The 72,089-nt window shown below is 46.7% G+C and overlaps 1 long non-coding RNA gene across 1 annotated transcript; it reads left to right on the top strand.

The window, feature by feature from the left end:
* Positions 1-34,118: 34,118 nt before the first annotated feature.
* On the top strand, positions 34,119-49,455 carry LOC112546221 (uncharacterized). The gene is made up of 4 exons (XR_003089867.2): positions 34,119-34,193; positions 34,678-34,763; positions 41,801-41,899; positions 49,280-49,455. It is a non-coding gene; the product is annotated as an uncharacterized LOC112546221 (long non-coding RNA).
* The last annotated feature ends 22,634 nt before the right edge of the window (positions 49,456-72,089 follow it).

Here is a 72,089-nt window from a genome sequence, read left to right as displayed (position 1 = left end):
CCCAGGGCGCCTCAGGGGCACTGCGCCATGCTGCCGGACTGGGGCGCTCCCGGGCACCTCAGGGGTGTCACGCCGTGCTGCCGTGCTGGGCAGGGGTCCCCGCAGATGCCTCATGGGGTGCTGCGTGGTCCTGCCATGCTGGGCAGGGGCATTCCCAGGAGCCTTAGGGCCGCCTCAGGGGTGCCATGCCGTGCTGCTGGGCTGCGCAGTGCTGCCAGGCTGGGTGGGGCCCAGGGTGCAAAAATGGCTCGGGAGAGCCTCATTGGGCCTGAGGCCAAGATGAGAGGTCCTGACTCCATGTTCCTGGAAGGGGTGAGGGGGATCAGCCTGCCCTCAGTGACTCTCAGACTGCAGTGTGCCCCTCCGCTCTTAGCGCAGCCCAGGGCGCACCTCGTGGTATTCCGACAGTAATTTAAAGTGCTGTGATTCCCCAGGGCTCTCTTGATGTCCCAGGCCCCAGGGCAGTTGCCCCCTTTGCTTCTCCTGTAGGCAGGCCAGCTAGCGCAGGTGACAAAATGGGGGGACACAAACAGACAAAATTTTCTTCTCTTCTCATTCTCATACTGCAGTCATCACTGTACAGGTTAAACTTCTCTTAACTGGGACTCTCTGGGCTAGCAAGCACAGGGAGGGATAGCTCAGTGGTTTGAGCATTGGCCTGCTAAACCCAGGGCTGTGAGTTCAATCCTTGCGGAGGCTATTTAAGAATTTGGGGCAAAAATTTGTCCGGGATGGTACTTGGTCCTGCTGTGAAGGCAGGGAACTGCAGTTATTAATTTATTTAAAACATCCCTGGTCCAATAGGACTATGGATGTCCCAGAACCAGAGGCCTGGTGGAGGGCTGGGAGCCCTGCAGTGGGACTAGAGCCCAGTAGTAGGGGGCTACCTGGCAGCACAACTAGGAGCCTGGCAGCACTGCAACCACCAGCGTGGCTGCTGCCTGGAGCCTGACCATGAGACTGCCTGGCAGCAGGGCCAGGAATGCAGGAGTGGAGCTGCCCAGTGGTGCAGCAAAGCACCCAGCAGAGCTGCCTGGTGTGGCTGGGAGACAGCAGCAAGGTTGAAGCCCCAAGTGGGGCTCTTGCCCAGCAGAGCAGCTGGACCCCTGCAGGGGGGCTGCCCTGTGGTGCCAGGCAGTGGAGTTGGGCCTGCTGGTGGCCAGGCTGTCATGGTGGGGGGGCAGGAACACTGTGCAGAACACTGTGTGGGAAGGAGCCAGTGGCAGGGGGAGGCTGGCTGTGGCTGGGGAGCAGGTGATGGGGTGGACCCAGAAATGACCTGGCAAAATTCAAAATTCTTCATCTGGGAACTGCCAGCTGCCAGACGCCAGACCCTGAGGGTGCCAGACTGCCAGACCAAGGAGATACAACCTTGAGTATCTGAGTACCATTCTGAGTACCATCCAGTAGTGCATTTAGCCATGAAACTAACATTTGTTAGCTAGCTAGCCCGACAAAAGGGTGATCTTTCCCACCCATCTCTCTCAGCCCCTCAGCCTTCAGCCTTCCACAAACTTTCAAAATACTGTAGCAACTTTCAAAATACTGTAGCAACTAGCTAGAGTACCCTCATGTGTATTCAAGCTAATGGTAACAACACTTTTATATTTCACTAATATTCTTCTAAATTAAAACTTGCCCATCCAAATTCTGGCCAATAAAAACAATTTTAAGAGTTTCAGGCCAAACCGAACAGGCCTGAAAGACGTCTGTTCAGCTCAACAAATCAAAATGACACATTAAGTTGCTCGAATGTTGATTGGTTGCATTGTGATCCGAAATGTCAAAATGAAATGTTTCCAACAGAAAAATCTCAGAACTTTCCATTCTGCAAAAATATATTGATATTTCAACATTTCATCCCGATTCAGGATAAGAACATTTTTAAAAAGGTAATTTTTCATGGGGAGAGAAATTTCTATTTTAAATGAGCCCTAGTCTGAGGCCTGTTACTTTTGCAGATTTCCCATCTATAACAAATGTCTATGTATCCCACTCATGTGCCTGCACATCTCATTTAGGATATTTTGCTTAAGCTAAGCAGCTATCAGCTTCAAAGAAAAAAAACTATAAAAAGCCTCACAGATTTTCCACCCCCAGTAGCCAAAAGCTTCATTACAAGAAAATAACCTTTGTTTCAATGTGTTTGCAGTGACGAATGAGGTAGATATCAGCCGTAATTCTGAGTTGGCATCTCCTTAGCAAACTGTTCTGTTTCCTTTGTGTTGGCCACATCCCTTCAACCAAGGTCAAATTTCTCCAGGGTTCTTATCCTTGGGTATTGTGGACAGGGTGCCATCTCCCGCTATGAACGTGCACAGACAACTCGCTATTGTCACTGATCTGAGGAGCCTTCTGAAAAGTATGTGTGGGGAGGGAAAATGACCCGAAAAAGGCTTTTAAATTCAGAAGAGAACAACATGTCAAAATTCTTTAAACCATGATAAATGTACCAAAAGCGTCCCAGCTTTTTCCGAGCGGCTCTGAGTGATGGTGATTTACGACGGTGGAGATTTTTCTTAAGCAAGTGGTTTTCAGAGAAGAAAGAAAGGTCATCGCAGCTTAGGCCTTACATAGTTTATCTTGCTCTCCTATAGTCTGCAATTCCCTCTGAACCAGTGAGTGTCAGAGTATAGCCACTGATGCAGAGGAACAATCATTAAAACCACAATCATCGTCATGACAAAAAATATATATACACACATGAAAATAACATTGAAGGCTTGTGTTTTGGGGTCACATGACATCACCATATAGATAAAAGTTGTGGGTCATGGAGGAGCAAAGTAAATCTTATCAGGCAAAAATAGCTGATCCCCAAACAGGGCAACAATGAGAAAAATCGAGAAAGTCAAATGGAAAAATGGCACAATGTGTGCAGTGCCAAGCAGATCTGCTGGCTGATCATTTATACTTAACAGCAAAAGCATGGGTGAAATCTTCCCCGGGAATATGAGATGCTAGATGTAGGGAGGAGAGTGGAAAAACGTCTTCGGCAATTGGCCCTTCCCTGTTTGTCACTGATAACAGCATTAAAAGCTTGATTTCCTCATTTGTCCTTTCCAAGTTTATCTCACTTGGTTTGTGATGAGAGTTATGGTAGGAACTGGGAGGAAAATTGTTTGAATTTGGTTTGAACTCATCTCTTCATTCCTGAAGGCCTGTGGTACTGTGCAGAGTGGGAAGGGATAGGCTCAGATTTCCTAGAGCAGCAGTTCTCAATCTGGTACCTGCAAACAGAGGCCAAGGCATTGCAATGACCTTACCCTTCCTATGTTGCTAGTTGGAAATGTTCCTGCCTGGATCAGAGGGAAATTTAAGGCGGATCAAGTATGGGAAGGAGTCCAGCTATGGAAACATTTGGGGAATTCTGGTCTAGGGCAATTGAATGCACAACTTCTGTTAGGTGTAAGGAGAATTGTGCATCAAATCCCTAAGGTGCTTTGGAAAATCCCTAACCCCAGGGGAAATTCACCGTGCACAGATAAATAGCACGATACTTTCAAAATAAAGATTAACTGGGACTTAATTAATTTTATGCTCGCCTCACAGGCAGAGGTGACATTCCTCCATAAAGAAATGAACTCTCTCGATAAATTTCTATTGTGTGAGCTCAAACGCAGCTAACAAACCTAAACCAAGAACCCATTGCAAATCACAACATTGGTTAGCAGTGAGGGTTAGCATCAGACAGATGCTCTTTCAGCATATTAACAAGGACAGGAAATCTACATGAGCTCAGTGTGCAGACAAGGAGGAACTGGCAACACGGCTAAGCAAGAAACTGGAGAATGATCTGTAAATTTGAGAACGATGGGCCTCTCTCAACAGAATGAGATTCAATTTAGATAAATGCCAGGCAAAGTATTTTAGGCTTATGGAAAAATAACCCCCAAACAGATGGAGGGAGTGTGAGACTACATCACAGAGAGTGGAGTGTCCTTCTGGGAAAGGAATGGTGTGGAGAAGAATCTAGGAATTACAGTAGATAAATTAAACCAGAGACGTCTGTGCAATGTGCAGGAAAATATCAGCCGGGATGTGGAGATAAATTGAAGGGTCAGTACATGGATTTGGATAGGGGGTAAGTCCTAGGCTGGAGTTAAGGTTAGAGACCAAGCCAGGGCTTGGATATAGGTTCAGATTAAATTTGTGAGCAATGCTTGCAAAGTCTTGACTGCATCTGAAAAATAGCAGAAACATTTGGATCCACCCCACGGCCAAAAGTGCAGTGGGAGGGATAGCCAATGCTACTGACGAGTCATTGTTATGTCACAAAGCATATGTTAATTTCACAGCATTTTGCAAACCTAATAGAGGCATGCTGTCCTGCCCTCTGTCAAATCCAAACACACACAACATTTCGCCAGAGGGCTGATGAATGGATTATTGACTGAGAAGAAAATAAAGGGTTGCGTGCAGAGGTTGGTTTAAGGGAGGTATTTCAAAGAGAGAATGGGCACTGAAGGACAGCGTCCAATGCAAGAAATTGAAGGCTCCAGGCATAGCCAGCAGCATGATGGGAGAAGTCACGGGACAAAGTAAATTGAGATGACTAGGAAAAGAAAAGGGAGTGGGATCATTGGGGAACACTAGAGCAGAGCCAGAAGGAGCTGGTAGAGTATGGTGAGCTTTGTAGGGAAGGTGGGAGAGTAGAATGCACTAGCACAGGTTGGAAAACTTGCGATAAAACAGCTTTTAGAGTTAAAAAGGCACATTTCATTATAACTGAAACGTTTCACAGGCACATGCACAAAATGTTCAATGGAGAAAGAGTCAAAACCATTTCCTCTTTCCTGTTTCATTTCCATAATGTTGAAACCTTTCATTTCAATATCTTTCATTGTAGGTTTCATACAAATAGTCCATTTTGACTTTCTCACTTTAATTTTCTGTTGCTTTATCCTAAATTATATTATAACAATTCAATTTATATATATAATTTACTACAATCAAAATATGACATTTTCATATTTTATATTTGGGGATCATTTTGGCAATAACAAAAGGAAATAGGTAGATGTTTCTGGATATTTTTCAGAATTTCTGTTCTACAAAAATATTTCCCCTTTGCATTCTGATCTGGAACTAAAACTAATTTCGAAATGTTGGAATTTCCTATGGGAAATTCTGTATTCTCACCAGCTCTAGAATATATACATATACATGGAAATGGCTGATTTGTGTTGCCATACACTGGACAACAAACAATCCATGATGCAATCTTTACCGGACAGCGGGTGGGGGTGCGGAAGAAGCTTTCACTGGGTATTGGAGGTTTTCAGACAATGTGTACTTCTGTATTTTATATGAACTATGTTGACTTCCACTGCAGATGTAACCCACACAGCTACTGGATGTGGTTCACTGTCCCATCTAGCGGCACTGAGACCACTTACAGAGAGAATAATGAGCCTGCATTACAGTCTTAGCTAATAGCCAGCTGGCTTTCAGCTCATGCGGTAGAAACTCACGTGTAACCCATGTACCTAATAGGGAGATGTCTCTTTAAGAGAGCCATTGCTGGAAGAAAAAGTGGGTTGTGTCTGGGTCCTTGTTGCTAGGCAGATTTAGCACTCCCCAGCCAGGAGCTCTGGAGTTGGGTGTGGTAGCTTTGGGGTCTACTCCAGTAGGTTCTGCCTCTGCTGCTAGGGTCAGACTCCAGGAGCAAGCTGACAGGACAGCTGCTTTTCTAAGGGCCATGAGGCCGGGGTGAGCTGGGCTCAGGGCAGAGAACAGAATGTTGTCCCTCATTTGCATCAGGTTAGTGTGATTGCTAGCTCTCTACCAGGGCACATGGGCAAAGTTAATTATAGCAAGAAGGGAACTGGAAGGGAAAATAACTTCTGTTTTAGTTGCATGCCTGGAATATTTTGATTTTAGCCAAACTCTTGGACTACGTCTACATTGGCATGATCTTGCGCAAATACTTTTAACGCAAGAGTTTTTGTATTTTTGTATTCATTAAAGTATTTGCGCAAGAGAGCGTCTACACTGGCATGTGCTTTTGTGCAAGAGATGTGCTTTTGTGCAAAAGCATCCATGCCAGTGTAGACGCTCTCTTGCGCAAGAAAGCTCCGATGGCCATTTTAGCCATCGGGCTTTCTTGCGCGAGAAATTCATGTTGCCCGTCTACACTGGTCTCTTGCGCAAGAACAGTTGCGCAAGAGGCCTTTTTCCTGAGTGGGAGCGTCCTAGTTCTTGTGCAAGAAGCACTGATTTCTTACATTAGAACGTCAGAGTTCTTGCGCAAGAACTCGCAGCCAGTGTAGACAGGCGGCAAATTTTTGCACAAAAGTGCCTGCTTTTGCACAAAATCTTGCCAATGTAGACGCAGCCTTGTAGTTAACTTTCTCAGCCAGTGTGATTCATCAGCTGTTCTTTAAATGTAGTAACTGGGAAAGAGTCATTTCTATTTTGTTATTCTCAGTGTTTGTATTTTCTTGGAACAGGATTTTCTTTAAATCTCTATATTTGTGATTTACCTGAGTGGTTAGTCAGGGAGCTGGCTGTCTAGCTGTGATCCTCGGCAGAGGGAGAGCCTGCCAGGATTCCAGCTGAGGATGCCTACAAGCAAATGTGCAGATTTGGTGATCAAAGACCCTTAGTGGGACTTAGGTGAACTAATCCAAAGCGTTTGGATCTCAGTTTCTTCTGAGTTGTGTGTGGACCAAACTGTTCACATTTTATTCTTAGTTTTCTCTGTTTATTGTAATGGTGATTAAGTCAGTGGGTTATAAAATAGCTGATGTTGTAAAAATTAGATTTGTTCTATAAAGTGACATAATAAAATTCATTTATGGAGTTGCTTTTGGGCCTCGACTATGGAGAGGCTGACCCTGTGCAATCCTTGCTGAAAAACATTAGAGACCAAACTCTGTATCGCCAGCTAATTTTCTATGGGAAGGTTTTTTTTTTTTTAAAGGTACTGGAGAAGAGCAGTGAAGTCTAGTCCACCCAAAGTAACACACGCACTAACCTCCTGAGGGACCCACGGCCTGCAGATAACTAGGGTCTGTTGGCACTACAAGTAGGGGCTTGTCTGGGATTTCAGCTAGGAAATGTTTCAGTTTGGGTCATCTTGAAACACTTTTTTGGTTGTTTTTTTTGCTTTGAGTTGCCCCCCCCCAAAAAAAAAATCTGAGCTCACCCCCAAAATAACTTGTGCGGAGGGAAGATTGGCAAGAAAACAGATAAAACAGTTATTTTCACAGTGGGTAAAGTGAGGGGATATAATCTGCCCAGTGTCACTCACCAGCAGAATCCCTGTCTCCCACGTGCTAGTTGAGTGCTCTAGCCACTTAGCCAAAATACAGGAAAACCCTTCTTTAGTAATTGTGTGGTCACCAAGGAACTTCACAGTTGTCAATATGTAGTCAGTTTGGCCAACCTCAATCATTCAAAGATCATGATTCAAACCACAAGAAGCAATGACATTGGTTTAAAAGACATAAGATTTGAAAAAAAAAATCAATTTGAGTTCTTTTGATTTGCCTTTTAGTTTTTGAGACTTTAGACATCACATGTTTGGCCTTTTCTTTACAACCATAAGGACTCGCTTGAAAGCTTTTTAGATTAAAACAATGATTCTTGTATAATCACACAATTCCAGGAGCTTGGGATTTACAAAACTCTTCAGATATTGTTAAAGTTAGCAAAGGTGCAAGCCATGAACTTGAGTTACCAAGGTAACTGTGAGGATACAACTTATTCTCCTAAAAGTCCATAAAAATTAAAATGGGGAATCATATACAGCTATAAGAGAGGTAGGTTTAGGCAAATTCTAGTAGCTATGATTCGGTGGTGGTGTTGGTTTAGGCTATATGAACATTGCTTAAAATTAGTTTCATGTTTTTTCTTACTGAAATTTTCAAGTTTTGTTGTGTAGCATCCTAATTTCAAAACACACCCACCCTAAAATACACAAGGGCTGTCCTGGCAGTGTGCACCCATTTACATTGCCCTGACAGTGTGAAGGTGCCTGAAAGTGGGTGCAGTTGTAACAAGGCCCCTTTGCATTGTCCGACAATGTCAATACATTCTGAAAAAATAGATCCTATGTTTCTAATTCTCACCCCTGAGGGCTGTATTAAACATGCATTCTAGCCACACCAGGTCATCACGCTACAACTAACCCCAAAAGCCCAAGCCCCCTCTCCCCTCAGTCTCTCCAAACACACAGCCTTCATCCACTCCATCTGAGATTCCTGATTTGCCAGGGATCTGGGGAACCTGAGATCAGGTGAGCCACTAACATGGATAAACCTGGAATGTCTAAGGACTATCTGTGTGGGTGCTGTACAAACGTGAACCCTGCCAGATCAGTCTGGGCTTAGTTACAGACATTAATGCCTATTTAGCTGCATTAGGAGAATAAACGTAACCTCTTCCTGCCAGAAGGCTGATTCACATAATGTATTGCTCTGCTGATGGGGTTGAATAGCTTCTTAATATTGATTGGTACCGCAGAGAGAATGGAGAAATAACAGCCAGGTTCTTCAGTGGGTTATAAAAATAGCAAAGTAGGCAACCCCGCAACGGTGGGGAATTGAACTCCTGTCCTCACAAATGATCCTAACAAGGTTTTTAAATCACTGGGCCATTTAAGAAAGAGCTGACGTGCCAGCAAAACAACAGATTTCTAACCTCCCATGGTTTCAGCACCACACACCCTCCCAAGACCACCAATCTGTTGGGAGCCTGACACTCCAAGCTGTGCTTAGATACGTTTTGCCAGGCTGGCCCATGGAAAAGGCCTGAGATAAAGGCTACAGGCCAACATTGGGCTGGTAAATGCTCTACATCACGTATCTACAGCATGGCTACACTTCCTGTGAGGCTGCGTTGGCACTCCATGCATTGTAGCAGAGCTCTGGCCTTTTGCCTCAGGGTCCTATGCTACTAAAGGGTTAGGGCCAGCCTCAGACTCACTGTGACTCTCAAGGTAGCCCCTCTTGATTTCTGGAAATAGGGGGTCAGCCTACAGAGCCGCCTTCCTCATAGGCCAGCCAATGGGTTTGGGGTGAGACCCTCCTTAGCTTCCGTCTCCCCTCTCAGGAGGTGTCTCTGTAGTGGTGCAGGGGAGCTTGGGGGGGGGGGGGAACCCAGACCTCTGCCCTCTACTGCACATTCCAGCCCAGGGACCCTAAAGGCAGCAGTAACAGGTAGTTTCCCCCCCACTACCCAAGCGCTAACCTAGGCCACTTCACCAGCATCTTTCTCCCACTTTCTGCCCACACCTCATCTCTCCCCCCCTCAGCTCTTCTACAGCTCCTTAGTGCTCCACCCTGCCTGAAGGGGAGCCTTTTAAAGGAGCCCCAGCAGGTTCTGATTAGGCTGCAGGTGTTCTGATTAGCTGCTCTCTCTTAATTACCTCTAGCAAGCTCTTAATTGGCTCCAGGTGTCTGCCTGACTTAATTGACTCTAGTATATTCCTGATTGCTCTGGAGCAGCTCCTGCCCTGGTCATTCAGGGAACAGAAAACTATTCATCCAATGGCCAGGATAGTTACCTTCGCCCGGACTAATGTAGCCAACTGGGCTGGGTCTGCTACTGTCACAAAACTATTATTGTTATATACTTAAGCACATGCATATTATAATTCACCATGTCTATGACGGCAGTGCCCATGGGCCAGCCAAGAAGGGGGCCAGTGGTGCTGTATGAAGAGAATAATGGGCAGTCCCTGCCCTGAAGTGCTTTATCTCTGAACAGAGCAGACAGACACAGGGTGGGGGAAGGGGTAGAACACACCAGGGCTACGTCTGCACTGGCAGCTTCCTGTGCAAGAACTGTTTTACGGAAGAGTTCTTGTGCAAAAAGTCTTCCACAAGAGAGCGTCTACACTGGCATATGCTTTTGCGCAAGAGCATCCATGGCAGTGTGGACGCTCTCTTGCTCAAAAAAGCTCTGATGGCCATTTTAACCATAGGGGTTCTTGTGCAAGAAATTCATGTTGCCTGTCTACACTGCCCTCTTGTGGAAGAGCTCTTGCGCAAGAGGCCTTATTCCTTGTGGGGAGAGGAATAACTCTTCTGGAAGAAGCCCTGTTTTACAATGCTATACTGTACATTTACTTGCGCAAGAACGCGCGTGCAATGTAGACAGCAGGCAAGTTTTTGCGTAAGAACTGATGTTCTTGCGCATGAAGCTGCCTGTGTAGACATAGCCCCAGGAGAGTGAACAATGGGATGGTAGCAAACAACATGTTCATGCTGCCGTTTGTGGGGTGGGGTAGGGTAACAAGGGAACAACTAACTAGGGAAATAAAAGGAAGGAGGAGAAAGTGCGAAGGGATGCCAAGGTTAAATAAGCTGTGAGGGTCGGGGTGGGTTGGAGCAAAGAGCCAACCGGCACAGGGTGGAGGAATTCAAAGAGCACTGTCAGAGGTCCCTATTCTGGCAGCTTCTGCCCTGAATGGCTAAAACCATTGGCTTTCTCCTCTGTTCCAATTTCCCCCACGGCTGCATGACGAGGGAGGGTTCCTAGTGCCCCTAAATCGAGGAAGAGGGGAGGGTTCCCCTACATAACTTTGGATCCAGAAGGTCGCTGTGCGAGGGGATAATTAATTGTAACCTGTGAGTAATCTCAGGGCTATGCTGAGAATGGGGCCCAAAGTACATACAATGGCTACGTCTAGACTGGCATGAATTTCTGAAAATGCTTTAAATGGAAAAGTTTTCCGTTAAAAGCATTTTCGGAAAAGCACGTCTAGATTGGCAGGATGCTTTTCCGCAAAAACACTTTTTGCAGAAAAGCGTCCATGGCCAATCTAGACGCGGTTTTCTGCAAAAAAGCCCCGATGGCCATTTTCGCGATTGGGGCTTTTTTGCGGAAAACAATACTATGCTGTCTACACTGGCCCTTTCGCGCAAAAGTCTTTCGCAAAAAGACTTTTGCCCGAATGGGAGCAGCATAGTATTTCCGGAAAAGCACTGATGATTTTACAGGAGATCGTCAGTGCTTTTGCGGAAATTCAAGCGGCCAGTGTAGACAGCTGGCAAGTTTTTCCGCAAAATCAGATGATTTTGCGGAAAAACTTGCCAGTCTAGATACAGCCATGGACTGCATCACAAAGCAGTTAGGGGTGGGCTGGTGGACAGGCCACAGCTCATGGGACCAGGCTTCTAATCCCAGGTCTGCGACTGACTTGCGGTGTAGAAGTCATTTTTCCTCCTATCGCTTGTCCATTTAGAATGTCTATGAAGGGGAGGTTGGAAGGTGGCTTAGTGTTTAGGGTGTTGGCTTGGGAATGGGGAGAACAAGGTTCAAATTTAGATGATTGAGTTGGGGTTGGTCCTGCTCTGGGAAGGCGGTCGGACTCGATGACTCCTGAGGTCTGTGATTCTTTGGCACATTGACTAGTTGCAATGAGATCCTGAATGCTGGATGTTGCTGGCACATAAACATCCAAGAAGGCCTGTCATGGAGTTTAAAGCCAGAAGGGATCCCCAGATTATCTAGTCTTACCTCATGTCCCTCACCGACCACCAGCGCCACCCAGCTCCCACAGACAAAAGCCAACAGCTGAAATTAGACCAAAGTGCCATAGCCCTCGAGAGACTGAGGAATACACGTCCTGCTGCCGTAGAATGGGGGGACTGAGATGCACCAGTACTTGAGGCCCTTGCAATGGCAGGGAGTCATGCCCACTGATGGGGGGAGGGGGAAAAGGTACAACTGCCCTGGGACCTGCTGATTCTAAGTGATCCAGGACTCCTGGTGGCAGCAGTGGTGCCCGGAGCTCCAGGCCCTTTAAATGCCACTAGACCATCATGCAGTATGCTCTAAGGGCTGGAAGGTGGGGCTGGTGTGGCATACTCTGGGGCTGTGTCTAGACTGGCCAGTTTTTCTGGAAAATCAGCCGCTTTTCCGGAAAAAACTTGCCAGCTGTCTACACTGGCCGCTTGAATGTCCACAAAAGCACTGACTTCCTACTGTAAGAAATCAGTGCTTTTTGCGGAAATACTGTGCTGCTCTCGTTCGGGCAAAAGTCCTTTTGCGCAAAAGGGCCAGTGTAGACAGCTGAGATTTGTTTTCCACAAAAAAGCCCTGATTGTGAAAATGGTAATCGGGGCTTTCTTGCGGAAAAGCGCGTCTAGATTGGCCACGGACACTTTTCCGCAAAAAGTGCTTTTGCGGAAAATCGTCCGTGCCAATCTAGACGCTCTGTTCTGAAAATGCTTTTAACGGAAAACTTTTTCGTTAAAATCATTTCTGGAAAATCATGCCAGTCTAGATGTAACCTGGGGGTTGCTGTAAGCTGGCTACCCACGGCCCCCTGCTCTTCTATCTGAGTCCCCGTCCCTTCCAGGAACATGGAACTGGACCCGCCCACAGGGGCCCGGCATAGCTGTCTGCTCCCCTTCTGGGAACTGAGCAATTGAGACAGATCGGCTCTCCTACTGTCTTTGCTCTTTGAGTAAAGAAATGTGCATGGGATGCAACAGGCCATGGTGGCTTTGAAAACGTGGGATTGTTCAGAGCTGGAATGAAAAGATGAGAAGTTGAATGAATATTTGTGGGGAAAGGATTGCGCTGTTTGCTTAGCTCCAAGAAGAGAAAGATGAAGTGCTTTTCAGCTGGGCCAGTGCCCAGGCTAAACGTCTCTCATTTGTATCACTTCAGTTTTAGGATTGCATGTCTCGGCGATGGTGCACTGAAGAGCTCATACAAATCCCCCCATTCTGAACAAAATGAGCTGAACCGTGCCTTCAGCATCCTATAAGCCAAAAGCCAGCTCCTTGATGTTTTTGAACTACAGGAGAAAGGGCTTGCACCTTAGCCTAAGAATAGAGTATCTGTTATGATGCCTTTGGCTTTAGATCAAGCGAACTTCAAAAGGCAAATATCCGAAACACACTGTGACACCCGCTTTTTATCGTGGCTTGGATCCAGCTAGGTAAAGCTCTCAGGGGCAGTAGGAGGTTGATTGCTGGGACCGAGTCTACAAATCAATGGGGATGTTTTGGGCCTGTGCCTATGTGCTTGTTTTATCTAGCTCGTAAAGCAAAGGGCTACGTCTACACTGGCATGATTTTCCGGAAATGCTTTTAACGGAAAACTTTTCTGTTAAAAGCGTTTTCGGAAAAGAGCATCTAGATTGGCACGGAAGCTTTTCTGCAAAAGCACTTTTTGCGGAAAAGCGCCCGTGCCAATCTAGACACGCTTTTCCGCAAAAAAGCCCCGATCGCCATTTTAGCCATCGGGGTTTTTTTGTGCAAAACAGTTTCAAAAATGATTTGCGCAAGAGGGCTTTTGCCCGAACGGGAGCAGCACAGTATTTCTGCAAGTACACTGATGATCTTACATGAGATTGTCAGTGTTATTGCGGAAATTCAAGTGGCCAGTGTAGAGAGCTGGCAAGTTTTTCCGGAAAAGCAGATGATTTTGCGGAAAAACTTGCCAGTCTAGACACAGCCAAGGAGTCTAGGCAGGATGTAAGTTCAGCCTCAGACGTTTGCATTGTATGAACCTGATAAAACAGACCATTATGTGCTAGTTCCTCAAGTCCAAACTATCTGAGCCAACACTTGAGGGGGAAAAAACCCCCTCTCAAGCACTGAGGCAAATAGATGAATGCAGATGTAAACACACCTTTCAATGTAAGATCACAGTATAAATAGAGGTGTGAGGGGTTGGCGGTTATAGTGTATCTTCCTTTGGCACAAAAATTCACTCGACTTCCCCGAGATTACTGATCTCCGGGCTGGATTTATAATCTGCCTTGTAGAAGAAACAGGGCAAGTACTGGCAGAAAATGGGTGTGAAAATCAGATTACGCCATGTGCTCTATGAGAGCCGTGGAAGATTTGCTCCCTTCTCGCTGCATTCATTCTGCAACTTCTGGCATCCATGGCTGTTGTAGTATCACAGGCAAAGAAGTGATGTTAGCCCTTCCTGGAAAACTCCTTATAGTGCAGGTTGGACCTCCCTGGTCTGGCACCCTCGGGACTTGACCAGTCCTGGATAACGGATTTTGCTGGACCAAGGGAGGTCATTTCTGGCCCACCTGCCACCACCATGGCCTGACTGCTCGCCTCCTGGGTGACTCCCCTCTCTCACTGACTCCCTGGTGGCCCCTGCTCTGCATGCACCCGGCTCCTCCTGCAGCATCCAGCTCTTGCTGAGCTCTGGGCTCCCGCAGCCCTGCCAGGAATCCCCGCTACCATGTCTGGGCTCCCACTGCCCTGCCAGCCTGGAGGGCTCTCAGATATTAGCTCTCCACTGTGACTTTCTTATTTTGGAACATCCGTGGTCCTTCCGGATCATGGATGTTGCCAGACCAGAGAGTCCTGGTTAAGAGAGTTTCAACCTGTAGCTTCAGAACATGCAGTTTGGCCCTGATTCAGGAAAGCATTCGTATCCAGGACAGATTCATAGAGTTTAAGGCCAAAAGGCATTATTCGGTCATCCTGCCTGACCTCAATGTCATTACATTTCACTCAGTTACCCCTGGAGTGAGCCCAACAAGTTGTGTGTGCGACCAAGGTCTGGTCTGCATTACAGACCTACATCGCTATAACTGTGTCACACAGGGGGGTGAAAAATCCACACACATGAGAAATGTAATTATATTGACCTAAGGACAAGAAGCAATGGGCTTAAATTGCAGCAAGGGAGGGTTAGGTTGGACATTAGGAAAAACTTCCTAACTATCAGAGTGGTCAAGCACTGGAATAAAATGCCCAGGGAGGATGTGGACTCTCCATCACTGGAGATATTTAAGAGCAGGTTTGGTAAACATCTATCAGGGATGATCTAGATGGTGCTTGGTCCTGCCGTGAGGGCAGGAGACTGGACTTGATGACCTCTCGAGGTCCCTTCCAGTTCTAGTGTTCTATGATTCTAACTTCCACCTCCCTTCCTCCGTGTAGATGTCGGCGGAAGAGCTTCCCCTGCCTTTCAGGGAGGTGGGTGATCTACATTGATGGCAGAGGGCGTAGGTGTGTCGACGCAGCATTTTAAGTGTAGACTTCCGTGAAACATAAAGCTCATTCCCGATGGAGTCAATGTCATCTCAAGTGAATGGGACTTATACACAAGGTGCTGATTGTGGCGGGCGGGGGGAGGAAGACAAAGGCAGCAACTGCTCCGGAGGTACTAAAGAGCCCAGGGCTCCTACAGCGGCCGTTACGGCGATCCTGGGCCCTTAAATCACTGCCGGAGCGCTGCACTGCATGATCCACATGGCGCTGAGGGCTGGTGGAGAGGGGAGCCGCAGTCTGTGTGGTGTGGAGAGATGGCTGCCCGCCCCAAGCCCTACCCCTTCCGCCTCAGGCCCCGCCCCTTCCGGGAGTGCTGTGTGCCCCCCTTCACACGGGCTCTGCTGAACCTGGGTCTCGGTTTTCAGCTTCTACCATGATGAGTTCTCTCCGTTTGGATTTTAAGTGGGCACCACCCGGCCAGTGGCTATGCTTGGTTCCACGCAGGGGTTGTAACCCTCTGATCTGGTGTGACTCATCCCTACTGGTGAGAATGTCGTTCATTTCTCCGTGTCTGTCGAGAGCTGGATCTAGCTGCCAGGGTGGTGCTAGGTGCAGAAGGACAGGAGCAGAATGCCTACGGAGCATGTCCAAGCTGCTTTACTGACCTAATTAGGCCTCAGCTGGAGTATTGTATCCAGTTCTGGGGGCCATACCTTAGGAGATGTGGACACATTGGAGAAAGCCCAGAGAAGAGTAACACACATTATGAAACTGAATTCTGGGGAAGCATGTGTCTCTGCTGTTAATCTGCCTTTTTTTCACTTGCCCTGTTACACCTAGCAACCAAGTATGTTTTACCAAATACAGCTTCTTCTTTTTTGTTAATAAAATCCCCTTTTTAAGACTATGAGCTGATTCCCGTGTCCTAGGAGGCAGGCGGATCCGTGTGCACATGCCTGAGACTGACAAGTCAGCTATTGGGAATTAGTTTGTTTTCAAGCTCTCTCCTGAGGGAGGGTTAAACAGGAAGGGCTATCTCATAGGAGAAAACTCCCAAATGCATGTTCCTGGTTCAGAAAAGGGGTTTTATACATGGGTGGTGGCAGTGTACCCAGATCTGGGAATCTGTGACCATTGGAAGCCTTTAGAGGCAGGGTATCTTTTTAAAAGTCTCTTATGAGCGCCCCGCATTTTGCACCCAGAGTGGGGAACAGTCTTGACAGATGTCTTACGATCCTCACACTAATCAATGGAAACTGCATATTTTAAGTCTGTTACGAAAATTTCTGTTACTCTACAACACAGCACCCTGCTGAGAGCAGGGCCAACAAACTGATCTAGAAGAAGTAAAAAGGACTATAGATTTCTTGTGATTCTTAATGTTCTCTTCCGAGCCCCGACTCACATAGCGTCAATGTAGATATTCATCAATGATGTAGATATTGGGATAGAGAGTACGCTTATTAAGTTTGCAGATGATACCAAACTGGGTGGGGTTGCAACTTCTTTGGATGATAGGGACATAATTCAAAATGACCTTAGCAAGTTAGAGAAATGGTCAGAGGTAAACAGGATGAGGTTTAATAAAGAGAAATGCAAAGTGCTCCACTTAGGAAGGAACAATCAGTTCCATACATACAAGATGGGAAGCGACTGTCTAGGAAGGAACATGGCAGAAAGGGATCTAGGGGTCATAGTGGACCACAAGTTGAATATGAGTCAACAGTGTGATGCTGTTGCAAAAAAAACAAATATGATTTTAGGTTGTATGAACAGGTGTGTTGTAAGCAAAACTCGTGAAGTCATTCTGCCGCTCTACTCTGCACTAGTTAGGCCTCAGCTGGAGTACTGTGTCCAGTTCTGGGAGCCACATTTCAAGAAAGATGTGGAGAAATTGGAAAGGGTGCAGAGAAGAGCGACAAGAATGATTAAAGGTTTAGAGAACATGACCTATGAAGCCAGGCTTCATGAACTGGGCTTGTTTAGTTTGGAAAAAAAGAAGATTAAGGGGGCACATGATAGCGGTTTTCAAATATCTAAAAGGGTGTCACAAGGAGGAAGGAGAAAATTTGTTCCTCTTGGTTTCTGAGGACAGGACAAGGAGTAATGGGCTTAAAGTGCAGCAGGGGAGGTTTAGATTGGACATTAGGAAAAAATTCCTAACTGTCAGGGTGGTCAAATATTGGAATAGATTGCCAAGGGAAGTGGTGGAATCTCCCTCTCTGGAGATATTTAAGAACAGGTTAGATAGACATCTGTCAGGGATGGTGTAGACGGAGCGTGGTCCTGCCTTGAGGGCGGGGGGCTGGACTCGATGACCTCTTGAGGTCCCTTCCAGTCCTATTATTCTATGATTCTATGAATGTGCAGCAGGACTGAGTTTATTCAAAACACGAGCAAATTATTCATAATCTGAAGTTTCTACTTCAGTTCCTGTCAACTTAGATTGCGATTTTAAAGCTTTTTTGTTCCATTCAAGGACTGAACTCGTGGGCCAACCTAACTTGGGGATTTTCTCTCTGTTTATGGTCCACGCTGACTACTGCATTCTGAGGTGTGTCTACATTGCAATCAGAAACCATGCCAGCTGACGCAGGTTTGTGAGGCTTGGGTTAAGGCGCTGCTTAATTGTGATGGAGATGTTCCAGCTTGAGCTCCAAGACCGAACCCTGGGATCCTCCCACCCAGCAGATTCGTAGTGCCTGGGCTCTAGTTTGGGTCCAAATATCTACACCGCAATTAAACGGCCCCTTTGCCTGATCCTCTTAGCCCGAGTTGGGTTGGCCCAGCCATGTAGTTACCATGTAGACATACTCTGAATCAACATATTATCTGGTTTGCTGTGGTTCTAAAGTCGAGCCAAAGGGAGTCAAGGCATTTTTATGTCTGTGGGATTGGCAGCCTAATGTAATTAGAAGTGCTCTGTTTGCTCCATCCTAGAAGGCATGGGTAAGGCTCGAGAATCACAGAAATGAGCTGGATGGGACCATGAGAGGTGATCAGTGAGGCAAGCGGACAGGGGGGTGTCCATCATACAACCTTCCTTTGATGGGTATTCCACAACCTCCCTTGGAAAATGAGCCCAAAGCTAAACTCCCCTTGGATAGTTTTTCCTAATATTTAACCTCTCTCTTGCTGCATGTTAAGCCCACTACTTCTTGTCCTAGAACAACTGGTATTTGTCCACTTTATAACAGCCATTAATGCATCTGCACACTGTTAGCATGTCTTCCTGCAAATGTCTGTTCTCAAGACTAACCATGCCCAGTTTTTTATACCTTTCCTTGTCGGTCAAGTTTTCTAAACCTTTATCATTTTTGTTGCTCTTCTCTGGTCATCTTGGGTATGTCTAGACTACATGCCTCTGCCAACAGAGGCATGTAAAATAGGCTACCTGACATAGTCAATGAAGCGGGGATTTAAATATCCCCGGCTTCATTAAAATAAACATGGCCACCACGCTGTGCCGGCTCAGCTGGTCGTCGGCACAGTGCGCGAATCAAGATGCGGATCGGTCGACAGGGGAAGCCTTTGTCGACCGCTCCTGTAAACCTTGTTTCACGAGGCATAAGGAGTGGTCGAGAAAAGCTTCCCCTGTTGACCGATCCGCGTCTTGACTCATGCGCTGTGCCGATGATCAGCTGAGCCGGCACAGCGCAGTGGCCATTTTTATTTGAATGAAGCGAGGGATATTTAAATCCCCGCTTCATTGACTGTGTCAGGTAGCCTATTTTACATGCCTCTGTCGGGATTCAAATGTCCCAGGGTTTATAAGTATTTGGATTCAGGATATTGCTCAGGCTGTTAGAGGTGCACTCAGATACCTCGGTGATGGGCACCATAAAAGTATGTTAACTATTCAATGAACAGGCCAGTCACAACATCCATACCCAGACTTCTTCAAGGCTTTGATCCATTTTTTTCAGGCCATCTTTGCTGATAACTCTACAATGGCTAATTAGATTGTACCCTGAACCTTTGAAGACCTGGACATCTAAAAAAGCTGCCCTTATTCTTGTATTGAGTTCAAAGAGAATCTTCGTCAGCTGCCAGCAGTACAGGGACTTTTATCCTTTTTAGGCCAATCACTAGTGGGTGACATATTCACAAACATCTGATTTCTTTCAACAAAGAATCTATGTAAAGCAGTGCAGTATATCAGCTAGATTTCTTTGGATCTCCTTCCACTGAAAGGCTTGATCCAATGTCACAATTGATTTTATTTGGCACTGGCTTGAACCCATAGATCACTGGCACCATAGCTTAGGATGCTAAAGGAGTTACCTAATGAAGACTGTGGGTTCGAGCTCTAGAGTTGCCTCCCCTCCCTTCTTTGGCATTCAGATCCAAGATGCTGAGCATGGTATAAAAATCTGAATAGAACTGAACGCATCTGGCTGCTTAGCATGAGTCACTGAAATCTCATAGTGCACTCGCAAGCAAAACACCCATTAAATCACATTGCAAAACTATTGTTTGCAATAAAAAGCACCGGACAAATGTGGCTGAAAGTTGTTTTAGAAGCATTACCATTTAGTGGTTTTACTTATTTATTTAAGATAAAGAAATGGGAATCTATAGGCTTCCTGGCATTTTTATTCAGCACACTGTCTGTGTTAACAAATACTTATTCTATTCATTTTTACTCTCCACCACAGAAAGCATAAATGATGCATGGTCATTAACTTTTCAGACGAGGGGTGCTTACTGCCGAGCCATATAAGGACTGTTCTTGTTTTCCATCCATGAAGGTTGTAGTTCTAGCTTAGTTTTTTTTATGCTAGTGCTTGCACTTCTAATGCGTGTCCCTTGGATTTATATGAATCTCAATGAGCAACTGCACTAAAGCATCTCATAAGCTTCTATTTTATTCATTTTAGATTTACTATCAGTAATTACACGCTGTGCATATAACAGAGGATCTAAAATCAATTGTGCGCTTTATATTTTACTGGGCACTTATTAATTTCAATATCCATCTAGCTCATGGAGTGAATTTAATTGGCATTCCATGCAAGGGAAATGTATCTTTCTGAGGATGCAACAGTAATCTATTAGTGACAGTTATGGATACTCTCTCAATGCCAGGTGATGCTTTGACCTGAAACAATAAAGAAATATGGAATGATTGATGTTGCACTTTACTGTCTCCTTGGAGAACTGACCTGAAGCCTAAACTTGTTACTTCTACTTCCTACATTACGAGTCCCCGGGCAACACATTCTCAAATGCTGTTATGCAATCAGATTTGGCTGCACAGCTTATAAAACAAGACTCCTACTGCAGGGCAACAGTCTCCCTCAAGAAAACTCAATTTCTGTTGATATGGCTGAGGTAGACTCCTAAGGCACATCTTCATTTGCATTGACATTCTGGCATTTGATTTTGCGGGTCTAGCATAGACCCGCTAAATCAAATGCTGAGGGAAGGTCAGGCTGGCATCCATACACCTCGCAGTCACGAGGAGTAAGGGAAGCTGACAGGAGTGTTTGTTTCCATCGACCTCCTGCAGTAGGGATGGTGCCAAGTTCGGCATAAGGCAAGCTGACGGCAGCTACGTAGAATACGTAGCTGGAGTTGTGTACCCTAAGCTGAGCTTCCAGGTCTAGTGTAGAACTGGCCCTAGACTCTGATGCTACATCACCAATTCACATTTCTTATAAAACTGGTGAGTAGGTAGGGAAGATAACCCACTAGCACTGCAAGCTAAGGCTATTGATGCAAGCAGTTTCCAGCACTTACACATGGGATGGGATGAATGGAGACGATCATAGAATCATAGAACTGGAAGGGACCTCAAGAGGTCATTGAGTCCAGTCCCCTCAAAAAATATATTTTGGCCTTGGAAAGGGTTCAGAAAAGGGCAACTAAAATGATTAGGGGTTCGGAACAGGTCCCAGATGAGGAGAGGTTAAAGCAACTGGGACTTTTCAGTTTAGAAAAGAGGAGACTGAGGGGGGATATGATAGAGGTCTATAAAATCATGAGTGGTGTGGAGAGGGCCGATAAAGAAAATTTATTTATTAGTTCCCTAAATAGAAGAACTAGAGGACGCCAAATGAAATTAATGGGGAGCAGGTTTAGAACTAATAAAAGAAAGTTCTTCTTCACACAGCGTGTAGTCAACCTGTGGAACTCCTTGCCAGAGGAGGCAGTGAAGGATAGGACTATAATAGAGTTTAAAGAGAAGCTAGATAATTTCATGGAGGTTAGGTCCATAAAAGGCTATTAGCCAGGGGATAAAATGGTGAGCTTGGCCTCTGTTTCAGAGGCTGGAGAGGGATGGCAGGAGACAAATCGCTTGATCATTGTCTTCGGTCCACCCTCTCTGGGGCACCTGGTGCTGGCCACTGTCGGCAGACAGAATACTGGGCTAGATGGACCTTTGGTCTGACCCAGTACGGCCGTTCTTATGTTCTTATGTCCCCTGCCCTCCAGCAGGACCTGGCCCTAGATGGTTGGTCTTGCAGCTAAAGGGGTAGGCTGGGAGTCAGAAGCTCTAGATTAACACCTGGCTGTGCCACAGACTTTCTTGGAAGGTCATTAACCCTCTCTTGTTCAATATCTGTTCAATATCTTCATCAATGATGTAGATATTGGGATAGAGAGTACGCTTATTAAGTTTGCAGATGATACCAAACTGGGTGGGGTTGCAACTTCTTTGGAGGATAGGGACATAATTCAAAATGACCTTAGCAAGATAGAGAAATGGTCAGAGGTAAACAGGATGAAGTTTAATAAAGAGAAATGCAAAGTGCTCCACTTAGGAAGGAACAATCAGTTCCATACATACAAGATAGGAAGCGACTGTCTAGGAAGGAGCATGGTGGAAAGGGATCTAGGGGTCATAGTGGACCACAAGTTGAATATGAGTCAACAGTGTGATGCTGTTGCAAAAAAAGCAAATATGATTTTAGGTTGTATGAACAGGTGTGTTGTAAGCAAAACTCGTGAAGTCATTCTGCCGCTCTACTCTGCACTAGTTAGGCCTCAGCTGGAGTACTGTGTCCAGTTCTGGGTGCCACATTTCAAGAAAGATGTGGAGAAATTGGAAAGGGTACAGAGAAGAGCGACAAGAATGATTAAAGGTCTAGAGAACATGACCTATGAAGCCAGGCTTCATGAACTGGGCTTGTTTAGTTTGGAAAAAAGAAGATTAAGGGGGGACATGATAGCGGTTTTCAAATATCTAAAAGGGTGTCACAAGGAGGAAGGAGAAAATTTGTTCCTCTTGGTTTCTGAGGACAGAACAAGGAGTAATGGGCTTAAAGTGCAGCAAGGGAGGTTTAGATTGGACATTAGGAAAAAATTCCTAACTGTCAGGGTGGTCAAATATTGGAATAAATTGCCGAGGGAGGTGGTGGAATCTCCCTCTCTGGAGATATTTAAGAACAGGTTAGATAGACATCTGTCAGGGATGGTGTAGGTGGAGCTTGGTCCTGCCTTGATGGCGGGGGGCTGGACTTGATGACCTCTCGAGGTCCCTTCCAGTTCTATGATTCTATGATATGATTCTCATCTGCAAAGTGGGACAAGTGATCCATCCTTTGTCTGCCTTGCCTCTTTAGATTGTAAGTTCTTCAGGGCATTGACTCTCTCACACTGTGGGCAAGACTACACTTATGGCAGGGTGTCGCGTACAGACACTGCATGCCTTGCTAGCCTGGGTGTAAATAGAAGTGTAGACAGGGGGCCATGGCTTAGGTGAGTAGTGTGCTCTACATGCCTGAACTGTAGAGTATATATACCAGTGGTTTTAAATTATGGGTTGCAACCCAGTACTGGGTGGTGCAATGTCAGCCACTGGGTCTCATTGCTGCAGGGGGTCCAGGTGACCGGTGGGGAGCGGGAGGGGACTAAGGCAGCTTCCTGCCTGTCCTGGAACCACAGGCTGCGCTGCACCCCAGACACGGCCAGCAACAGGCCCAGCTCCTAGATGGGGTGGGGGGATGGGAGGGCTCCAAGCACTACCCCTGCCCTGAGCACAAGCTCCGTGCTCCCATTGGCTGGGAACCTGCTGCCGGCTACTTCTGGGGTGCAGCGCGGTCTGTGGTTCCAGGAGAGGCAGGAAGCTGCCATAGCACCCCCCACTGCACCGCTGACCGGGTTCCATGTACACAGTGTGGCCAGGCAGCAAGCCATCAAGGGCCATGCAGGTGGGGAGAGGTGCCCCTCCTCCGCCCCAGCCCCCATTGGAGCTGCTGCATCTGGGGAGTGGTGCCACCAGGCCCGCCGATAGTGGGGGGCAAAGAGGGCAATTGCCCCAGGACCTAGAGATTCAAGAGGTCTGGGGTTCCTGCTGTCACTACTGGAGCCCTGGACCCTTTAAATCACCATGCCACACCCCCCAACTAGCTCTCACAGCATTCTCCAGATGGCAGTGAGGGCTGGCTGGGGGGCGTGGCACGGTACACTCAGGGTGGTGCTGAGGGCTGGCTGCTCCCAGCCCTACCCCTTCTTTCCAATGACCCACTTCTTTTAGGAGCACTGAGCTAACCCTCCCTCCCTTGCCCAGGGATCTGGGGAGGCTGTTGGGCCCACTGGGTCCCATTACCCTGTCCCACCCCTGCAGGAGCTGCCACGGATGTAGAGCCCAGAGCTGCTGCGGTGAGAGAGGGCTGGAGGGAGTCCTCTCTCCCTACTATAGCCAGGGTAGCCTGTATCCTAAACCCCTAATCCCTAGCCCCTCCCAAGAGTCTGCACCCCCAACCAGAGCCCTCCCCCACCTCCTACTCCCTAAACCTCTGTCCCAGCCCTGAATGCTCAGAGAACCCCAAAGATAGATTCTGATTCTCTTAGCCTGGCTCATTGGTGATTGAGCCCCGGCTCACTGAAGAGAATGAAACTGCTTTTGGAGTGCAGGCTGCTCCATTCCATTTCTCTAAATTGAGAATTTTTCTGAGTGCATCATAATCACTGATGTATCTATCATCATAATACTGCTGGGAAGTAGGAAAGTGCCAACACACCCATTTCACAGACACAAGGGGTATGTCTGCACTACAAGCGATACACTGGCACAGCTGTAGCGCTTCTGCCATGCCTCTACAGTGCAGACACGTAAGCCACATCTCCACTTACTGGAGAATTGATGCTCTGGCAATCCATCATCCGGGGGTTGATTTAGTGGGTCTAGTAAAGACCCACTAAATCGAATGCTGAGGGTGCCACGGTTGGTGCCAGTATTCCTCTCTGTCATGAGGAGTAAGGGAAGTTGTCAGGAGTAGGATAGAGGCTCTGATTTTGCAGATGCAAATACAAATATTTCCATATTTCAAATTCTTCATGGCTGAGGAGAATTTGTTGCATGCATTCCTGGGTCTTTTCTCTTTAAAGAAATGAAAAATAGGTGATAATCAAAACAAGTTTCGCTGGGGATTTATTAACTCACATGTCAATCCGTCACCCATTAATAATTCTTCTTTGCTTCTCATTCAGCAGAATGAACAAAGACAATTAATTCACCTCAGCTGTGACTGTGTTTTCCCAACATATGTGGAAAATAAGTCAGTAACTGTGGCATTGCACATTCTGGGAGTCGTTTTAATTTTTTTTTAGCTGATTAAGGGAAGGGAACATTTCACCTGCTGTGTTCCCTGCTGTCCATATTGTCTGCGTACCGTACTGATGAGGAATGTCCCCTTACGGGCTAAGGGAATAGCCAGCCTCTTCAAAGATGCCAATGACAGTCCAGCATGCTAACCTTTTCACTGATACCAGACAAGACATTAGAGGGACAGACATAACTTACCTTCTTGCACAGGCAACAGATGTGTGTGTGTGGCGGGCATGCAGGTCAAGTGCCCCTCAGCTTTCTGCTTGGCCTGTACCCCCTCCTGTACCCTCTGTGCCCCCTCACTGTCACATTGACCCCTCATTCACCCTCACCCCACCTGCTCCCTTGCTGTCCTCCCTCACCTTACCTCTCACCCTCATCCACCCTTTCTCTCTGTCACAGTTGTCTCCTGTTGAAAATGGGCCATAGGCTTGTCAATCCCTTACACATTTTCAAAAATGGGACCCTAAGCTCTTTCGGACGGGGATTGTCAGTCACTGCCTATAGGTACAATGGGGCCTTGAACTCAGCTGGGGTCCTCTGCATGATAATGTAATACAGAAACATTCATGCTTAAATTTGACACTTTACACCTAGATCTAAACAAAGACATTAATTATCTTACCCATTACAAAGATAGCTTCCCCAATTATCACCTCTAATATCATTAGCTCACAGACATTTACCTCCGCCCCCATTCCCCTTCTGTTCTGAAATTTGATTTGTCCTTTTCATATGTGTTCATTGTTTTGATTGTATCCTTTGGTATATATGGTCATGCCAATTTTCTTCCACTATTTGATCTGAGGAAGTGGGTCTGGCCCACGAAAGCTCATCACCTAATAAACCATCTTGTTAGTCTTTAAAGTGCTACATAGTCCTGCATTTTGCTTCAGCTACACCCGACTAACACGGCTACATTTCTATCATTGTTCTTTAGCATGAATTCAGCGTAAGGCTTTTGCAATCTGGCGCCGTATTGTTAGTGCTCGCGGTCACAGCACGCGTCCCAGAGTATGACAAATGCCATTGTTATTTAGCTAGTCAAGCTGGCATTCATCTCACTCTACCACGAGGTTCCTAAGGAATAGATGCTGCACAGAGCCACTCCCTTTGTTAGAAAGCTCCTACGCCCGCTACCTTTTGGAAGGAACTCCCTTAAGATTATTCATGATGCTCTTTGGTAGGGGTTGCTTTCAATCCTAATTTGGAAAGGCCGATGGCAGGTTCTTAACAGATCCCGGCTCTGTTGCCCAAAGTGCCGTTTATGTCCTGACAGCTGTATGGAGAGAAGCACAGAGCATAGAAATGCAGGGATAATGCATTCCACACATGCCGTTCCACCCAGCATGGGGCTTTAAAAATTTAGCAATGTTTTATATTAAAGCTACGTCGGCTTTGACACATATTAAACCAGGAGCGGCTGCTTTCCAGCTGCCTCTGATTGTGAAATTTTTTCTCAGTTCATGTGGAGTGGGGGACGGGAATCACAGTGTATGGAAAGCATTGCAGTGCATCACCTGAATAAAGGACCGCACATGGCACGTGGTTTCTGCCTTGGGAAAGTACCTGTCCTCTGTCCTGCTGCGGAGGCTTTGTCTACACTGCAGGATTTTTGCACAGGAAGCTTTTTGCGAAAGAGATCTTCCGCAAAAACTTCTTGCGCAAAAGCGCGCCCACACCTCAGAAGTGCATCGCAAAAGCAATGTGCTTTTGCGCAAGAGAGCGACCATGCTGCATGGATGCTCTTGCGCAAGAAAACTCTGATGGCTATTTACAGAATGGCCATCAGAGCACCTGTGCTTTTTCCAATAGGCTCTTTTTGCGCAAGAGCTCTTGCGTAAAACGGAGTTATTCCTCGTGGGGAGAGGAAGCCCTCTGTATTATTTTACTGTATTATTTTTTTTCACAAAACGCACTTGAGGTGTGGCTGCTCTGCTGGTTTTTACACAAAAATAGCCAGTTTTGCGCAAAAACCTTGTAGTGTAGACATAGCCTCAGCTATGTCTACACTGCAGGGTTTTCCCAGGACACCGGAGGTATCCTGGAAAAAGTCTGCCATATCAGGGAATGTGTTTGCTCTTGCGGCTTTTTTTTAACGGAAGTACAAACGCGTTCCTTCAGAAGCCTTGTTTCCCTCATTCCACAAGAAAGAAGGGATCTTCTGAAAGAGGAGGATTTTCCAAAATTTGCCCCAATGTAGATGGGCCAAATTTTGGAAAAGCCTCTTCTGAAAAAAAATTGGAAAAAGCTACACAAAATGCAGAGCACATTTTGTGTAGCTTTTCCCGAACACTGTTCCCCCCCCCTTGTAGTGTGGACCTAGCCTGACTGAGTTGGAAAGAAGCTTAACATCTGCTAAAGCCTTCCCCCTGTCTTGGGTGTATGGGGAGTAACAAGGCAAGAAAAACAGCTCAATGATGCATGGCCAGAGCTCAGATCTTTTGGGGGCCATGCCAAGCATCCTCTCGACTTCCCGCGAGTCTTGAAAGAGGAAAGCTAATGTGGTGTGTGCACCACAAGCTCACCCTGAAGAGAAACTTGCACAAAGGACCGTGGCCTACCGAAATGTGCTGGCCCATCCCAAGGCTGCCTCTTCCAAATGCCCGTAGTCAAAGATCAGGAAAATCAACATAGCAGAGACTGGAGTGGAGTCCAACTGGCTTCTACGAGAGGCGTAGGGCAGAGACTTTTGACAGGAGAGAGGAAGGGCTGCCTGGCTGTGTCCCAGCCTGGTGTTTGTAGGTCTGTTGGGTGGTGCTTTCGGGCAAAGGCAAAGATGGTAAGGAAAGTGGTGTTTACGACTGAACATGAACAGGCCGGGTGTGCAAGGCAATGAAATGATTTTGTTGGAGTACTCTTGATGCATAGGAGCCAAAGATCCTGTGACGTGGGGAAGTAAGACCAGATCCATTTTAGAGATGAACCGAGACAGGGACGGAGCACTGGCGGGGAGTGACATGCCCAAGGTCATGTGGCCCATCAGTGCCAGAGTCGGGGTTACGCCCCCACAACGTTCTGCATGCCCAGTGAGAGTCACCATCAGACAATCCTTTGTAGCATTCACTGCCCTTTATAACTGCTAGCGAAGGGCTGCCTCCGAGGAGAGTCAGCTGGAGATAGAGCATGTTGAAGGGGATGAGTCCTAGAATTTAGAAGAGAATCAGATTCGGGGTTTTAAGTATTCAGGGCTGTCAACCGAATAACTTTCATTAAATGGCCAACTCGGGGCAATAATGCACCCCCCCCCCGCCATGGAAGCGTGGAATTTGCTTGTTTCGATGGATCAAACCAATATGATTAGCAAATAATTGTCTACACTACAAAGTTTTGTCGGCAAAAGCTGCTGAAACAGGGGAACTGTAAACCCTCCTAAGCATCTTTTGGTGTCAAAACGCTGGTGCTTAGCTGGCAAAATTAAACCACCTCGACTAGAGGCACACAGCTTTCAGGAGCAAAGTTAAAGCCACAACACAGCTGCTTGTTTTGTTGACCTAAATGGCTTCCGCCAGTATCCCACAATGCCTGCCCCACCTGCTCTGATCACTGGTTTGATCTCTGCTGCGCTGTAGGCATGCGCCCCTCCCTTTTCCAAGTTCCCCGAAGTATCAGGAAGCATCTGACAGCTGAGGACACTGCTCTGTCTGGGGAAGAAAGCGCAAACCATGCAGGTGGAGTGGAGCCCAGGCGCCCAGGGACGGGCAGACTGGAGAAAGGAGACGGGCTAGGGGAACTGCTGTGAGATTCTTCAGCATGAGGAGTATCGGTGTATGGTGATTCTGAGGAGAAGTTTTTTGTAACCAGTGCCTGTAGTGGCAAGGTTTTGAAGCTCTCTTGCGGGTCCTCACCTTCTGCACTTGGAGTGCCAGAGTGGGGAATAGCCCTGACAAACACAAATAAAGGGGAACAGCAAGAGCTCAGCACCTCCCCAAACGGGGCAATTTAGTTCAGATCCTAAATAAGGATTTAAGTGTCTGACTTCAGCACTAAAGTATAAAATCTGTGGGCGTATCCACCCTCTGCCAGATTCTGCTCTTGTGCAATTCCATTGTCTTCAATGAGTGGCAAAATCACTGTGAATAAAATATGTCCACCTTCCTTCAGTCACCCCATCATTAACACAGAGATGATAAAGCTAGATTTAGTTAAAATATTTATCCAGGGAAGGGGATATTTTTTATGATGCCTTCTGAGTTTTCACACATGCCTCTCTGGAAGAAGAAACAAGGAAAGAAAGCCAGTCCGGGTACAAGGGCAAAAACCTCATCTGTAAGCAAGATCCCTGAAAAGAAACTGGGGAGAAATGTCACCAATGGTTTTGCATATAAAAACCCTCACTGATTTTGGCCAATAGTTATTTACCTACCTCAATGGAGGCATTCTGAAAATATGCTTCCAGCTTCTTCTCTTTTTGCATGGTCTTGTAGTGAAGGTGCAGCATGAGGAGGTGGGACCTATAATTAGAACTGCAATACCAATGAAGTGAATAATCATTTAAGATATGTAGTTATGCCATTGACTTCATTAGTTGACTTCACTTCATTGCTTACATTAGTGGAATTCACTGGTAACAGATCAGTGGTGTGCCTGCCTCACAGAGGAGATGAATGTTCTACCCCCCGTCCCTCTAGAAACCTTTAGCTCAAGCTGTCATACTTTCTGGCTGTATCTAGACTGGCCAGTTTTTCCGGAAAATCAGCTGCTTTTCCGGAAAAACTTGCCAGCTGTCTACACTGGCTGCTTGAATTTCCGCAAAAGCACTGACTTCCTACTGTAAGAAATCAGTGCTTTTTGTGGAAATACTATGCTACTCCCGTTCAGGCAAAAGTCCCTTTTGTGCAAAACTTTTGTGCAAAAGGGCCAGTGTAGACAGCTGAGATTTGTTTACCAAAAAAAGCCCCGATCGCGAAAATGGCAATCGGGGCTTTTTTTTGTGGAAAAGCGCGTCTAGATTGGCCACGGACGCTTTTCCACAAAAAGTGCTTTTGCGGAAAAGCGTCCATGGCAATCTAAACACTCTTTTCCAAAAATGCTTTTAACGGAAAACTTTTCCGTTAAAAGCATTTCTGGAAAATCATGCCAGTCTAGACGTAGTCTCTGATTTTTGCTCAGGAGAGTTCTTGTTGAGTTTGTGACCTCAGCCAAGGTAGAGGCCATCATGTTAACGTGATGCTTTGAAGGTGAAAAGTGCCAAGTCGTACCATAGAAAAAAATGCTGGGCTACATGCACATATTCCTAAATGAATTTTGGATTTTTTTCATTTGCCTTGTAATGAATCAGATTAATACAGTACAGTTCAAATTGGTAAAGAAAGAACATGCGATATCTGTTTGGAGAATCAACCCAAAGCCGCATGCCATGGCCACAATAATCTTTTTCTAAAAGCATAAAGATGTGTCTATATTGAACTCTCAGTGCTGACTATACCAAAAATAGCATTCTGAAGAGACAAATTTCACACCAAGAAGCTATGAGTGCAATATTTTCACAGCTGACATACAATTTCCCAGCTGCTCCTGCCACACAATGACTTACACTGGGACTCACACTCATCAGTCTTGATACAATTCACATCTATCTCCGGGGAGGGGGCGGGGGAAAGCGAGACGAATACCTGTTACTGGCTGATTTGGAATTGCTGCTCTGGTCCAGGATGACACACAGACGCTGGCTTGATTTATACCATAGATTGTGCCATCTTGTTTATAATATAATGTCATCCCAAATGATTTCAGTTGCATCTTATATGGAACATTCATCCTCCACAGCACTGGGAAGCATTTTTTCTGGCCCACAAAAGCACATCTGGACAACATCCTATTTCTTACTGTGTTCTCCCCACTTTCAATAGATCACTAGGTAGCTAGGAAGGACCAGGTGCTAATACACCACAAATCCTATTGACTTTTGATGAAAAAATTTTTTTAGTCCGCATACAGATGTTTCACACCAGATTTGTCTGCACGGAACAAAGAGTAAGGACTGGATCCACATATGTGTGGCTCAAAACCCTGAGCTGGAAGGACATTCAGGGACGAATAGATTTTGCGAATTGTTCTAAAAAGATTTCCACCCCAGATTTTCTTAGGGGTTCTTTTTTTAGATAAAAGATTTTAACTGGGGTTCATATAAACCTCGGCATGTGCTATTTATTTGAATTGAGGCTTTTATGTGTCACAGGTTATTAATCAGATTTAAAACAGAAAGAGTTCAAGCATCACAAAGGCATTTTCAAAATCTATTATTTTGGGAAGAGGATTTCCATCACATTGAGCAAACCTGTGCTTTCATCTGGGATGGCTTTTGTTGTAGGTTAAAGGAAAACAAGCAAAAGAGAGAAGAGAAGCCTAAATTTTCCTGGAGGGAGCACAATGTGGGATTCTCCTCCGAAACTTGCTGCGTTGCTTTGCCTCAAAACACGCAGACGACAGATGCTTAGTTGCAGAAGTTAAAGAATAATACCAAGCTGCAGACTGAGACATCACTTTCACCTTGCTCCTGCAAGTGTCTGTGTGGTGAGTGCGTAAAGACTTGCACTTTATGGGTGCGCCTACGCCGCAGCGTTATTTCGGAATAACAATGAGAGCGTGTACACAGCAATTCCGTTATTTTGAATTAAATTTGAAATAACGAACGGCTTATTCCGACTTCTGTAAACCTCATTCCATGAGGAATAACGCCTCTTCTGAAACTGATATTTCGAAATAGTGGTAGTGTGGACACTCCACTGCTGTTATTTTGAAATAGCTCCTCACCAGGGCCGTTCAAAGTAACTACTCCCTAGTGCTTCCTGGGGCTCTAAATTGAAGTAGCGCATCCACATTAGAAGAGCCTGCCTCAGACTAATTTCAAGGCTTCCCGGTAGTGTAGATGTGCTATTTTGAAATAAGCTATTTCAGAGTATTTCTTCCGGAATAGCTTATTCTGAAATAAGTGTGCAGTTTAGACATACCCTGCATGAATACAAGTGCAGATTCACTGGGTGCAAGTAAGGTTGAACAATAGACATGGGGTGAAATCTTGATTCACTGGAGTTAATGAAAAAGTTCCCATGGTCTTCAACTGAGCCAAGACTTTATCCATAGCCCTTGGCTCTGAGCACCAATCAATCTCTATTCACTTGTGTACTATCTCATTCACTGGCCAATGCACAGGTTACAAAAATAGGGCTCTCAGGCAATGTGGTGGAAATATGTAGACAGTGTGAGTGGAGAACTGGTGTGCTGTAAGAGATGTGAAATTAAACCCAATCCTTCACCATGCAAATGAGGTTCTGAGATGCGCATTCCCTTATAGGCCTTGCTATGAGGTAGGAGCTAATTGATGGGGACACATCAGCACTCTCATGAAAGCAGGATCACATTCCCTGCAGGTTGTAATAGGGAGCAGGTTTAAAAGAAACAAAAGGAAGTTTTTCTTCGTGCAGCGCACAACCTGTGGAACTCCTTGCCAAAGGATGTTGTGAAGACCAGGACTTTACCAGGGTTCAAAAAAGAACTAGATAAATTCATGGAGGTTAGGTCCATCAATATTTATTAGCCAGGATGGGTAGAAATGGAATCCCTAACCTCTGTTTGTCAGAGGCTGGAAATGGATGACAGAGAAGGGATCACTTGATTATTATCTGTTCTGTTCACTCCCTCTAAGGGCATCTGGCATTGGCCATTGTTGGAAGACAGGATACTGAGCTAGATAGACCTTTAGTCTGACCCAGTATGGCCATTCTTATGTTCTTATATGTACTATGGTTAACTTTCCACACCGGTCCTTTGGTGGCTCAAAGCCTCTATCAATGCAGACAGTAGCACTCTTCTCACACCATTTCCCTGCTCACTCTGGGTATGTCTACACTGCCACCCTAGTTCGAACTAGGGTGGCTAATGTAGGCATTCGAACTTGCAAATGAAGCCCGGGATTTAAATATCCTCGGCTTCATTTGCATGTTCCCAGGCGGGCGCCATTTTTAAATGCCCGTAGTTCAAACTACCTGCCCGCGGCTATACGTGGCATGGACTAGGTAGTTCAAATTAAAGCTCCTAATTTGAACTACCGTTATTCCTCCTGCCGGTCCCAAAACAGACCCTTGTGGAACCCCACTTGTTATACCTTTCCAGCAGGATTGTGAACCATTAATAACTACAGGCAGTCCCCGAGTTACGCGGATCCGACTTATGTCGGATCCGTACTTACGAACGGGGCTTTTCTTGCCCCGGAGGATGCGGGCGGCGGGACCGCCCAGACGTGCCGTGGTCCCGCAGCCCGCGTCCTCCGGGGCGAGAAAAGCTGCTGCACGTCTCCCTGGTCTGCTGGGGGGCCCAGGGAGACGCGGAGCAAAGCCGCGGAGGACGCGGGTGGTGGGACCGCGGCGCGTCTCGGCGGCGGAACGCCCGCGTCTCCATGGTCTGCTGGGGGGGGGCACCGCTAGTGCACCCTCCCCCCCCAGCAGACCACGCTTTTCTTGCCGACGCCTGGGGTAGAGCAGCTGGGGCGCTGCCGGGTTGGTCCCGCAGCACCGCTCCTCGGCGCTACTGGACCAACCCGGCAGCACCCCAGCTGCTCTGCCCCGGGCTTCCTGGAATCAGCCGCTGCTGGTCAGTTTCAGCAGCGGCTGACTTGGGGACACCTGGGGTAGAGCAGCTGGGGTGCTGCCGGGTTGGTCCCCGCAGCACTGAGGTGCAGCGCTGCGGGGACCTACCCGGCAGCGCCCCAGCTGCTCTGTCCCAGGCGTCCAGATTCAGCCGCTGTTGAAACTGATCAGCGTCTGATTCCAGGAAGCCCAGGGCAGAGCAACTCTGCCTCGGGCTTCCTGTAGTCAGCCGCTGGTCAGTTTCAGCAGCGGCTGAATCTGGACGCCAGTTCCGACTTACATACAAATTCAACTTAAGAACAAACCTACAGTCCCTATCTTGTACGTAACCCGGGGACTGCCTGTACTCTCTGAGTACGGTTATCCAGCCAGTTATGCACCCACCTTATAGTAGCCCCATCTAAGTTGTATTTGCCTAATTTATTGATAAGAGTATCATGCAAATAACATACCAGCAGGGAACTCAACTCCTGCTCCATATACAGAACAATTCAAAGAACTGGGCAAATTCATCATTTTTTCATCCCATTGTACAGATATGGAACTGAGGCCCAGAGAGATCAAATTATTTGGCCCATGACCATGCAGGAACATCCCAAAGCTAGGACTTGAGCCTGTTTGGATATGTGAAAATTAATAGGGGTCTGGGATGACTATACATCAGGGCTACATCTACACTGCGCATTGTTGATCAATAAGATATGCAAATGAGGCACAGGGATGGATATCGCCGCACCTCATTTGCATACCTATTGAGCTGCCATTTTTGCGGCATGGGCTTTTGCGCAAGAAGGAGCTGTCTACACTGCTCCTTCTTGCGCAAAAAAAACCCTCTTGCGCAGAGCCGTTCTTCCTGAAAATAAGCAGCAGAACGGCTCTACGCAAGAGGGGTTTTTTGCGCAAGAAGGAGCTTGCGCAAGAGCCTGTGTGACAAAAATGGCAGCTCATTAGGTATACAAATGATGCATGCCAATATTCATCCCCATGCCTCATTTGCATATCTTATTGCGCAACAATGCACAGTGTAGATATAGCCCAGGAGTCTAGCCGAAATAGGCATTGCCTTGAAACATGTTTTTTTCCTTTATCTGGAAAGATAGATTAAGAGTCTGGCCAAAGCAGGTATTATCCTTTCTGATGTATAAATATGCTCTTTCCCTTCGTTCTTGCAACCCAGAAAGATAGATAAGCATGCAGCTGTTCTTCTTTGTTGTGTCTTTTACTTATCCTCACTGGTTCTGTATAAAATATTTCAGGGTTACTTTTCTTGTAATCTCTGTAACCTGCTGATTCAGAAAGTTTGTAGCATTGAAAAGTGTTGATTTAATTAGAAATTCTGTAAATAATAATTAGGGATGGGTCTAATAATATTCATCACCTGCCTGCTAATATTCGTTGTATGGGAGTTGACATACCAATTAAGGTTTTAGGGAAAGTACTGATAGACGTGTAAATTAACACTCTAAAATAAATAAAAGGGTGTAATTGTTGCCAAATTGTTGCCACTCAGAATGATATCATGGGTGTCCAAGGTTAACATGCGTGGGCAGTAAAGCAGTTCCATTTACCCCATCTGCTCCTGGGTCGCCTGTTTCTTTTCTAACAGAACCTGCCTCTCTGGAGTCCAAGCTCAGTAACTTAACTAGAAGACCAGCTTTCCTCTGCCACCTGAAGTGTCCCGTGGAGAAAACGGTGAGCAAGGAGGAGGTGTGAACATGTAAAAACCGGTAGCTGCATTGAGGAAAGACATCAGCTGTTCAGTAAAACATTAGGGCACCCGTCCCTCTTCTTCCCTTCATCCACTGGTTACTTCTACTGGAAGGAGCCATCTTTAGAAATAGCTTTCTGTGTCATCCTCCACACCCCATTCAGTGCCCGGTCCTCTGAGGACAATAGCCAAGTTCCATCGGTGAGGGTATTTTTGTGATGGGTGCGTTTCTCACATAGGAAATGGACAGAGATGCAGAACTCTTTAACTACGCCTGCTCCCAAATAACTTACATCTGAGTGGCCTGGAGAACCATTTATAAGTGTTTGTTTCCCAGCTGCAACTAGTATATTTACTAATCAATCTTCATTTTTACTTGCTGATCTATATTTGCTTCCAGGCTAATATTTTAATTTGTATTGCGCTGTTGTTATTATTAATAATAATGGTTGTTATTTGAGCAAGATTATTCACATTAGATGTAAATGTAATTTCCAAATGAGATAGAAAGCTAAAAATACCAGATTAATCAGTTTTTATAATTTATTGTGATGCCTACACAATGGAGCAGGATCTTGTTAGTGCAAATTGAAATAAAGCACCCATGTTCTAGCATCTTTCATGAGCATAAAACTGTGTTACAAAATGTCATGAAACTGAGCTGAATAATAACCGAACCATTTTAAGAATAGGTGACTATCTATTGGATCATTATAGCTCTTCGTTCTGATATGTGGAATTACAGTTCTTGAACAGAAGTGTCTATTAAAAAAGTACTTCAACTACAGAAGTTAACAAACAGGTTTCCACACAACTCCAGTTCTGTATGTGTCCCCCATTGTTTACCACCCTTCCTCCTCTCTTCTCCCTCCCCAAATCACACAGTGGCATCTATTGCTAGAACGATATATACTACAAATAAACCTATAATTAAAGTGTCTGGCCTTGTCTACACTACAAAATTATTTTGGGATAACTACATTGCTCAGACATGGACAGAGGAACTAGGAATGTGGGAGGTGCTGTGGAACCCCACATTTTACACAGAATGCTGCTATGGCTCCACATCTCAGGTCCCAGCTGCCACAGCGTTGCACCAATGCAACGTTTTCAGTGTAGTCCTGCCCTCTAGCTGGCCTGAAGACCAGGACCACACAGAGACTCCAACCTGAGCAACATACAGTGGCCTTAAGCAGAGAAACCTCTGAGGATGTGGACACCCTCCATTTGAGGCCTGGGTCCAGTGTTCTCTGTAAGATGCACAGCTTCACAGGTGATTAATCAGCCCTGCCGCATCAGTCAGCTCTGTGAACCTGAGAGGGAACACTGCCTGGCTGTGTCTAGACTGGCAAGTTTTTCCGCAAAAGCAGCTGCTGTCTACATTGCCAGCGGTCTACACTGGCCGCTTGAATTTCCGCAAGAGCACAGACGATCTCATGTAAGAAATCAGTGCTTCTTGTGGAAATACTATGCTGCTCCCATTCAGGCAAAAGTCCTTTTGCGCAAAAGCTTTTGCGCAAAAGGGCCAGTGTAGACAGCTCAGATTTGTTTTGCGCAAAAAAGCCCCGATCGCGAAAATGGCGATCGGGGCTTTTTTGCGCAAAAGCGCGTCTAGATTGGCACGGACGCTTTTCCGCAAAAAGTGCTTTTGCGGAAAAACGTCCGTGCCAATCTAGACGCTCTTTTCTGCAAATGCTTTTAAAGGAAAACTTTTCCGTTAAAAGCATTTGCGGAAAATCATGCAAGTCTAGATGTAGCCCCTGTGTCCTAACCTTAAGGCTTTCAACAAATTAGAAACTAATTATCCCAGGGGGTGTCTAAACTGTACCCTTATCTCAATATTAGCTACGCAAATTTCGAAATAGCTTATTTCTAAATTTGGCGCTGTCCCCACAGAGCCAAATTTGGAAATAAAGTGCTATTCCAACAAGTCCCGTAACCCTTATGGAATGAGGATTACAGGGACGCCGGAATAGTGTGCCTGTTATTTCCAAATCTATTTCCTGAAATATCCCAAAATAGCGCCGCTGTCTAGACGCAGCCTCCGAGAACACTTCCCTATCCATCGCTCACTGAGCCAGCCTTGTTTAACTGAGATTCTAAGACAATAAGGATGGAGATTTCAGGAGGTGAGAGAAGATCGTTCTTGGCCAAGGTTCTTTACATGGGCAAATTGCTACATAAGGAAATTAGAATGAGCCCTGTCTGTTTTGGGACCAGCTCTGTTCAATATCTTCAGCAACAATGTAGATATTGGCATAGAAAGTACGCTTATTAAGTTTGCATATGATACCAAGCTGGCAGGAGTTGCGAATAATCTGGAGGATAGGGTCATAATTCAAAATGACCTGGACAAATTGGAGAAATGGTCTGAGATAAATAGGATGAAGTTTAATAAAGACAAATGGAAAGTGCTCCACTTAGGAAGGAACAATCAGTTTCCCACATACAGAATGGGAAGCGGCTGTCTAGAAAGGAGTACGGCAGAAAGGGATCTAGGGTTTATAGTGGACCACAAGCCGAATATGAGTTAGCAGCGTGATGCTGTTGCAAAAAAAGCAAACATGATTCTGGGATGCATTAACAGGTGTGTTGTGAGCAAGTCACGAGAAGTCATTCTTCCGCTCTACTGTGTGCTAGTTAGGCCTCAGTTGGAGTATTGTGTCCAGTTCTGGGCACCATGTTTCAAGAAAGATATGGAGAAATTGGAGAGGGTCCAGAGAAGAGCAACAAGATTGATTAAAGGTCCAGAGAACATGACCTATGAGGGAAGGCTGAAAGAATTGGGTTTGTTTAGTTTAGAAAAGAGAAGATTGAGGGGGGACATGATAGCCGTTTTCAGGTATCTAAAAGGGTGTCATAAGGAGGAGGGAGAAAACTTGTTCATCTTGGCCTCTGAGGATAGAACAAGAAGCAATGGGCTTAAACTGCAGCAAGGGAGGTTTAGGTTGGACATTAGGAAAAAGATAAATTGCCCAGGGAGGTTGTGGAATCCCCACCTCTGGAGATATTTAAGAGCAGGTTAGATAAATGTCTATCAGAGATGGTCTAGACAGTATTTGGCCCTGCCATGAGGGCAGGGGACTGGATTCGATGACCTCTCAAGGTCCCTTCCAGTCCTAGTATTCTATGATTCTAAGATTTTCCAACCATGAGCGGAGCGAGGTTTGGCTTGTGCACTACTATTGAAGTCCCAGGCCCCCACTCCAGTGGCTTCCTCGCCGTGCCGTCTCAGCCGGCCCAGCCTGCCAGAGCAGCCGCCTTCCACGTGGGTCTCCAGCGGAGGTGGGCGGGGGAAGAATTTTTCATGCGTGGTTGCGCAGGCATGCACCTTCACAGGAACATTGGTCAGGATGGAAAGCAGCAGGCTCCATTACACAGAATATATAAGGCGAGTCTCAATACAGTTTTAATGCCTACACCAATGAGGGTATTAACATTTATATTGCCATAGCCCCTAATGGTCACAATGAAGTCAGGGCGCATTGCGCTAGGTGTTGTACAAACATGTACCTTTCAGTCCTTGGCCAAGAGAGCTTACAATTGCAAAGATGAGCTTATAACAGTCAGACAAGACAGCTAACAGGCTACAAAGCAGTTAAGGGAAGATATTATGATAAATAATGATTGATTGATTGATTGATTGATTGATTGATAGCTAGATAGCTAACTAACTGGAACTGCCTAATTTGCACTGAAGACATAAAATACCACCAACTTAGGTTAAGCTGGTGACCATGTACGGGATAGTTTTGGGAACACATATTTGTGTCTCTCTAAAACCTCCACAGCTGTGAGTTGTCATTCATGTCTGTTCTGTCAGCCTGGGAGGCGTTAGCCTGATGGCCCATCCTTATCCTTCCCTTTGCTTTAAGCTCATCCTTAATATTTTATATCAATTGATCAAAAGCAAGTTTAATTTTTCCCTCCCTCACTGGTGCCAGGCAAGGTTTCATTAAATGTTCAAGTAGTCAAATGTGCACTTCATCAATATGCATCTGTCACCAGAGGCATTTGCTATGTCTGTCCTAAAACAACACAAGGACTGATTGTCTAGAGTGTTTTTTAGCTTGGCAGCTGGTTTTCCCCCCTTAGATAAGACACTAGATAAATTTGTTAATTAAAACATAATTCTCAGATACATGTGAACAGATAGTTAGGCTTGCTGTGTTACTTCTGATTGTTATTTTAATAAACCACTAAAGACGATATAATTGTATTTCCTGGCATGTGTGGAGGTGAAATGATCTTTTTTTAAAAGCCGATTTCTACAGGACTCTCTCAGCAGAAATACTAATTTGGTTACATTTTAGAGTAAACTCATACCTATTAGCTCAGTCTCTGTGGCACTGAACTTGGCTAGAAAAACCTTTGTATCCCATCTGCCCTTGTACACCCAGCTAAATAATCACTTGTTTTTATTGAATTTAGTAAACATCTCCATAACTATGTAACAACCAACCGCAGGGAACACATTGGCACAAAGAGCAGTGGCTCCTTCACTATTTGCTTATTGTAAGGGTCCCGTTTACAATATGTTTGTGCCATCTTCTCCAAGTTGCAATCTGTGAAGAATCTTGCAGATCACTTGATTTTGATCTGTAACAATCCCTAGAACTTCCATAGCGCATTATGCATTTAAGTAACCATAACAGACTGGAGCTAATGAATCCTTCCAAGAGCCGTAGTAAGGCAAGTGGCTAAGCAGCATTTATACCATTTTACATATGAACCAAGGCAGGAAGTGGAAGAGATACCGGTAGATGTTCCTAAGGTCACACACCAAGTAAGCAGCAGAGCATGGTTTTAGAAATCAGGACTTCCTAACATCCACCTATGTGCTTATTCCTTCAAACCACAGATCCGTGAAAAATTCCACATCTAAGGCTACATCTACACTACCCAGTGTTGTGCAAGAACATATGTAAATGAGGCACAGCGATGAATATCGCTGTGCCTCATTTGCATACTTAATGAGCCACCATTTTTGCGCAAGGGGCATTTGCGCAAGAAGGAGCAGTCTACACTGCTCTTTCTTGCACAAAAACCCCCTCTTGTACAAGAGTCGTTCTGCTGCTTATTTTCAGGCAGAACGGCTCTCACACAAGAGGCCCTTGCATAAAAAAGTAGACTGCTCTACATTTATGTTTTTTGAATTCACTTCAATTTCAATGGCTTCTTCACTCAGGAAAATTTTTTTAAAAAATTCTGGAAAAGTGTTTCCTTTAGATATTTTGAAAATGAAATAGTTTGTTTTTTCAGTTTGAAAAAACACTTTTTCTGTCAAAATTTCCTTTGGTTTTATTTTTTAAACAGTTTAAAATGTTTAAAAATGAATGACATCAAAACAAAGCAGTTTGATTTTGTTGAACCAAATCATTTTATTCAACCCAAAAGGACTTTTTTCTCAACTTTTCAAAATCATCAACAAACTGAAAAATCCATTATTTGTCCATCTCTAGTTAGAAACTTATCAACAGAACAAGATACTGATGGTCAGAAACCATGGTTACAAGCAACCTATCTACTTGGTGAGCATTATAACAATTGCGTTACACCAAGTTATAACAGAGAATACCAAATTCAGGACAAACTGCTGAGAAATGGGGCAGACACAACCAAAATGGGGGGCATTATTCTCCTATAAGATATGCCAGTCCAGCAGAAAAGTAAACTTCTGGCTAACACTGGCTAACAAGAAGTCAGAGATACAGGCTCCTTCAGTATTTTAGATCCTCATCACCACCAAAACCAGTAAACCTAATGATGAGCAGTTATTTAAAACCAATTTCTTCAACCAAAGGGTTCTTCTTAAGGGGGGACATGATAGCGGTTTTCAAATATCTAAAAGGGAGTCACAAGGAGGAAGGAGAAAATTTGTTCCTCTTGGTTTCTGAGGACAGGACAAGGAGTAATGGGCTTAAAGTGCAGCAGGGGAGGTTTAGATTGGACATTAGGAAAAAATTCCTAACTGTCAGGGTGGTCAAATATTGGAATAAATTGCCAAGGGAGGTGGTGGAATCTCCCTCTCTGGAGATATTTAAGAACAGGTTAGATAGACATCTGTCAGGGATGGTGTAGACGGAGCTTGGTCCTGCCTTGAGGGCGGGGCCTGGACTCGATGACCTCTCGAGGTCCCTTCAAGTCCTATTATTCTATGATTCTATGATTCTTATCCCAAAGGACCAGCCACACATCCAGGTCAATAGATAACTCAGATTTTACGTAATAACCATGTGATTGCTAATAGTATCTTACAGCTAAATGTTTTATTTATAAAGGGAAAGAAAGAGGAGTGAGTTAAAATTGGTAAAAGGAATCACACATTATAATTGCAAAGTTTTTAGTTCAGGCTTGTAGCAGTGATGGAATAAACTGTTGGCTTGTTAAGTCTCTGCTTTCTTCCAGATCATTAGTCCTTTGGTAAGAATGTTCCCATTAGTATAGCCCAGACATTTGAGCAGGAAATAGGTAAAATGAGATGTTTCCAGGGCCTTTTATAGCTTCTGCCAAGTGAAGGGAAACCCATTGTTCTAGTTTGTGGGAAATTACAGGTAATAAGATGGAGTTTGGAGTCACATGTTCAAGTCACATGTCCATGCACGCTTTGCTTAGTCATAGCAAAGATCATTAACCATACTCTAGTTAGAACATACTCAGGAAAGTCAATTAAGTATAGCCAGCCATCTGTCATGGTCCACTGTGAGTTAAGTGTACCCCAATAGGCTGTTTAACATGAATAATCCCTTCAGAATGTGCAGGCTAAATACCTTGTGAGTTTTTCCACATGTGCAAACATTTGAAATACAGGAACATATTTGATATTCATAACTTTGGATACAAAAATGATAAATGCACACAAATAGTATAATCATCTTCTGCAAATCATAACTTTTCTATTGACACCTTCCTTAACACACTTTGTATATGATTTCTTGTAATTATATAACAGTAGTAGCAACACTCATCTACATGGTCATACTTTATTCAGAAAACATCACACCATGGTTTTCTTTTGCAGTGTGCTGTTAAACAGCTGCCGTGTTCCATCCCAGAAGTTGCTGCTTTTCTGTAACAGACAAACTGACCTATCCTGCAAAACTTTGCAGAAACCTATAAGGTAAAAGAAGCTATATAAATATATCAATTACTGAACTCACAAGAGTTCCACCTTCATGATTTTTTTTCTTGGGAATTAACATATGCACGAGTCTTTAATTGTAAGTACTGCTGATTCTGTGCTGACCATTTATTATTATACAATATTCCCCCCCTCTCCCACCGCCGCTTCTCTTATACCACACAATAGGTGTAAAATAATTCCCGTGGTCTGGAGCAATGGCGCGATAGTTGTTCACTGTGACAGGCTCATTCACGGCCACTACTTTTCTGATAACCACTTTGACCCCTGAATGACAAACTGTGCTGTGCACAGAAGCCCTGCGGCAGAAGGGGAGAGAGTCTGACACTCACACTCTGCACAAGAGGCTGTGGGACAATAAAGACAGTCAACACATTAGCTGCAGGTTTGTGACAATTGGCTGAACTGCCTCTGTTTTGTTCTGACGGGCTAATCAGAGCAGGGCTTATTCAGGCAGGTAGATTGTTTGACAATATGCCCTACTTGTTGCGAAACCACTCGCTTCTCCTGGCCTGACGTCCTGCAATTGCGAGAGGCAAAAAGACTCAGTTCTGGTATAAGAAATAGGGGCCCGATTCACAGTTCTTCCCTCCCTCTGCTTGGGGCAAGGCTCTTGTGATTCCCCAGTAGTTTGGCTGGGGTATCTCTGGCAGATGGGCAACCTGCAGCCTACGGGTTCATGCAGCTTATCTGGGTAAGCTGCCGGTGGGCTGCCAGAGAGGTTGTTTACTTTGTGTCTTCAGGCAAGGCAACCCACAGCTCCCATTGGCTGTGGTTTAGCCAATGGGAGATGCGGGAAGCAGTGGACAGTCCCTGCAGCCTATGACACGTCCCACAGCTCTCATTGGCCGGGAACAGTGAACTGCAGCCAATGGGAGCTATGGGTGGCTGTACCTGTGGATGCAAGGTAAACAACCTGTTTAGCAGACCGCCAGCAGCTTACCCTGACTAACCGCGTGCAGCCAAATACAGGTCTGGGAGCCAGGAATTCTAATCTTCCATTTTTATGCACTTCTGTCCTTCTTGATCCTGCAAAATGAAGTGTCCAATTTCCAAAACAGAGGCTGCCATAATGACTAGCAGTGGATAGAAACAGCGATCATATGGGACAGCCCGTTCTTGCAAAATTCCTAGGCTTATTCGGAAGAGGGCTTGACTTACGAGAAGCTTAGGATAAACTTTTAAACTGTCAGGTGTTCATTCAGCAGAAACCAAGCTTCTAAACCACTGAACACCCCATGTCCCTACAAGGCAGCACTGAGGTCATTACGGATGCACACAGAGGTTTTGACTTGTACTTTCTACAACGTCCAGTAAATATGGATGATAATTTTTCAGGAACCAACCTAAAAGAGCTACAGCATGATTTCCAGAGAGTCTGAGCACCCATAACCCACAACCACTTCAGCAGGCCAAGATTACTGTCATGGACAAGAGGAGTGCTGACCAGGTTAAGCTGGCAAAGCTGCTGGCAAGGAATCAGAGAACCAGTGGTCATAGGGTGTTGAAATGTGAATTGAATATAGGTTCCCTGCCTGCTTTCTTTATGTGAGAGAGGTAAACCAGGAGAGAGTCACAGCATGATTTAAACTCAGGCAAGACTGCCATGCCCCTACGGAATTCCAGGCATGGGGGGGACTGAACAAAAAGAAAATTGGAAGGAACTAACAGGGAAAAGTGAATCCAGTCGTGTTCAGGGTAATTTTTCTTTATTTTGTGGTTTGGTTTGAACTGCTCTGTGAGAAACCTCCCCTCTCCAATTACCATCTAAGCGTTGCTCTTAGAGATTTTCTCTGGTTTTTTTTAAATTTGTTTTCCTTGGTTGCTCTGTAACCTGCAGCAACCAAGCATGCTGTATCAAGTTTATCTTTCGTTTTGTAATAAAAATCATTTTTTAAGGTGACGATTTGATTCTTGTGTCCCGGCAGGTCTGTCTGTGTGTATCTGCATGCCTTTGACTGCGGGGTCAGCTACCAGAGACTGCAGCTTGGTTTTCTCTTTTCAAGCTCTTTTGAGGCACAGGAGCTTGGGGGGTACCACTGGGGGGTGATTTCAAGTGTTCACCCCCAGTTTTGGGGATAAAAAGCACTTGATGGTGGCAGCAAATTCCCCCAAATCTGTGTATGGTGATTCTGGGGGGAAGATTTTTGTAACCAGTGCCTGTAGAGGCAAGGTTTTGAAGCTCTCTTGCAGGTGCTCACCTTCTGCACTCGGAATGTCAGAGTGGGGCATAGCCCTGACAATTACATACACACTATCATGTTATTGGGTGCTGCTGTACTCCACCCCAGAGGGGGTTGCATTTCAGTGGTGCATGTAACTCTATAGTTTATGAAGAGCTCTCAGATCTGACAGCAAGAAAGACATATAAAATGTTTTTCTTTTTCTTTTCCCCGCACACAAATGCCAAAATAGATTCTTTCTTTTTGTCACTATGGCTTTATTTGGTGCCAGTGATGAGGTATGGAAATCACTGGTGGACCTGCTGAAGGAGTGGAGATTGGGCTATGATTTATATCCCATGGAGAGGGATGCCATTGATTCCAGTGTTCTCAATGAACATAATTTATTTCCTAATTAAACTTTGCTGTCAAATTGCCCATCCTGTCATTTTTAATTCTGTATTTAATAGCCTAAACAACAGAATGCCTGGGCAGAATGCTTTATACCGGTGGGGCCTAAGTGAAGAAAGATGCCAAGTGTGTGTCTCTTAATAAAACGTAATAGTCAACCAGAAACAATAATTTTTAGGCAGGGCACTTTTTCCTCTGACAGGCAAAGTGTATAAAACAACTAGGATTTGAGGAGGCTCATCCTTCTTGCAAATATAAGGATTGAGAGCAAAATGGCCGCAAACTGGGAATTTGTGCACATCTGTACTGGATCCTTCAAAATGTTTGTTGGGCCAAACTGGGATTCATTTGAACCAGAAGGAGGATGGCTTATGAGGGAAAACATCTATGTACAGGCAGTCCCCGGGTTACATACAAGATAGGGACTGTAGGTTTGTTCTTAAGTTGAATTTGTATGTAAGTCGGAACTGGTACATACTGTAGGGGAAACTCTAGCCAAACATTTCTCCAGAGCTCAGTTTTAATCTCCCACACCTCACTTCCCTCAGTCCTTTATTCTCAAGCTGAGGTGTCTGCTGAGAAAAGCCGCTCCGCGTCTCCCTGGTCTGCTGAGGGGGGGCGCTAGCTTCGCGTCTCCCTGGTCTGCTGGGGGGAAGCAGCTAGTGCGGGGTTGCCTCACTCCGTTTGTAAGTAGGGATCTGATGTAAGTCGAATCCATGTAACCCGGGGACTGCCTGTATATGGGCCCCCAGGACTTTCACATCTGGGTAGCTCACAAAACCCCTATCATGTAAGAAAGGGCTATTAACCATGCTTTATAGATAGTCCTAGCTACTGGGCCCTTCTTCCTCTTGGAGGTTTTGCTCCAAAATGAGACAACTAGAAAAACTTGTCAGTCGTTTCCTGGGAATTTCACCAGAGCTCTTGGCTTTGTCCACACCTGAGGCCCACTGAAAAAATCAGGGCAAATGGAAAAAATCATCTCTACAGGTCATTGCAAATGGAAAATGCCATATTTCACCTGAGTCTAACTATTATTATTGTGTGTCCCTGTAGCCCACCAGGGTCTAGGAGGGGAACTTCCCCCTGTGGGTCAAAGAGGGCAGTTACTCCGCCGCACTGTGCCTCTGCTGAGTCTCCCCTGGGGAATCAGCTATGCAGCTAGTTTGGGGCTGTAGCCTATGGTCAGGAGACACCCAGAGTCAGTAAGTCCAGCCCTTCCACCGGGCTGGACACAATAGTCATGGTTCAGGGGCATCCTAGATCTTGCAAAGAGCCAACAAGCGCAGGTGGTTAGCCTGGAACAGTGGGGGGAGGGAGAGACTGCCACCCATAGACTGGGGGTAGGGGCACGGGACACAGACCCACCTGCTCCACTGCGTCCCAGCCCAAGCCCCTAACAGTGGCAGCTCCGTTTGCTGCTGGGTCAGCAGAGATCCTACCCGCAGTCACAGGGTGTGCGTCAGCCAGACTAAGGTCAGCTGTCCCTGGGCTACTTCCAGACTCCCCCTCAGAGCATTCCCAGCTCAAATGCAGGTCCTCGGGGGTGTTGAGGGCTGGAACCTCTGGTAGTATGGGCAGTTCGTCCAGATCGATGTTTGTCTAGGGGCCACGTGTTTAGGGCTGCCAGAAGGTTGAAACAAAAATACCGAACACCCCCCATCCCCCCCAAAAAAAACCACCAGGGAAATATTCTGTTGAAGGGGAAAAAAAGTGGGGGAGACAAAAAAAAAAAAAAATAAAATAAAACAGCATTAAAACAGCATGTCCCTTTTAAGAGTGAGTGCAGGGATAGGAACAGGGGAGTGGTTGAGCACTAAGTCCCTAGATCTTTTGGCTGGCAGCCATTTTGTGCCGGCAGCCTTGGGGAACCAGGTAAGCATGGGGGCTGGGGTCGGGGGGCTGGAGGTGTTGGGGGCCAGGGAAGGGCTCGAGGGGGGGAATATTTGTAGGGTTGCCAGGTGCCTGGCATTTTCACCTCCTGGCTGGGGAAAAATTCAGAAAATACTGGACATCTCAGGTGTCCGGTATTCTCTGAATTTTTTTACTGGACAGGAGGCAAAAATATCGGACTGTCTCAGTGAATACCGGACACCTGGGAACCCTACAGGTGGTCCTGGTCAGTCCTCAGACTCAGCTCTGTAGCACAGAGCAGGCATCTGGTTCCTCTGGTGGCTGGGGCCTGACTGGGCTCCCGAACTGCCTTTTATAGCTCTAGCCCCACCTCCTGACTTCCGGTCTGGTGATGGGGCCAGGCTCCGCCCACCATGACTCTACCAGAGGCTCCTCCCCCTCTAGGTCAGTGGCAAGCTAGTCCGGCTCACTAGAATCTGAAAAGTTCCCTGGGAAGTGGACCAGATCCATATAAAGAAGATGCAGTCATTCTCCCTGTGGTCACACTTTGCCTCAGAAAGCGAAGGATTCAGTTTCATTTGAACCAGGAGGATGGTTTATGGGGGAAAGCATCTATGTATACGGGCCCCCAGGACTCTCACATCTGGGTAGCTCACAAAACCCCTACGATGTAAGAAAGGGTTATTAACCACGCTTTATAGATTGTCCTAGCTACTGGGCCCTCCTTCCTCTTGGAGGTTTTGCTCCAACATGAGACAACTAGAAAAACGTGTCAGTAGATTCACAGGAATTTCACCAAAGCTCTTGGCTTCGTCCACACCTGAGACCCACAGCAAAATCCAGGGCAAATGGAACTGGATTGCCTCAGAAAGCAATCGCAAAGGCAGGTTTGCACAGATGAAGAAGCGTGTTCCTTTCAAATCCCATTTTAAAACAATTTCTGGTTGATGAAAAAGGCATTTGCATTTCCCCAAATCACCCCCTAGCTCATTTTAAAAGCGGGTTTCTAAACCTTCTGGGACCCTTCCTCAAGTCCTCAGTTGGTTAATTATTACTCGTTTTGGGAGGAGGGGGTAATATAACTGTAATTGATTCTATTACAAAGCTCTCCCTCGATCTGCATACAGAAGATCTGTATGGCTGTGTCTAGACTGCATCCCTTTTCCGTAAAAGGGATGCAAATTAGACACAGCGCAATTGCAAATGAAGCGGGGATTTAAATCCCCCCCCCCGCTTCATTTGCATAAACATGGCTGCCGCTTTTTTCCGGCTCGGAGCTTTGCCGGAAAAAAGTGCCAGTCTAGACGGGGATCTTTCGGAAAATAAAGCCTTTTCCGAAAGATCCCTTATTCCTCTTAAAAAAAGTGGGGGGAGGGAGGGATTTAAATCTCTGCTTCATTTGCAATTGCGATGTGTCTAGTTTGCATCCCTTTTACGGAAAAGGGATGCAGTCTAGACACAGCCCATGGGTATGTCTATACTGCAGAGTTTTTCTGGAAAAACAATACTTACGTCCACACTGCTATTGCATCGACTGAGTTGACTCAACCACCAGAGTTGACCCTAACCCTAACCCAGTCCCTAGGCCCTGATTGGCTTGGGTGGGGGAGAAGCAGGGCTTGTGCAGGCCAGATCAACCCACTTGGCAGGCTGGATCCGGCCCACAGAGGCCTTTTTGCCCACCCCGGGCTAAATACAGATCTACTACACAGATCTAGGGAGAGGACTGAGTAGGTGATTACAAGCTGGCTGTAGGGCTGACCTCTTGGGCTTGAGGACACGCATAGGTTGGGATATTGTCTAGCACATGGGATCCCAAACTGGGGGGGATGCCCCGCTGGGGGGACATGAAGAAATTCCGGGGGGCGGGGGAGCGTGAGGCGACCCAGCCACACCTCGCCCCCGTCAATCCCACTCAAAATTTTGCTTCTATTTTGGGAGTGGGGGGCGTGAGGGTTTCTCAAAAATCAAAAAGGGGGTGTGATGCCGAAAAGTTTGGGAACCACTGGTCTAGCAACTACATGGATGCACAAGGGAACCAGGCTTCCTTTCTGCTCCTAGGTGGCATGGGGGATATAAGGGGTCATGTGCTGCCCTAGATGGGTCCCATGCCCTGCTATATTTTAATTGCTGAAGCCAGGTGCCCTCACTTTGCCAGACACCACCATGTCTCTCCCTGTGTTATTCAAGGCAGTATATTGGGAAGCAGCACACCTCCCTCACTGAGGCAGCTGCAGACTTCTTAGAGACATAACGAGCTTTAATTCTGGGACTGCCTGACTTTTAGGCCAGAGGGCTCCATAGCTTGCGGTAATTACCTGTTCAGTTGCTTTCTGTGCACGTATTTTGCTTTATTATATACATATATTTATACATATTCTTCTCCTTGTACCTATTTATCTCTAGTTATTTTATCCTCCAGATCAGAGGAATGATTCATTCAGCTGTTATTTTATATGGCAAGCCAATATGAAGGCCTGGGAGATCTTAGATCTCTGTCTGTCTAACTATTGTATGGTGTTGTTCCAATTAGCATCTTCGGGTAAATCCAGGAATACCACCTGACAGAATTGATATTCCTTCAGGATTTCCGTTATTAGCACCTCTAGCTTTATTCTGTTGATGCTAAGCAGTAAAATCAAGCAAATAATTAAATCAGGATTTCCTTTCGTGTAATAAAGTCATTTTGGTAACATGAAATACTGTTTTTCCTCTACTGGAGTCAGCTACATTCCCCTTCATGTACTCCCCTATTAAAAAAAAATCTCTTTTTCATGTTCCTAAGAAACACAACAAACCTAAGTCTTGCTTGTTTGCCAAGTCATCAGATTTTGGCACACTGCTTTTCTGTTTCAACTTTGTGTGTTTGGGCATTGCATTAGAATATAATGCTCTGGACTCTTCTTGGTAATAAAATCTCTCTCTCTTCCAGAAAGCAGTCCACCCGAAGATTCATCACTGGTGTAACTGCACTGACTTCATTGGAGGGAGCGTTTTATGGGACAAGCGTGAGCATGGGATTCCAGAAAACTGCTCAGTTCTTGGCTGTGCCACTCTGACCTTCGGCAAGTCATTTCACCTCCTGGTGTCTCTGTCTATATCGCTAAAAGAAGGTTTGCTGCCATCACATTGTTCACTCTGCTTGCGTGCTACATTCCTATGCTGTCTATTTAGAATGTAAACTCTTTGGCACGCCTACATAGCAGGGCAAAAATCAAATTAAGGGTGAGTCTACACTGCAACACTATTTCAAAATAAGTAGCACTATTCCGAAATAGCATAGTCCGCGTCTACACAGCAGGCAGTTATTTCGAAATAGTGTCAAAATACTGTCAAGCTGGAGGACTTCTTACTCCAACTCCTGTAACCCTCATTGTATGAGGAATAAGGGAAGAGTCCTCTATTTCGAAATAACTGCTGAGTAGACGCTCCCTATTTCTAAGTAAGCTATTTCAAAATAAGATACGCAATTGACGTAATGATCAGTGGTGTGTGGGATTAATTTAGCTTTCCTCCCTTCTCCAATATAAAAAAAAAATGCAGTATTTTCCCTCTCACACAGCGTGTAGTCAACCTGTGGAATTCCTTGCCAGAGGAGGCTGTGAAGGCTAGGACGATAACAGAGTTTAAAGAGAAGCTAGATAATTTCATGGAGGTTAGATCCATAAAAGGCTATTAGCCAGGGGATAAAATGGTGTCCTTGGCCTCTGTTTGTCAGAGGCTGGAGAGGGATGACAGGAGACAAATCGCTTGATCATTGTCTTCGGTCCACCCTCCCTGGGGCACCTGGTGCTGGCCACTGTCGGCAGACAGGATACTGGGCTAGAAGGACCTTTGGTCTGACCCAGTATGGCCGTTCTTATGTTCTTATGTTTTCTGCCCTGGGGTTCCAATTTGCCTTGAGCTCTCTGTGTGAACATGGAATTGAATGTACTGTCGGGAATGAGGTGCTGCAAAGGAGAATGGACAAGATGAGGCTATTGGTCTCATCCATCTACTTTCAGTGGTTTGGGAGTTTCACAGAAGGGAGAACAGAGGAAAGCAAATCTCGGAACCTATATGGGAGCGGCAGAGTCCAACGGGTCTTCCCTCTGTGGGACCAATGTGCCAGACTGAAAGAGAATATGTGGGTTGAAGCCACCAACTCTATGGATTCTAGTCAACTGCATTGAGTGGGAGGGGACTGTGCTCTTCGGCGGCCCAACTTCCTCTATAGACGCTCACAAAATTCAGCAGCCATGTGGCCATTGGCTTCAGGCATTAACATTCTGCAGGGAAGAGCGGTTCTGCAGACTCCGCCCCCTTTGGACTAGTTCACTTTTCCTAGGGGGGCCGGCAGCTGCCCGAATATTGTGAGAAGATGGGAAGTGTCTACCTAGATCACAGGGGGGCAAGACAACATCTGTGGGCCGGATCTGGCCTGCCACACTGATTGATCCGGCCCGCAGCTGCCCTGTTGCTCCTTTGCCCCTCAGGCCACCGAAGACCTGGGGATGGGGGAGTGCACGAAGTCTCCTCCACTTGCTAGGGGGACACAGCACCAGAAGGAACTGCCAGATGTTCAAAAGGGTGCCACACATCTGGCAGGGTGGGAGGCAAACACTTCACGTGCACCCTAACCCCAGGTCAATCGAATCTGTGGGCAGGGGAGCATCGAAGTCTCCTGGCCCCGCCCCTTCCACTCAAAGCCCCACCCCTTCCGGGCATCCTGGGGCCACTTTAGAAATGTGTGAAGTGCCCCCCTTCAAATTTATTGCCCACCCCTAACCTAGATAGAAAGGGGTATCCTATTTAGCCCTGCACCTGGGCCCCAAATGGCCTTCCTTGCAGATGAGTGCCCCTCGTCACTGCACAGCTGGGGAGAACTTTTCGGGAAATGATTCCTTCATCCCCTTTGTCACCAATGCCTTGAGCAGACACGAAGACTCACCATCACCGGGGGGTTTAGGGTTTCACTTTTGAAGAGAAAGCATGAATTGTGCTGCCAGTCAGTTAATCTTTGTTCCATATTTATAAATGATCAGGGCTGATACTTATAACAAGTCCCCTCGATAGTCTATCTATTCTAGCAGGATGTTTCAGGGAAGCATAAATTAGATTTATTCCCCCACTCAAAAAGCCCTGTAAACAAAGTTACAAAAAGCACTGTAAAATGGGTCCAATAGCATTTCCCAGCTTCACACGTATTGAAAGGGCAAATGGATTGAAGATCATGAGCCTTTGTGATGTCACCATAACGGGGAGCCTAGACATAACGAAGGAAGCTAAGTAGACTCCAATTTCATTGCCACTGTAGTGAAACACAAAACGCTTTGTTGCTCACTGGAAAGCGACTGTTTAGCAATGAAAAGATTAGAGCTATTAGTTTAATTTACTTTTGTTTTAATTGTCTAGAGGAAATTATTTTGCGCTAACAGATTAATTTATTTTCACTCGAGGCTGGTTGTGATAATTCACACAAGCTCTGAGTATTAAAACACTGATGCTGTGAATAAGATAATCAGACTTATTAAGAGGAGGGAAATAAACAATTACAAAGAGTGAAATTGGGAATGAAAGGAAATATTTGGAAACTTGCAGCAAATGCACAAAGGCACTTTTGACGCAGCTGGTTTGAAAGATACCGTTGTTGCTCTAAGACGTTCAGCAGCCAGCTGTCAGAGTGGATTCCCCTGGTGGTATACTTCTCGGGGGTATCAAGCAATAGAGCTAATTTTGGGGACCCGCTTAGCTAGGAACCTGCTTGTCTCCCTAAGACATTCTGCCACCTGATCTCCATGGGTGCCCTTCACGTTATATGGGGCTCAGGGGCTATGTCTACACTGGCGGGTTCTTGCGCAAAATCATCTTGCACAAGGGTTCTTATGCAAGAACTCTTGTGCAAGAACATGTCCATCCTGCCATGGGCTTTCGCACAAGAGCGTCCATGGCGGTGGGGATGCTCTTTTGCACAAGAAAGCTCTGAGGGCCATTTTAGCCATAGGGCTTCCTTGCACAAGAAACCCCTGCTGCGCGTCCACACTGCCTTCTTGCGTAAGAGCTCCTGCGCAAGAGGGCTTACACCTAAGAACATAAGAACGGCAGTACTGGGTCAGACCAAAGGTCCTTCTAGCCCAGTATCCTGTCTGCCGACAGTGGCCATCACCAGGTGCCCCAGAGAGGGTGGACCAAAGACAATGATCAAGCGATTTGTCTCCTGCCATCTCTCTCCAGCCTCTGACAAACAGAAGCCAAGGACACCATTTTATCCCCTGGCTAATAGCCTTTTATGGACCTAACCTCCATGAAATTATCTAGCTTCTCTTTAAACTCTATTATAGTCCTAGCCTTCACAGCCTCCTCTGGCAAGGAGTTCCACAGGTTGACTACACCTGTTAGAAAAGAGCATAGCTCTCGCGCAAGAAGCCCTCTCTTCCCACGCCGTACTGTAAATCTTCTTGCACAAGAGCGGGTGGGCAGTGTGGATGCAAAAACCCGCCAGTGTAGACGTAGCCCAAGAGTCCCCGTCACTCCCCACTTTCACTAGAGGGTAGGAAGTTATCTTCTGAGGGCCTGGTGAAAGGCAGTATTTTACCTTCTGTCATTACGACTGTGCCCATTTCCATCCTGGGTGGAGCATCTGGAGTGAAGTTCTTTCAGTCTCACTAAGGTATGGGCTAGTATGGCCATACAGGGGGCATAGGAAGGGACCTTACTCCCTGGCACAGCTGCATTATGGGTAATCAATCTACCACTAGACTCTTTTTGTGCTTTACAAAACTTCTCAGTGAATTCCCATTCTTGCTGCAGCTCCTTAGAGCAAAATTTGGGGCAGCAGCAGCAGGTCCTCACTTGTACAGCAGGCCCCTGAAGAAAGGAGGCAAGACTTTTTCCTTCACGGCCCCACTACATATGGGTGACAAGGCATACTCTGCTGTGGCACAGATACAGGTAACACAGCCGCTGCAGACATGTAGAAGGCAAATCCTCTGCCCCGTAAAGCTTGCAGTCTTAACTGCAGGGCTGAAGCCAGCCGCCTGCGTCCCGCTGCCACCTGCAGTGTTCCCAGGAGAGACGTGCCATTCAGCTCACGGGAGAACAGCTTGGAAGTGGTCACCCCTGACGTCCCATTGATTGGCATGGCGCTTCTCTTACGGTGCTAACGAGCCGGCCCTAGTGCCAGTTCTCGCCTCCCACCGAGTTCAAATGAACATCTTGTTTCCTCGGAGGCATTAGCTCTCCGGATGCATCCCCATTACCGACAGCGGCAGTTCCTGGAACTCCAGAGATAACGATGAAAGGAAAGCAAATGAAGGGTGAAATGGGAAATGCCAGAATATGCACTGGATGCATTATTAGTCTTGTGTTAGTTAGCAGTGGCAGCACACTCCGCTCTCTTCAAAATACAGAGGAAGACATAGTCCACGGGCCACGCGCTTTCAAAGCAGAGCAGTGAGGACAACTCATGAGACTCCTATCTCTAAACGTATGAACAAGTGCTGGCTTAGTAGGTGGGTATGTGATCTGGGCGAAAGAGAGGTAGGTTCAAATTCCAGCTGCCTTCTTCCCCCCAGAAAAGCACCATTATGTATGACAAGTGTGTCATCTTTCTGTGCTTGAATACCCCCTCTGTGAAATGGGGAAAAAACACTCCCTGTTTGATAAGGTCATTAGCTTTTCAGGGCAGGGATGGTTTCTCATTATGAGTCTGTGCAGAAAATTGCAGGATGACCCAGAGCCTCAGTAGGGGTACGTCTAGACTACATGGCTCCGTCGATGGAGCCATGTAGATTTGTTTGTTCGGCAAAGGGAAATGAAGCCGCGATTTAAATAATCGCGGCTTCATTTAAATTTAAATGGCTTCCCTGCTCTACCGATCAGCTGTTTGTCGGCAGATTGGGGCAGTCTGGACGCTCCCCTGTCGACATGAAAGCCCTTTATCGATCTCCCCGGTAAACCTCATCCTACGAGGCATAACGGGGAGGTCGATAAAGGGCTTTCAGGTCGGCGCGGGAGCGTCCAGACTAGCGCGCTGAGCTGACAAACAGCTGATCAGCTGTTTGTCGGCTCAGCGTGGCAGCCATTTAAATTTAAATGAAGTCGTGATTATTTAAATCGTGGCTTCATTTCCCTCTGATCAGCCTAATCTACATGGCTCCATCGATGGAGCCATGTAGTTTAGACACACCCTAGGTGCTACTGTAATTAAATACTACCGAACCTGGCTTACAGTCCTGTGGGATCTCGCATGCCCAGCAGTATGTATTTTCACAGTGACTTTTCCAGCGTGAACCCATTCTCGGTGGCAGGGAACACACCGATCCCACAACCTTTCCAACTGGGGTGATAAACTGCACCGGATCTTAATCATTATTATCCAGAGAAGAAACAAAACCTTCTTGCCTGGCTCCTTCAGAGCTGTGATAAATGAGTACGAGGTTCTAGGGCAGAGGAAACAGCCTGGGGGAAAGGCCCAGATAACATCTCTCGGTTTCAGCCTGCACCGAGATCTCTCCTACGAGCCTTCTGCTGATCCAATCACTCTTAGCCCCGCTCCCAGCTGGGGAGACATCTATTAAGGGGCTAACTGCACCCAACCACAGGGCCTGAAGGCTTTCTCCCTGTGGGTGGAGCAGCTGAAAACATTATGGCTCCTAATGCAAGGCAGGATGAGGGTGTGGGACCTGCTACTTTTGCAGTGTCATCTTTGCCTTGCCATCAGTTTAGAAAAGAGGCGACTGAGGGGGGATATGATAGAGGTCTATAAAATCATGAGTGGTGTGGAGAGGGCGGATAAAGAAAAGTTATTTATTAGTTCCCTAAATAGAAGAACTAGAGGACACCAAGGCTGTGTCTAGACTACATGCCTCTGTCGGCAGAGACATATAGATTAGACAGATCAGCAAAGGCAAATGAAGCCGCGATTTAAATGATCGCGGCTTCATTTACATATACATGGCTGCCGCGCTGAGCCGACAAACAGCTGATCAGCTGTTTGTCGGCTCGCCGCTAGTCTGGATGTTCCCCCTGTCGACATCAAAGCCCTTTGTCGGCAGCCCCGTTATTCCTCGTGGAATGAGGTTTACCGGGGCTGCCGACAAAGGGCTTTGATGTCGACAGGGGGAACGTCCAGACTAGCGGCGAGCCGACAAACAGCTGATCAGCTGTTTGTCGGCTCAGCGCGGCAGCCATGTAAATGTGAATGAAGCCGCGATCATTTAAATCGCGGCTTCATTTACCTTTGCTGAACAAACAAATCTACATGCCTCTGCCGACAGAGGCATGTAGTTTAGACATACCCCAAATGAAATTAATGGGGAGCAGGTTTAAAACTAATAAAAGAAAGTTCTTCTTCACATAGCGTGTAGTCAACCTGTGGAACTCCTTGCCAGAGGAGGCTGTGAAGGCTAGGACTATAATAGAGTTTAAAGAGAAGCTAGATAATTTCACGGAGGTTAGGTCCATAAAAGGCTATTAGCCAGGGGATAAAATGGTGTCCTTGGCCTCTGTTTGTCAGAGGCTGGAGAGAGATGGCAGGAGACAAATCGCTTGATCATTGTCTTGGGTCCACCCTCTCTGGGGCACCTGGTGCTGGCCACTGTCGGCAGACAGGATACTGGGCTAGAAGGACCTTTGGTCTGACCCAGTACGGCCGTTCTTATGTTCTTATGTCATTTCCATACAAGTCCCGCAAGCACGAGGAGGGGACAGGAAGGGATAGGGCTGGACGGAGGTACTCTGCGGGGGATAGGGGGGAATCTCTTACTCTTCTCAAAACCTTACAAGGGTTTCCTGAGTAATTTAGTGCTGGCCCTGCTGGGGATCCCCTCTGAGGCTGGCCAGGTGTCTGGGTCTTGACTGGAAAGTCCAGTTGAAAAGGGGACCTGATGGTGTTTGGTCACATCCACTGACTGAACACACAAAGTCCAGTTCCTGCGGGTGGGGAGATGCTGAGTCATCCCCCGCGAGAGCCCCTTTTCAGTCATTGCTGCCTCCTGTCTTCTCTGGGTGGTGGCAGCTCACACCCCTGTTTCTGGTGAGTCCCTCCCAGCCCACGCAGGGGGAAAAGCAGAGAGTGATGGAAGGAGAAGAAAAGAAGAACAATCGGGGCGGGGGCGGAGGGGGAAGGGGCAGAGCAGGAGAGGGGCTTGGGGGGAAAAGGCAGGGCAGGGGTGAAGCCTGGGAGAAGGAGCAGGGCAGGGACAGGTTGTTAGGGGGAAGAAGTGTGGATAGGAAGATCCTGGCACTTCCATTGGAGTGGCTGGTTTTAAATATTACACAGTTGACAGCCCTACCCCCTGTAGGGTGACTAGATTGCAAGTGTGGAAAACAGGGATGGGGTGTGTGTGTGTGGGGGGGGGATGTAACAGCCACTATCAGCCCCGAATAGTGGGACAGTCCCTATAAAATGGGGACATATGGTCACCCTAGTGCTCAGTGGCACTTCACGTGCTGAGGGGAACGGGGAGGTGGGCAGCTACAATGTGATCAGAGTTGCCAGGAAGCTGGGTCAAGGGACAGTCCCCCGGCCGTGGCTCCGGAGGAGGGCATGAGCTCTGGGAGCCAAACCCCACCCCCACAGAAGGTGGCAAAGGCGGCTCTGGGAGTCTGTTCTCCGGAGCGGCCACACTGTGACTCTCTCCTAGGCAGGTGCAAAGAATGTGTCACAATCGCCGCTCCTGAGCGTGGGCATCAATCATCCACCCCTCCCGGCACAAAGTGGGTGAGGCCCATGGCATTGCTCCGCCCACCAGCCCACAGAATGTGCATGTGTATGGAGGGGGGCAGGCTGCACACTATGCACCTTGGAAAAAGATTGGGCTTCCATGAAAAACTACCCCGTCCCTGGCCTCCCACCCCCAGCAACCTGGTGCTCTGATTCCCGGAGGATGGTCTTTTGCTCACCCTAGAGCCGTGTGGCTCTGCACCTTTCCCCCTCTTGAGAGCAATACATCTGACACGCAGGAGCCTGGATTTTCCACATCCTGTCCCAGCAGTAACCCATAAAGGGGCAACCTCTGACCCTGGGTTTGTCTCCTCCTCGTTTTCCCGTGGGGGTGAATCCTGATTGCAAAAAGAAAGGAACTCAAGGGTGTGTGAACCACCTGCCGTGATGTCATAATTTATGAGCACTATGCCAGCCACTGGGGATAACCAGAGATCACACGCAGCTCAGGCATCTGGGATCTGCAGGGTCCGTCTATCTGCATTGTGACTACTAGCTAGAGTCAAAGCCAGAGAATGCACCCGTCAGTGGCCCTTTTGTAATGTCAAGATTAGCAAACCAAGGATGACAGCTTGAAGTGTGCAAGGAAGAGGGGGATTCTGGGTGCGGTGCGCTGTTCCATCTAGACATCACTTAGAGCATGTCTACACTATGGGATAAAGCTGAATTAAGATACGCGACTTCAGCGACGTTAATTGCGTCGCTGAAGTTGAAATTCCTTAACTCGAATTTTGGCACTGTGCATGCTGGAGGAAGTCGAAGGCAGCACTCTCTGCCTTCAACTTCCCTTACTCCTCGTGGAAGCAGGACGACGGACATTGACCAGAGCACCCCTCTCACGTCGAATTAACGTGTCTTCACTCGACCTACTAATTTCAACCCTGGAAGATCGACAGCGGCAGCTTCTATCTTCTCTGTAATGTAGACGTACCCTTGGAGTGAGACTAATGAGCTTGCCCTATGGCTTTAGCCACTAGTCAGCTGGCTTTTTAGCTCAAGCTATAGAGGCTCAATCACTAAGCTCCCGAGAACCCATGTTTGATTCCACCTGCTGGCATTACGCTTGCATGAGGGAACTCTCCTCACCAGATATCCCGCTATGTATCAAAACCAGTTTATAGCTGATCTAGGCTTTTAGAGAGGGGCTTCATACAAGGGCATGTCTACACCAGGAAACTATTTCAAAATAACTACATTTGAAATAATAACTCCTGAAATAAAATCAAAATAATGTGTCCTCACTATGGGGAAGCCTTGAAATTAGTCTGAGGCAAACTTCATTATTGTAGACGCACTACCTCAACGTAGAGCCCTAGGAAGCACTGGGAAGTAATTTCTCCGAATTACTCTGGGGAGTCGTTATTTCAAAATAGCAGCACCAGACCGTCCACACTAACATTATTTTGAAATAACTATTTCAAAATTAGCATCATTACCTGGGGAAAGCAGAAAAACAGATTTCGAATTAACCAGCCCGTTATTTTTGAAATAATGGGCATAGTGGTGTGGATGATCCACTTCTTATTCGAAAAAAGGGGTTATTTTGAAATAACCCCCCACTGTAGACCAGGGCCAGGAGAGAAATGGGGGTAGAGTTGATGGAAAGAGGTGAAAAGGGAGAAATGTGAATATCACAGAGTGATAGTCTATGATATCACTATACCATTGTGATTAGAAACGAGAAAGACTTGTTAGTTCAGCCAAGTATCTCGCCGCCAGACAGGGCTGTTAACTACAGTGTATTTTCTATAGTGTATTGGGAGTCTAGCTTTAAATGCTCCAAATGAAAGAGGATCCCTGTACAAGGGACTGGCGGATTAAGAAACCTACCTTGAGATGCATTCATAGGTTCTACTTTCTGGAGGGCATGGACTCAGCATGAGCTGAGAATCAGCTCCTTGAAGGTTTCTCAAGTTGGGCACTCCACCATGCAGCCCTGCAAATCACTAGCCGCTTTTGGAAACTTTAGTCTCCTTCAAATCCCTTTATGGCCAAAACCTCTTTGAAGGTAGCACCAGGCAGTAATACTGCTATAAGCTAGGGTGTGCATTTAAAACCCTCAAACTCTATCGGTTTCCCTCCTCACAGGGACACGTTGATGCTGCTGGAAAAGGGATGTTTTTCTGGATTAGCTTGTGCCACTTTGGAATCGGTTTAGACGAAGCTGAAAAGAGCCATGCTTATTCTGGAATCAGAATGTCTAGAAGGGGAAGTCATGTCGTTACAGCTACACAGCTTTAACTCGACTAGCACCATTGTCGTGGTGCTGTTGAAATAATCTCCCATGAAGCCCGGATTCTCTTGTCTAGTCATTGGCACCCATGCTACCTTCTGACTTGGTTGCGACTTACACCTGCTGTGCACTGGTGTTCGTGACTGTGTAAGGTGCAGGACAACAGAGACTTTGGCCTCTTACCATTAACATCCCCCTCACATTAATTAATTTTTTTCCTCCCATCCCTCCAACTTACACCTGAGGAAGTGGGTCTGCCCTGTGAAAGCTCATCACCTAATAAACCATCTTGTTAGTCTTTAAAGTGCTACATAGTCCTGTGTTTTGTTTTCCCCTCTCTACAGTTCTTGTATCCTGATGGTACAAAGGGCACCAGCCACAAAAGAATTTCTTTCACCTTTGTATTTTACCTTCCCTGAATGGTTTGTGGCATTCCCTGGACTTTTAGTGGGAAATACTACAACTTACCATGGTGCATTGAACTTTAAACATCCTAGAAGTGCATTTTCACGGAGAGGACTGCATGGTACCCCCTTCAAAGATGTGGCTGCTTTCACCCTTCATATTATCATGGCCTGAGTTATTGGTTAGCCTATTACCAGGTCCATGCTGGGGATGAGGTTCCTAAACCTACTGTATTTTGTGGGATTTTGCACAGGGTACGTCTACACTTGCACCCTCTTTCAAGAGAGGGATGCAAATGAAGACATTTAAAATAGCAAATGAAGCTGGGATTTAAATATCCCGTGCTTCATTTGCATATTCGCATTATGGTGCTATCTTGAAACAGCGCTATTTCGAAATAACAGACGCCGTGAAGACGCAGTTATTTTGAGAGAAAACCCTTCTCTCAAAATAACTGGTAAACCTCATTGTGGCTACCTCCAGAATGCATCCTTCTGTCGGCAGAGGGATGCAAATCAAGCACTTTGAAAGTGCAAATGAGCCTGGGATTTAAATTTCCTGGGCTTCATTTGCATACTCGCGTTCAGGCAAATCATTTTTTGAGGCGTACAGGAGCTGCCAAGAAAGCTCACCACTGTTGACAGAGCCATGGCTAGACTTTACTTTCACTTTCGAAAGAGCGTACGATCAGCACAGCACCCGAATGCAAGTATGCAAATGAAGCCCGGGATATTTAAATCCCGGGCTCATTTGCACTTTCAAAGTGCTTGATTTGCATCCCTCTGCTGACAGAGGGATGCAGTCTGGAGGTAGCCTCTATAAGGAATAAGGGTTATTTCGAGAGAAGGGTTTTCTCTCGAAATAACCGTGTTTTAACGGCGTCTGTTATTTCGAAATAGCGCTATTTTGAAGTAGCGCCATAATGTGAATATGCAAATGAAGTGCGGGATATTTAAATCCCAGCTTCATTTGCAATTTTGAATGTCTTCATTTGCATCCCTCTCTTGAAAGAGGGATTCACAGCATCATGATGCAAGATCAGGAGTGAACGCTGTCTACGTCAGGTAACCAAGAGCTAAATAAGTCACTGATTTTTGAGACATTGAGCCATTGCTTTGGCTTAAAATAGAGCTGAAGGTAGCTAGCACTCCTGGGAAGCCAGAGGTATTTAGGTACCTAAGTATGAAGTTATGAGCCTGGCATTATTAAAGACCAAGGAGAAGAGCTTTGTGAAGGGCTGATTATTCTCCGTTTGCCTCCTGCCAGGAACTTACACTTTTCTACGGAAGTAGTTGGCTCTGACAATATCAGAGACTTGATAATGGCCTAGATGGCCCTTGGGTCTCATCCACTCTGGTGGTTTCTTTCTTCCTCTGTTTAAGCACCTAAGTTCTGAAGCTGCAGTGTCACATCTTTTGTTCTTTGAATCCCACAGTCCCCCAGATGTAGGCCAGATTCCTTTGCAGAGAGGAAAAGGCAGAGTTACACACAGCCAGGTGGATTATTCTGCCTTCTCTCTTGTCTGAAGGGACGTTTTAAGGCAGAGACGTCAGATTGCTGCCCGTGCTGGTCCAGATAAAAATGGAAAATTCACCACACGGGACACATCGTTCCCTTGAAACAACTAGTTCAACTACTGTTTAAAAAGCTTTAGCAGCGGCACAGAAGATGGAAAACACAAAGCAGGAAAAGTGCTCAGCATTCCCCTAGTTCTACCAAGACTCATTTTCTTTCCCCCTTTTTAACTTTGGTGGCTCTCACCATAATTTCTCTTGCAGACCTCCATGGCCACATGCCGTGCAGGGGGAGTTACTCCAAATTTCACTGGAGACCACCCCAGGGTTACATTCATAGGGTATGTCTACACTACCACCCTAGTTCGAACTAGGGTGGTTAATGTAGGCAACCGAAATTGCAAATGAAGCCCGGGATTTGAATTTCCCGGGCTTCATTGGCATCTTGCCAGGCGCCGCCAATTTTAAATCCCCGCTAGTTCGGACTCCGTGCCCGCGGCTACACGCGGCATGGAGTAGGTAGTTCGGATTAGGCTTCCTATTCCGAACTACTGTTACTCCTCGTGGAACGAGGTGTACCGGTAGTTCGGAATAGGAAGCCTAATCCGAACTACCTACTCCGTGCCGCGTGTAGCTGCGGGCACAGAGTCCGAACTAGCGGGGATTTAAAAATGGCGGCACCCGGCAAGATGCCAATGAAGCCCGGGAAATTCAAATCCCGGGCTTCATTTGCAACTTCGGTTGCCTACATTAACCACCCTAGTTTGAACTAGGGTGGTAGTGTAAACATACCCATATGGATTTACTAAATGAGGCATTAACAATCCACTACAGGGTTAAGCTGAAGGGGATTGAGAGATCTCTCTCACCCACACAAACACACATCCATTCACACACAGGCACTCACACGCTTACACCAGCAAAAGGTCGCATGAGCCAAGGCATATTGATTCCGGAGGATTGCCTCTAGCCAGGGATCCCGGCTGGCGAGCTGGTCAGAAAGAGGGCTTCTGCCACATGCTCTCTCCTTTTATAAGAGCTGGGCGGCTTCTGTCACTTATGCAGGGTCCTTCCGTCACATTCCCTCGCCCAAGGAGCATGCCCAGACCTCCCTCAATCCAGGTCCTTTGCTTAGCGCAAGCCTGTCTCCCTGATTGCTTTAATTAGTCACCTTCTGACTCCACCTGTTTAGCCTTGATGTTTCCCTCCCCGCAAACACACTCCATTCACACACTCTCTTATCATAGGGTGGAATGCGGCTTAGAGCAAGTTACAAGCAAAGTGGCAGAGAGTTACAAAGATTCCAGCGTTGCAAGGCTCCACACTCACCGAGCTTACAGTAGGTTTCTGAACTTATCAGCCAACGTGGCGGAGAGTTTCAAAGCTCAACAGTCTTACAACCAGGCGCAGAATTTCAAAGGCAAGGTAGCTGAAAGTTGCAAAGAAGCAAGTACGAAGCTTCAAAACTCCTCTCCAAAGCACCGCAACGGACTGTGGACAATTTTTGAAGCTTCGTACTTGTTTCTTTGCAAGTTTCAGCTACCTTGCCTTTGAAATTCTGCGCCTGGTTGTAAGACTGTTGAGCTTTGAAACTCATCTGTAATGAAGTGACTTAGAGGACAACTTCAACTGTGTTCACAACAATGCAGGAAGCGGTAGGTTTTGTCATTCTCTAAGTCACGTATTACAGTTTAGTAATAGCTCGGGCGGAGGCTTTATGCAACCGGGAGAATGGGACAGTGCCGGTCACAGCCTAGCCGGCCCCTTGCTATTAACCATCGCAGCATCCAATAGCCTTTCCAAGTCAAGCTGGGCAAGCAGGGACCGGAAAGCACCGGCCTTTGCCGGCTCAGATTCCTCTCCCCACTCTTTCCTTTATCCCAGTCCTCAAGGCCATTAGCAGCCCCAAACAAGAGTGCAGAGCCAATCACTGGCTTTTCCTTAGGCTGCCCAATACCGTATTGAGAGTCACAGCAGTAGGGATCAGACTCTGGAACTCAGAGTCACGGAGTGAAACTCTATCGGTGGAGAAGCCAATGGGAATTTTCCCATTGACGTCAGTGACACCAGGATGGCTAACATGAACAATGAGACTGCCAGCATCAGAATCCACACAAGGGGCCTGACCTTGCCGGCTTTCCAAGAGTTGTTGGCTCCAAACCACCAGCTCAACTCCAAACATCAGCAGGCAAACTGGGAAGGGAGGAAGCCCCATTGGATGCAGAAAGGTCTGCCTCCACCCCGACAGAAGCAAACTGCTCCAGCTGGGTCCCCTGGAGTGTAAAAGTCTAGTGGGACAACCAGACAACCCCAGGCATGCTTTGGGAAACAGGGGGACGAGGCCAACAGTGCTGCAGAATGAATTGAACTTGGCTTCCTATTTCCTCATCACCCAGATACCACGGTGAGCGCTGCAGGGGAAAAACCTACCCAGGCAAATGACAGTGAATGAACTCAAACCTCAGAATTTGAGTCTGGATGTTCAACACCCCAACATTCAAGCGTGTTCGGATCTGGAGTTTGGGTCTGGGATGAACGCAGTGTTTTACAGGCACTGATGAGTTTCCAGGGTGTGGCGCAGGAAACGCAGTAGCCAGTTTTCAAATTGCAGGCCTCTGGGGGCATGTTTACACTAGGAAACCATTTTGAAATAGCTAAAATCAATGTAATAACGCCCAAAATAACAAAATCGAAATAGCATGTCCTCACTATGGGGAAGGCTCAAAATTAGTCCAAGGCAGGCTCTGTTAATGTGGATGCACTACCTCCATTTAGGAAGCACTGGGGAGTAATGAGTTTGAATGACGTTGGGGAGTCGTTATTTTGAAATAGTGGCACTGGAGCCTCCACACGACCACTATTTCGAAATAACGAGTTCGAAATTAGTGTCATTCGAGGAAAGCAGGAGAACCGATTTCAAAATAAGCAACCCGTTATTTCGAAATAACGGGCTTGGCAGTGTGGACGCTCTGCTTCTTAATTCGACCTAAGGGGAATTCGGGTGTGGGAGTTGATAATAATGCAAGGGCACAAGAGACCTTGGGTTATCATCTCATTGGAAGGGTGGCACTTAATTAGCACAGCATCAGCAGGAGCCAATGTCCTGGGGATACAGGTGTTCCGCAGCCACAAGCCTCTCTCCTGGATGCGAGCAGTGCGTGGGGAGCTGCTCCTCTGAAGCGAGCTGTGGGCCGGATCCTGCAACACAAGGAGTTCATGCAACCTCACAGGGAGCAGTGAGGGTGTGTCCCTCTGTGAGTAGCACAGAAGCATCAAGCGCTCCCTGCCTTTCTGGTTTTGAATAGGCCCACGGCAAGATCTGCTTCCCTCTGTGCCTCCCCTTTTTCGTCTTCGGCCAGTGAAATCTCCACCTGCTTCCGCAGAGGGAATGGGTGTAAACTGCTCGGATTTCGATCCACAGCACTGGTTTCCATTGCATTCCTTTAGCTACACAACTCTAGTCCCTACAAACTCCTGTCCCCCCCCCCCCCCCCAAACCAGGGCCAGCCCACAACATTGTGTCACCTAAGGCGGGGAGCTCAAATGACGCCCCCATGCCCGCTCGCTTGGGCCAAAAGTGTGAAAGGTCTCTTGTGCCCTCCTTCCTCCAGCACAGCACTCACCATCTCTGTGCACCTAGAGCAAAGAGAACACACATGCACCAGCAGCAGACACAATTTTCTACACTCTGGATCCTAGTGGCGCCCCCCCCCACAGTCTGGCACCTGAGTTCACCTCATGATAAGGCCAGCCCTGCCTCTAATGCTCCCCATATGTCATAGAATCATAGAATAATAGGACTGGAAGGGACCTCGAGAGGTCATCGAGTCCAGCCCCCCGCCCTCAAGGCAGGATCAAGCTCCGTCTACACCATCCCTGACAGATGTCTATCTAACCTGTTCTTAAATATCTCCAGAGAGGGAGATTCCACCACCTCCCTTGGCAATTTATTCCAATATTTGACCACCCTGACAGGAACTTTTTCCTAATGTCCAATCTAAACCTCCCCTGCTGCACTTTAAGCCCATTACTCCTTGTCCTGTCCTCAGAAACCAAGAGGAACAAATTTTCTCCTTCCTCCTTGTGACACCCTTTTAGATATTTGAAAACCGCTATCATGTCCCCCCTTAATCTTCTTTTTTCCAAACTAAACAAGCCCAGTTCATGAAGCCTGGCTTCATAGGTCATGTTCTCTGGACCTTTAATCATTCTTGTCGTTCTTCTCTGTACCCTTTCCAATTTCTCCACATCTTTCTTGAAATGTGGCGCCCAGAACTGGACACAGTACTCCAGCTGAGGTGTCATCTTGTTCCATGGCAATATTACGATCTCAGAATGACATCCGCCAAGAGCTGTTCCCCAGATGCAGGGCAGTGTTTTGCCAAGACTGGCAGATAGGACTACATTCCCGCCCTATGCGAAACCCCACTTGTTATGCCCTTCCACCATGATTGTGAACCATTGATAACTACTCTCTGAGAATGGTTATCGAAACAGTGATGCGCCCACCTTATAATAGCCCCATCTAAATTATATTTGCCTCGTTTATTGAGAAGAAGGTCCCATGAGTAGAGCCTTGCCTAGATACAAAATTTGTATCCGCATCTACATTTGTAGCTGCAAAAATGAGCCATGGATATCCACATCCATATCCGCGGATGTAGATATCGGAGGATAGAAAGCGGATATCCGCGGCCCTACCTATGAGCACCACTGCCCTCTGCTGGACAGAATGAGGGCTATAGAACGTGTCTTAGGCTACATAGGACTAAGGTTCTTCTTGAGTTTGTAGGACATGGGTCCCGTGCTTTAGGAGCAGGAAAGTGCCTTTTCTGTACCTGCTGCTGCTGGGAAGTTGGGGCAGGCAGTGGCCTGTTTTGTTAGGCACGTGTAAATCACATTACAATTCTTAGACACGGCCATTTGGGGCCCTGCTGGCCTGGAGTCTGCCCACATAGGAAGGTAGCTCATAACCTCATATCGCCAAACCTCTGCTCTTGCTCAAAGAGACTAAAAAATCCTTCTCCTCCCTGTCTGCCAGGAGAGGTCTGTCCTCCCTCTGCCCTCTTGGTGGCAGTCTTTCCACAGGAAAGTAGCGTGCTCCTCGGAGTTCTCTTAACTAAAAACATCAATCACCAACCTGCGGCAGGAAAGCGAATGTTTTGAAGTCGATACAAAATGTATACAAAGTTTATGGACAGAAAGGAAGATGTTTAATGGGTTTGCCAGGGCTGCAGCCGCTCCGCATCGATGATCCACGCTGACCAACTCCGGGGCGTCACCTGTTCTGCAAACCCTGCTGCTGAGGTCTGTCAGATCTTCCCGAAGCACAGCACAACACAGAGGAGCCGGGAGTACAGAAAATAAACAAGGAGGATACTGTCTGCATGCCGCTGGTTGGGACCTGGTTTGCATCCAGTGGCTAGGAACCTTTTCCAGCCCACGACTCCTTGCCCCCTACTTTCTCATTGAACTAGGACCCTTTCCTCCCAGTTAGCTACAGGAAGGGCCAAGGGACATTTTCTCCTGGCTCTTGTTTGTGAGCTCTGAAGCAAGAGCCGATGGTCTAGGGTCTTGTGGAGTCTAGTTTTTAGTGAACCAAGTGAGGGGGTTTCCAGTACCTTACAAGGCAGAACACTTCTGTGCTTGATAGAGCTCATCTGGGTAAAATATCCTCATTAGAGCTCATAGAATCACCCGTTACAAATTATTCATTCAGCTAATATAGCCCTTCTTTTCCCCTTGTCTATTCCTGGATCTGTCCTTGTCTGCAAATAACTCCACTATTCATAAATATCTGTCAAGGGTTCAGTGGGAACTCATCTCATCCTTTGCAAACTGTTCACTCTTTGTTACTGGCGGCAAGTGATTTGTCCTTTAAGGCAGAAGTAATCTTTTTTTGCCCTGCGAATGGACGAGTCAATTATTTTTTAATGTGCTGCTGAGTGGATTTATGGCTCGGGAGAAGGAGAGCAGGCGGAGGCGTGGTCAGAGGGATCCTACAGTAGATCAGCTGATAGATGTCACGCTTTGGTGCTGTGTAATGAACGCGTCCGTATTTAGGATGAAATGCAGCTGGAGAGCCACACGGGAGGTTTCTCACACGCAGCTGGGAAAAGAGCTAGCGAGCAGTTGCAGGGCAATTCCATAGTTAGCAAAAAAACCCCAAAATGTTGTGCTTGCAGACGAAAGCCAGAATGCAGCCGCACAAGAACATAAGAACGGCAATACTGGATCAGACCAATGGTCCATTTAGCTTAATAGCCTGTTTGCTGACAGTGGCCAATACCAGCTGCTCCAGAGGGAGGGAACACAACAGGTAATCCTTACGTGATCCCTCTCCTGTCATCCATCTCCAGACAAACAGAGGCTAGGGACTCCCATCCTGGCTAAAAGCCATCCTGGCTAATAGCCATTGATGGACCTAACCTCCATGAATCTAGCTCTTTCTTGAACCCTGTTGAAGTCCTAGCCTTCAACACATCCTCTGGCAAGGAGTTCCACAGGTTGACTGTGTGCTGAGTGAAGAAAAACCTCCTTTTGTTTGTTTTAAACCTGCTGCTAGTTGGCCCCTGTATTCTAGAACACAAATACTACCTTTTAGTCCCAGATACCTGGTTTCACCTCCAGCTTCTCAGAGGAGGAGCCACACTCCCTCCCACCCTATCCCACATCCTCTTTTCTTACATATAGGCAGGTCTACCAATAGGTGTGTGTGTGTGTTAAAAGGGGCAGTTACCTTGGGGCCCAGTGGCTCCTGTCAGTGACCACTGCTACTTTAAATTGCCACCGGTGTGCTGAGGGGCGTGCACTGTGAGGCTTTGAGGGCTGGGGTGGGAGGAGGCGAACTGTGCTCCAGAGGGTAGGAAACTAGCTACCACTGGCCCTGCCCCTTCCAGGAGCACAGAGTGGGCCCCGCTTCTTGCCCAGGGGCCCGCGCAGGCTGTTGGCCCCCCTGCACGTAGAAAACAATTCAGTGGTGAGAGAAAAAAAATCTGTTCCTTTTGTCATCTACCCAGCTTTGCGGTATGAGGAGCCAAGGAGGAAAGCACCGGAAAGAGAGGTTAGAGAGTCAGGCTGGCTTCCCTTTCTGTCTCCCTTGCTTGCAGCTGAAATTGTGCCAACTTCTTAAACTACAGCTTCCCCTTGCAAATGAGACTACTTCACAAGTCTCCCAGGCGTTTGCAGGGCTTTCTAGGACTCCAGGGTACAGCAAGAAATCTTGTAGTGCAACACAGTGGGGAGAAGGGAAAAGAGTCCTGGGAGAGACAGATCAGATAAGGCCATGCTGCTGGGTAAATCCAAGGTTGCTTTTTTGGGAGTGCGGGGAGGAACCTGGCGTCTCCTGCAAATAGGAACTGCAATGTGCTCGTGGTGATTCATGGAAACAGAAATCCAGCAAACTGCCCAGTAAAGGTTACGACTGTTAGAGTAACAGGTTCTAAATAGTGCAGCGCCTGAGTCCCCGTCATCCCTCGTTTTGTGACGGCACAGATTTCCCCCACAGTGGGACACTGATGCCAGTCCTCCAGGGACTAGGAATGAGGCACCAGCTTCTTTTTACTGCAGCTGGAGGTTGCCACGTTGAATCCAGCCCAGCTGAATGGGAACTGAATGTTGCTGCCCACCGATGGCACACACAAGCAGCCAAGTAGCCTGGGACTGGTTGGCACAGCCTGCTTGGGAAACAGGCGCCATTCCCTACTCTGCCACAGAATTCCTGGGTGACACTGGGCATGTCACTTAGCTCCTCTGGAACGTATTTCTCCCCATCTGTGCACCAGAGCTAATCATACTGCCCTAGCTCTCAGCAGGGTCATGAGGTTAAACACATTTAGAAGATTGGGAGGTTCTCAGGAGCTATGGTGATGGGGTGGGGGTAGGGGAGGCAGAGCAATTCCATTTGTCCTGATAGTGGGGTACTTCGTCCAATTCTGGCATCCACAGTTCAAGAAAGATGCTGATCAACTGGAGAGGGATTGGAGAAGAGTGACGAGAATGATGATTGGACGACTGGAAAGCACACCTTCTAGGGATAGATTCAAGAGCACAATATAGTTTGCTTAATGAAGAGTAGGGGTAATATGAGCACAGTTTATAAGTACCGGTATAGCAGGGATGGGGAACCTATGGCCCACAGGCCAGATCTAGCTCCAGCTCCCAGCTTCCCTTGATCCAGCCCACAAGACTCACGACTCCCCCTTACACTCCTCCCCCCACATTGAGGGTGGCGGTTATCAGCGGGGAGCTAGCACTGAAGTCCCTGTGTAGTCAGCTCTGCCAGGTGGGAGAAAGAAGCAGCTCAGTGCACTGCACCTGCTTACTCCTTGGTGACTCCCTCTTACACACTGAACCCCTCATTTTTGGCTCAGATCCTAAGGGAGCCCCAGAAAATCTACCAGCCCCAGCCCCGGAGGGAAGTCCTGAGCTTCATCCCCTCTCCCCCTTCCCAGTGCTGGGGAAACTTGGCATCCCATCTTCTGCTACCACGTTGCCACAGTCTCACAGGCCACGCCCACACTTGGCCCCCGTATCAGCCAAACCGAAGTTTCCACTTCATGCATCTGCCCAGATACAATCGTTACTCTTCAATGTGCCGCAGGCCTCCTCGTTGTTTTTGCATAGGGAGCAAATATTTAAGAATGGGCTGTTTTCAATGCTGCTGAGAGTGGTCTAACATGATCTAATGGCTGGAAGTTAAAGCTAGACGAACTCAGATGGGAATTCCCAGTCAGGGTATATAGCCATGGGAACATCTACCCAGGTTATGGTAGATTCTCCATCACTGGCAATTTTAAAATAAGGACTGTACGCTTTTTTCTAAAAGATCTGCTCTACTTCCTATCAGAATTATGTTGGGGGAAATTCTATGGCCCGTGTTATACAGAAGCTCAGATCAGATGATCATAATGGTCTCTTCTAGCTACAGAATGTGTGAATTCACAAATATAGTGCTGTCTGCATGTGTCTGTGGCAGATATTAATTTAACTGCACAGGAGGCTGGTGGAAACTGGCTACAGCTATATTAGACATACTGAGGCACATATAAATTAATAAGCCATTGCTTTATTGCTCCCATTGCTTGGTTTTTTATTTAAGCAGCACCCAGTTAAAAAGGAAAAAAGGGAGCATTTTTTATGGGAAAAGGAGATTTGGTCTGTGGGATGAGTCCTTAAGAAACAGATCCGAAGTCGAACAAGAAATCAGCTCATTTTTGAAATCTTCTCTCTGGCTATGTTTGTGCCTTCCCTAGGCACTGTGCTAACTATCTAACCAAGAGGTGCTGGTGTTGGTGCCATGAAAGGCAGCAAACTGGAACAGAGCAGCAAAGCTTAAACAGGGCTTGATCTATCCAACCATATTGGAGACCCGTCATCCACTCTGCCTCCTTTGTGATTCCCACATGTGGCGTTTTATTGCTTTTCACAGTTCAGTATCTAGTTTTGTCCAGCAATCAGATTTTTCCGGTGAATAGTACTTTGCACTCCGCAGCTTTCATACAAGGGTATCCATGCCCTTTGTACACATTTGTTCTTAAAATCTAACAACCTGGGGAGGCAGATAAGGATTGCAATGAAATGGCTGGTCCAGATGTGCACCAGCGTCCCGCAGTGGGTAGCACTAAAATTACACAGCCGTGTGTCATAGATCTTATACTGCTCAAGTAATTGTGGAGAGATTCTCCTCCAGCTCAGGTGCTTTTGTAGAAGGAGGCTCTGAGTTTTATCCTTGATTGCAAAAGTAGCCATAGTGAACACTGTGAAGTTATCCTAGGAGGCAAGCGGTTTGTCACAGCATAATGAATCCCAGTTCACAGGTGGGTAAACTGAGATAGACAGAGGTCAAACAAGATATGCAAAGTCCCCCAGGAGTCCAGCCTGCTCCAAGGACCACATTCCAGTGATACAAACCCAACCAGCTGTGTCTGGGTTTGTGCAGCATTGTGCAGCTTTGGCATCATTGGCCCCTTTCTCAGTTCAGATCATGAACATTATGAATCCCATTGTTCAGCCACCAGACTTTACAGACATAGCGAAGTGAAGGGCCAAACTCAGTTATCCCTGGGCACTTATCCCCCTTCTCCAAACGTCTGACCATTCCATAAATACCTAGCTCCGTGCGCTGAGTAGGTTGCACAATGTCTCCAGGAAAGCACTTTTTGCCCAACACCTTTATTATGTTGGAGACACTGTTCTACTCTTTCTCTGTCTCCAACTAGGGGTCAAGTAACTGCACCATTAACGCTTCAAGCCCTATTACTCTGCGGTGTCAATGCAGACCCATGGAAATATGTGCTTTGGAAGTCCACCAAAAGTATCTCACAGTTCTACAGGCTGGTTTCCTTCATCCTCTGGACAGTCAGGATTGACGGACAGTCAAGTTTCCCCATACTGCACTACCACACAGGACTAGAGTGACTGCATTTTGGGAGGGTGAAGGGGAGTGTGGGATATGGGTGGTTGGACACAGGCCCACGTAATGCACATACTAGAGACCAGGTTGGGATCCAGGATCGAATAATTCCTAACCTGGGGTTACAAATGAGTGTAGATGCCTAGATTAATAAAACCAGAGTGTGTTCACCTGTGTTCGCCTAAAACTGGGCTTACATTGCAGTGTACATGTGTCCTGAGCCTGTGTTGCTCCAGCACTGAGACTGTAAGGCCATGTCTTCACTCCCGGGAAAATTGACACTGCTAAATTGAACTCAGAGAGTGCTCCTGTCAGCGGCCAGTACTCCTGCTCATAAAAGGGGTAAAGGAAGGCAATGGGAGTGTTTGTTCCTGTTGGCTTCCCACTGTAGGTATGGCAGGGAAACCTGAAGCAAGGTATGTCAACTCCTGGGGTGTGTCAAGACTACAGGGTTTTGTCGACAAAAGTGGA

Source organism: Pelodiscus sinensis, chromosome 2 (genome assembly GCF_049634645.1).
Source record: "Pelodiscus sinensis isolate JC-2024 chromosome 2, ASM4963464v1, whole genome shotgun sequence".
Taxonomy (NCBI): domain Eukaryota; kingdom Metazoa; phylum Chordata; order Testudines; family Trionychidae; genus Pelodiscus; species Pelodiscus sinensis.
Note: the sequence above shows the minus strand (reverse complement) of the source record. Positions and strands in the feature narration are given on the sequence as shown.